General features: G+C 36.1%; 2 protein-coding genes across 2 annotated transcripts; both read right to left on the reverse strand.

Annotated features, from left to right (window-relative positions):
- Window positions 1–41,647: 41,647 nt before the first annotated feature.
- Window positions 41,648–43,528, reverse strand: LOC113289800 (B3 domain-containing transcription factor VRN1-like). The gene is made up of 4 exons (XM_026539176.1): window positions 43,050–43,528; window positions 42,573–42,927; window positions 42,245–42,465; window positions 41,648–42,086 (listed from the first exon to the last, which is right to left on the reverse strand). Exons 1-4 carry the CDS (start codon window positions 43,263–43,265, stop codon window positions 41,820–41,822), a joined length of 1,059 nt encoding a protein of 352 aa, XP_026394961.1. The 5' UTR covers window positions 43,266–43,528; the 3' UTR covers window positions 41,648–41,819.
- Window positions 43,529–43,770: 242 nt separating this feature from the next.
- Window positions 43,771–50,145, reverse strand: LOC113289799 (DEAD-box ATP-dependent RNA helicase 10-like). Its single transcript, XM_026539175.1, has 13 exons — window positions 49,737–50,145; window positions 49,512–49,635; window positions 49,341–49,410; window positions 48,368–48,430; window positions 47,780–47,854; window positions 47,446–47,565; window positions 46,656–46,697; window positions 46,452–46,526; window positions 46,136–46,282; window positions 45,448–45,585; window positions 45,086–45,197; window positions 44,896–44,984; window positions 43,771–44,280 (listed from the first exon to the last, which is right to left on the reverse strand). The coding sequence occupies exons 1-13, from the start codon at window positions 49,876–49,878 to the stop codon at window positions 44,110–44,112; spliced, it is 1,368 nt and encodes a 455-aa protein (XP_026394960.1). The 5' UTR covers window positions 49,879–50,145; the 3' UTR covers window positions 43,771–44,109.
- Window positions 50,146–72,089: the final 21,944 nt, after the last annotated feature.

The following is a 72,089-nucleotide window of genomic DNA, read 5'->3' on the forward strand; positions in this document are numbered from 1 at the left end:
AATACAACTCTAATGGATTAAACACCATTATCCATGACATAAGCCAAGATCTTCAACATCATGTGTCTACGTGCACTAGATTAAAATATACTTGGGATATTTTAGAAATCATATTTGAAGGTAATTCGGCAGAGAAGGAATCCATGCTTCAAAACCTAACTTTTGATTGGCAAAACCTTCGCATATCTGATGAAGATTCGTTTGAGGAGTTTAATCACAAATTGTCGGAAATTGTGAATGTTTGTTATTCACTAGGAAAGACTACTCCTGAAAATGATATTGAGATGAGAAATCAGAGATCTTTACCAGATCGATACGATTATAAGAAACATGCCATCATGGAAGGAAATGATTTTACTACACTTTCTAGAAGTACTCTTGTTGGAAAGTTAAGGGTCTTTGTTCATGAACAACAAACTAAAGATGATAACGTTGTTGCGTTCAAAGCACTTAAAAACAATAATGTACTTGCTAAAAATGAAAGTGTTGGTATCTCTGAGAAAGAGCTTATTAACGAACTTTCAGATAAAGATCTTGAAAATTCGGTTTCTCATATTACAAGACAGTTTACAGATCTTATCAAAAATATAAATGAACGGTTCTCAAGAGAACATCCTTCATCTTCATCCAAACCTCATGATCGTGTTACTCCTAAAAAGGATGATGATAAGAGTGATGATGAGGATATGACGTAGTGCTTCAAATGTACAGGTTTCGGTCACTTTGCCAATGAGTGTCCAAATCGACGAAAATACACTGGAAACAATGGTTTCGCTGCAACTCTTGATGAAATAACTGATTGTTATGATTCAAAAGAAGAAGAAAGCTTTAGTTTAGCACTTATTGCTGAAACGACTATTCTTGTTGAGAGTAGTGATACTCATATCAATCTTGACAAACTGTTTGAAAATACCTCATCTATAACTTTTGAGGATATGATGGATTTTTCTTTGGGAAAACCTATTACTGATCTTCCAGAATCATCTCTGATGTGTTTGACAGCTGAGAATTAAAGTGTTCCTGATCCTCTTCTTAATCGTTCCTTTCCTTACTGTACTACTAAAGGTCATGAACTTAAACAATGCTTCAAATACAAGCAGAAAGTGAGGTATGTAATTAAACTGCAACAAAGGGAAAGTCGTTTTACAAACGAAAAGATGAGGGTACCCAAATACACCACAATCTTTTATTTATCCACCTATAAGTCCTCTACCGAAAGTGATTGTCTATAGACTGAGTCGAAACAATACAACAAATCGGTTCACACTTCATATGATTGTCTATGGATACGATATCGAGACAATACGACAACAAGATAACTTGTGTGATTGACTATGGATACAAGATCGATACAATACAACAACGAAGTATGATACTTGATAATAGGTTCGGACTTAACCAAACTCTAAAGGGTCACTGTCAACTATATATGGAGTTAACGTTTGTGTATTTTACTTTTAACTATAATAACAACTATAATTGCGGAAATAGAAAAGTAAAAGACACAGCAAGATTTTGTTAACGAGGAAAACTGCAAGTGAAGAAAAATCCCGGGACCTAGTCCAGAATTGAATACTCTCATAATTAAGCCGTTGTACAAAATCTACACCAACTTCGTATAGTAGAAACCAAGAAACTACCCTAGTTCACTTAGTTTCCTCAGTTTCCCTGCGCTTCCGACTTCGATGAGTGCACGCACTGGAATAATTCCTTTGGATCGTATTCCAAACAGTAAAGGAACAACAAATGTGTTTGGTAAAAACTCTTTCGATTCTTTCAAGATAAAGATATCTCAAAGTCATATGCAAAGGCTCTTACTTTGAATCTAATAAACTCATTTTCCCGGTTAGATCAATATATCAAGTTTAGATTCGCAATCAATCGATATAGATTCCAACAAGAAACTATAGAGTGATGCCGATCTCACGCAACTAATCAATCGAATAAATTCGATTCTAGTTGGATCCCAGTCGATCAAGGTTTGATCAAACCCAAGGATATGAGAACCAAAGAAGAAATATTTTTCGTCATAAAATCATCTTTAATATTCAATAAACACATGCACAACACCACTTGAATCTCTTGTGATCAATCACACAGAGAATGGAGTCTGTTAACAATGGATTATCACAAGATGACTTTAGATCTACAAACAGTTCTAAATATCTCGTCGATACTTTAATCTAGTTTGAGTGAATCTTATATCAGAAGAGAAGATTCTCAAGAATAAACAAACTAGGTGCAATCAAAGTTTCAACAGTCGTTAGTCAATCAAATTAATCGAAAATTGCAATTATCTAGTTTCCCACCAACGGTACTCGTAGAGCTTCTTGATCCCACATAAGTCTTTAAACGAGCGGTCGTAAGAGATTTCACCTAATTAGAATACTTTCCTCTCCGATTAGACGACTCCACCAGAAACAACAAGAATGAAGTTTTCCTGGCTCTTAGGATAGTTTGCTAGAAATGCAAACTTAGATATTTATAGACTAAGAATGTTTGGACACCAAGGAATTTCCAAAACCTAAAATATTCTCAAGATATGCAATGAGTAGCAAAATTTGGTTTTCCTAATTCCAATAAATACATGTCCAAAATTTCCGAAATCTCTCAATAGAAAATATCCAATTAGTAAATCCACATTACTAATTTTTATTCTCTAGAGATATGCATTTAATTGCTGGTAATTAAAGCATACAAAACCAAAAACCTTAATTAGAAGATTCTCAATATATTTCGGCACAGTATCTCCTTGAATACTAAGGAATATCTTTGAACAATAAATGTTAAGAGTTACTGTACATGTTCAAAGTATGTTGACATCTTTTCACTGTAAATACTTATTCATATTTACATGTATTTACATTCTTGGAATCGGTTATACCACAGTTCCATACAAGTTTAGAATCTTTTCACCTGTATTCCAATGTCACTATGTGATTGGTCAAATTATAAATCACATACATAGGTTCTACCAATCACTAGGACCGGTTATACCTTAATATGGAAATACATGTGATAGGTCACACAAGTTACCAGGACTGGTTACATCATTTACCAGGATCGGTTACATCAATTACCAGGACCGATTACCATATACTCATGGTATTGCTTGTGATCAGTCACACCAGTTACCAAGATCGGCTACACTAATTACCAGGATCGGTTACACCAATTACCAGGACCGGTTACCAATTACAAGGATAGATTAAACAACACTCTGTGATCGGTCACACCAATTACTAGGATCGGTCATACCAATTAAAAATATCGATCATACCATCTCATGGTGATTACTTAGGATCGGTTACACCAATTACTAAAAACTAGTCATACCAAATCATAACTCAGGCATTGTGATTAGTTATACCAAGATACATAACAAAGTTACGTTCGGTTCTACCATCTCACACATATTGGTTATCCAAAGATTTGCAATGAATAGACCTACCAATAAGCCTAACGATTTCCCTTTCGATTCATAAAACAAGTTCATGAATGTACTTATTTTAAACAAATGTAAAACATTGTTTCCTAGGATGAAATCTTCACCATAACCCATTCACATAATCATAACAGTATATACAAGATTATGTCGATGTCATATCTATGAAGTTCAAAAGATAAGTGTTATACTTCGTAGACTAATTCCCTAATACTATGATCATACAAATATGACCATGTCACATCACTAGAGTATTATACAATATGTATAGTATACACAGCTTCGCAATTATGTTTTCAATATAGCACGACTTGAAAGATACGTTAGGAATGGAACATTTCAAGTCAATATTACTAACCTCAAGAGGAATGATGTTGTTGTCGTTGTAGTTCGCTTCTTCTTCACATTCTTCAGGTGTTCGGAGTAATACTTGTATATCTCAACATTCCTAGACTTTCTAGTCTAACCTAAACGAAGTTGACTCTAGTATACAAGTAAGCGACTTTAGATGAGTTTTGACACACTAAAATATGACGACCAAAATTGACATACCAACGCTTGGTGAGTTCAACCGAGCTATGCTCTAACAATATCACCCTTTGTCAATTTAGTGACAAAACTCTTATTACATATGGATAAACAAATTACAAGCATTCATTTTACATGCGCTTTATTCCAAGTTTCAACAACACAATAAACCTGCATATATTCAATCAATAAATGTTGTTATTGACATTTGAATAACAAAGCTTATACTACCCCTAAAGGCAAGCTAGGTAGATATTCAATCCGAACATCTTTGTTATTCCCCTTATGTAATGAGAATTACTACACAACAATATGATATGTTTCTCCCCTTTAGTCAATGCTTTACTCTTTCGTTAGATATAACCTTTAATCACAATTGTCCTTTCATTAGTGATTACAAATAACTTGTTTACTCCATATATTTCTCACCCTTTTTGTCACAAAATGACAAAGGTTCTAGGAAATAAAGGACAAACTGAAAGGATCTTAAAATCTAAAAGACTTGTAAACAACCTATAAGAGTTAAGCACGAAGGTTTCACATACCACTTTAGATAACCAATATTAAAACCTAAACTACAAGTAATTTAGTTTTAATATGTTATCAAGGAAACAATTTCTCGGAACAATTTTCCCTAATAGTTTAACAAATCGACTAAAAAGCTTAATTCCCTTGTTACACCGATTGCAAACGTACAATAGCTTATTTCGATAAGACCAAAATAAAGATCAAAATTAACTTTATTTCTCTCATCATGCTCTAATTATTCAGATAATAACTTAGACCTTTCTCTTTGGACAAGACAAACACTAGGTTAGTTAACTAGTTTTTCTTGTCAAGGCATTCGGTTAGACTTGAATAACTGAATCCTCCAATTTGATAAGTCTAACTAAGATCAGAATTAACTTAGTTTCTCTTATCCGGAATCGATTTGGACTAAACAAATGATCTCGTATTTCTTTAAGCCATAAAAAATACATAAAAACCAAAATAAATTGACTTTCACAATTATTTTCTTAACCGGAAGCAATTGAAACAAACATAGACATCATGGCACCACAATTGCACCGAATTTCGTTAAGCAAAAACACTTGATACCCAACAATAAAGAATATACCAAACAATAATCCAAATAAATTGACACAATTTTTCTTAATCGGAAACAATTGAATCATACACACACACACATCCATGCACAAATAATGGAATATCAATTGTACCGAAACTTTGTTAAGCAAAAGCAAAATATATGCAATATAAACAGGCTTTTCTTAAACAGAAAGATGATTAACTAAAAAATTTGTTACCTCGGATTCCACAGCCTCTTCTCCCAAGAAAGATATATCATTAAGCATGAGTTCAAGTAAGAACTCTCCCCCAGTGTGTTGTCATTGAAAAAGCGGGGGTCTAACAGCACCACCCAATATTTCGCTTAGCAATATGTATGGACAAACTCTAATATACTTTTAAGAGAATCAACAAGACTCAGTCAATTAAAAGTATATCGACGAGTTTATATCTCTATTTTTATTTGATTTCCTCAAGCAGAAACTGTGAGTACTAATCAAATACAAGGAATAACTTGGACGGTACCAAAGACCAATGTCCAAGGATCAATCAATATCAATCAACAACCATTAGGTCGGATTATCCAATTGATTGATCTGACGCACAACCTGTATTATTTCTATTGTATGAACAAATATAAGGCGGAAAAGAAATAACACAGACACCAGAACTTTTGTTAACGAGGAAACCGCAAATGCAGAAAAACCCCGGGACCTAGTCCAGATTGAATACACACTGTATTAAGCCGCTACAGACACTAGCCTACTCCAAGCTAACTTCGGACTGGACTGTAGTTGAACCCCAATCAGTCTCCCACTGATCCAAGGTACATTTGTACCCCTACGCATCTTATCCCAGTAGGATACTACGCACTTGATTCCCTTAGCTGATCTCACCCACAACTAAGAGTTGCTACGACCCAAAATTACAGGCTTTAACAATAAACAAATCTGTCTCACATAGACAATTATATCAAAGGATAAATTTGTCTCCCACAGAAAAACCCTAAAGTTTTGTTTCGTCTTTTGATATATAATCAAGGTGAACAGAAACCAATTGATAATACGGTCTTATATACCCGAAGAACAGCCTAGATTAATTAATCACCTCACAACAATCTTAATCGTATGGTAGAGAAACAAGACGTCGTGGAATCACAAACGATGAGACGAAGATGTTTGTGATTACTTTTATATCTTGCCTATCGAAGAACTCTCACGATCCCAAGCCAATCAATCTGATTGTACTCGTACGATAGAATATGCAAGATCATATCACACAACTACGATAAAAGTAGTATCGGTCTGGCTTCACAATCCCAATGAAGTCTTTAAGTCGTTAACCTGGTTTTAGAAGAAGAAAACCAAAGGTTAAAGGAGAATCGACTCTAGCTTACAAACTAGTATCACACGGATGTGTGGGGATTAGTTTGTAGAGTTTCTAGATGTCCCCTTATATAGTCTTTCAAATCAGGGTTTCGCCTTGCTCACAAAGCAAAAGTTATCCACCGTTAGATGAAAACCTGATTTAGATTCAAGCTAATATATCTCAACTGTTATATCGAAATCTTAGCTTGTCATACACAAATGAACTGCACGCTTCTAGGTTTATTAACCGTACCCAAACGTGTGCATTGTTGGTTCAATAATAGTCAACCAAAAGGTTAGCCATTTGAGCATTTCATACCAACCATTTTCTTCTTCACCATAACTAGTTCAAATGACTCACATGAACTAGTTAGAGAGTTGTTCAATTGCAAGGAAATCTCATGTACTAGACAAGACACAATTGAAGAAAATATGATTCGATTCATATGAATCGGTTCATGAACTTTATAGCCAAGGTTTGCAAAAGCATTCCTTCGTCTTTATGAGTTAAGTTCAGAAATCATCTTTAGATATATAACCTATACAAGTTCGCAGACTAGGTTCGCGGACTTGAAGTACTGGAAAGAGTTTTCAAACTCCAGCAGAAATTCTCGGGTTCGAGAGATTCGATGGTTCGCGGACTTGGCTCATGCAACATAGTTTGATAACTCAACAGAAATTCTCGGGTTTGAGAACTTCGGCAGATTGCGAACTGAGTTCCCGAACTTGGCTACTAGCCGATTTCCAGCATGGGACTTATGCACATATGTGTTTCCACAACATACTTATGTCCACTATGGTTATGTAATCTGAACTCTCATTCCAATCATTGAAACATTCTTAGAGGACGTTATATAATTGTTACATTATTTCTCGTCAAAGCAATTTTCAAGATGATCGAAATATACATGACTTGAGTCACTAGGTAAAGAAAAACATGGTCGAAGCGAAACTCTTACCAACACATATTTCGAGATATAGATAGGCGAGGTATACTCGGCTCGAAATACCAAATGTGTATAATCTAAGTCTATATATATAGCATACGACTTTTGTCTTAAGAAGTAGGAGATAGAATAGATAGACTTTTGAGTGACAGATAAGTTCAAGTCTTCACATACCTTTTTGTCGAGAAGTTCCACCGGTTCCTTGAGTAGTTCTTCCACTTGTATGATGAATCTCCATGAAGTCCTTGAGCTCAACTACACTTACTATCCTAGTCCGAGACTTAGCTCTAATAAACTAGAAATAAAGACTTATAGTTTTGATCACTAACATTGAAAAACATGCTTGAGATAGCAACGCATGCGAGTTTGACCGAGCAGTGCTCTAACAGTCATCCTCTCGCAAGAACAAAAGAACAACAACAGAAGCAACCTTGACCAGAGAAAAGTTGAATCGGTTTTAACTAATGCGTGCCAATAGCAAAAGTTGAAAACCCGAAAAACATATGTTATGCTGAGCATAACTCATGTAAAAATAAATTGATTCAACATATTGTGACTTTTCACATATGAGTTTCAATCGGAACACCTTATGATCCTTTGATAAAGCCTACCAACATGGGCTAGAACTTAGTCCCGCTAAATCAAAAAGCCACACAAATCATAAGGGTTACATCATATGAGATCGAATATTAAGGTTATGAAAACCGAAATCATACATCCCATAAACTGAATACACATAGAAAAAATATAAACATTCATTCACAGGCTATGTAATCGGTAACTATCACAAGAAAAATTATAAAGAAATAATTTTATTCAAAATAGACCTTATACAATAATTGAAGCAAATCAAAAGATTGATGTCTATTTTTGTGGATTAAGTATTACATAATATAACTTAATCCCTAGAAGCGCTCTCGTTATTCACTGAGGATTCTTTAGTGTTCAAGTTCTTGAGTCTTCTCTTTTGTTTCAGATGATTGATTCTCCTTTTCAAAAGATTCACCTCCACAATCAACTTCAAAATATTGACTCGAGCCACTTTTCATTCTTTGCAGACGCTTCCAATTGTTCATGATCAATTTCAAAATCCTGCATTAGAAAAAGCATTAGCTCCAAAGATGTTTGATTCTCCTTATGCTCCTTTGAGAAGTAACATTTAATCTCAGCAGGAAGACAAGTTTCAAGCATCTATAATTGAGAATCAATATCAATAGTATTTTCACCCGTCTTGAACCGCAGACAAATCGTGGAGGAAGGAATCGGTTCTCAAGATGTTTTATATATCAAATAAAACTTGGTTTCCAAGTTTTAAATCATATAGCAAGGTATTTTTATTTGATTAAAAAGTCGTGAAAATATACAAATTCGGAAATAAAATAAGGAAGGATTTTCCCGAATTATTATTTTCAAGAGAGTCCGAATATATCTTGTACAATTTTATCATGAACTTTCCTCAGATAGAAAGTATTCTTCTGAACAGAAAAAGAATACCAAATTTAGAAAAAAAATACTCAAGTGGATCATGAAACAGATAGATCTAGTAAACTTTTTAATTTTTTTTTATATATTTTTCATATGTTCCCTAGTGCTCTTTTAAGAACTTCCCATTTATTAATACCAAACACAAAATTTTAGGAAGTTCTGATCAACAAGCTTAGTTGTTGAATTGAGCTCTCAATGGCTCAAGGAAATAGAATCTCTCTTTATGTTCTTGGACATCATCTTTTCTGGAACAATTCTAAGAATAGGTTTCACACATCTGTGAGTCACATCCTGAATTACCTGTTTCAACAGATAAATCTATTCGAGTACGAACATGATTGTAAGTATGACTAGATCCCGTATGAGTCATGAGTTGAGCAGAACTCTTATATTGACCCTGATATTTCTTGGAATATGACAACATCGTTGATGAGATTGTTTCCTTGATTCTGATTTGAACGGAAGATCATCAACAAAACAACATGAACTGAAATCATTTGTTTGTGTGCATTTAAGATAATCTTTGTCATTTTCAGAGAGATAATCCTTGTCACAGTAAATGACAGTTTTTCTTGACCAGATATTAGTCACAGGATTATTCTTTGAAACACATTTCTTTTGATTCTTGGAAGTGGTTAGACTATTAGAATCCAGATGTTGTTTATTAGTTAAGAGATTATGAGAGACAAAATCACATATCCTTGTCTTAACTAATAAATATATTTTTTTCTGACTTTAGGATCATTGTCAGATTTTTCAGATTCAGTTTCAAGAGAAAATGAAACTGTATTTTCATCTTGACATAGACTAGATGTTATTATCATCATGTCAGGAGGTTCATGAATTTCAAGATTTTCTTGAGACATAGCTTCTTCATGAGACCTGGTTTTTATCAAAGAATATTTGGTAATCCTCTTGGCAGGTGGATAATATATATTATCTTTTAGATTATATTTTTCAGCAAGCTTTATAAAAAATTTAATCTCATCACTGTCATCTGAATCTGACTTATGCGTTACAGGTGTTTGTTTTGTTATTAACACGTCATGGTTAATATTTCTTGGGTTGTGTTCAACCAGTGAACTAATAGTGTTGAGCTGTTTATCAGGATCTAAAAAAAAATTTCCTTCATGAAGTATATCATCTTCTTGTTATACTTTAACTGAATTAGTCATCATATTGAATTCTTATAAGTTGGATCGCACCAAACACGGATTGTTAGATCTTTTCGTTTGCCTGCTCTGATACCAATTGAAAAGACAAGGGTACCCAAATAAACCACAATATTTTATTTATCCACCTATAAGTACTCTACCGAAAGTGATTGTCTATAGACTGAGTCGAGACAATACAAAAAATCGGTTCCGATTCGTGTGATTGTCTATGGATACGAGACCGAGACAATACGACAACAAGATAACTTGTGTGATTGGCTATGGATACAAGATCGAGAAAATACAACAACGAAGTATGATACTTGATAATAGGTTCAGAATTAACTAACTCTATAGGATCACTATCAAGTATATGCGGAGTTAACGTTTGTGTATTTTAGTTTTAATTATAATAACAATTATGATTACGGAAATAGAAAGTAAACGACACAACAAGATTTTGTTAACAAGGAAAACTACAAGTGAAGAAAAACGCCGGGACCTAGTCCGGAATTGAATATTCTCATAATTAAACCGTTATACAAAATCTACACCAACTTCGTATAGTTGAGACCAAGCAACTACCCCTAGTTCACTTAGTTTCCTCAGTATCCCTGCGCTTCCGACTTCGATGAGTGCACGCACTGGAACAATTCCTTTGGATCGTATTCCAACAGTAAAGGAACAACAAATCTGTTTGGTAACAACTCTTTCGATTCTTTCAAGATAAAGATATTTCAAGTCATACGCAAGGGCTATTCCGTTTAATCTAATAAACTCCTTTGCCTGGTTAGATCAATATATCCAATAACTACCTAAGTAGTCAAGTTTAGATTAGCAATCAAACGATATAGATTCCAACAAGAAACTGTAAAGTGATGTCGATCTCACGCAACTAATCAATCGAATAAATCTGATTCTAGTTGGATCCCATTCGATCATGATTTGTGCATACCCAAAGATATGAGAACCAAATAAGAAATCTTATTTGTCTTCAAATCTTCTTTAATCTTAAATAAACACCTGCACAACACCACTTGAATCTCTTGTGATCAATCACACACAGAACGGAGTCTGTTAACAATGGATTATCATAAGACGTCTTTAGATCTACAAACAGTTCTAAAGATCCCGTCGATACTTGGATCTAGTTTGAGTGAATCTTATATCAGAAGAGAAGATTCTCATGAATAAACAAACAAGGTACAATCAAAGTTTCAACAACAACTAGTCAATCAAATCGATCGAAAACTAATAACACTGCAATCATCTAGTTTCCTACCAACGGTACTCGTAGAGCTTCTTGATCCACAAAAGTCTTTAAACGAGCGGTCGTAAGAGATTTTACCTAATTAGGATACTTTCCTCTCCGATTAGACGACTACACCAGAAACAACAGGAATGAAGTTTGTCTGGCTCTTAGGATATTTTGCTATAAATGCAAACTTAGGTATTTATAGACCAAGGATGTTTAGACACCAAGGAATTTCCAAAACTGAAAATATTCTCAAGATGTGCAATGAATAGAAAAATTCGATTTTCCTAAATTCCAATAAATGCTTGTCCAAAATTTCTGAAATCTCTCAATAGAAAATCTCCAATTAGTAAATACACATTACTAATTTTTATTCTCTAGAGATATGCATTTAATTGCTTGTAATTAAAGCATATAAAACCAAAAACCTTAATTAATAGATTCTCAATTTATTTCGGCACAGGTTCTTCTTGAGTACGAAGGAATATCTTTGAACAATAAATGATAAGAGTTACTGTACATTTTCAAAGTATGTGACATCTTTTCAATGTAAATCCTTATTCATATTTACATGGATTTACATTCTTGGAATCATTTATACCACACTTCCAAACAAGTTTAGAATTTGTTCATCTGTATTCCAAGTTCGGTATATGATTGATCAAATATCAAATCACATACATGGGTTCAATCGGTTCTACCAATCACTAGGATCGGTTATAACTTAATGTGAAAATACTTGTGATCAGTCACATAAGTTACCAGGACCGGTTACATCAGTTACAAGGATCAGTTACATCAATTAGCGAAACCGGTTACCATATACTCATGTTATTGCTTGTGATCAGTCACAACAGTTACCAGGATCGGTTACACCAATTACGAGGGATGGTTACCAATTACAAGGATCGATTACACAACACTCTATGATCGGTCACACCAATTACTAGGATCGGTCACACCAATTACAAATATCGATCATACCATCTCATGGTGATTACTTAGGATCGGTTACACCAATTAATAAAAACATTCATACCAAATCATGTCAGGAATTGTGATTAATTATACCAAGATACATAACAAAGTTACAATCGGTTATACCATCTCACACATATTGGTAATCCAAAGATTTGCAATGAATAGCCATACCAATAATCCTAACGATTTCCCTGTCGATTCATAAAACAAGTTCATGAATGTACTTCCTATAAACAAATGTAAAACACCGTTTCCTATGATGAAATCTTCACTATAACCCATTCACATAATCATAACAATATATACAAGATTATGTCGATGTCATATCTACGAGGTTTAAAAGATAAGCGTTATACTTCGTAGTCTAATTCCCTAATACTATGATCATACAAATATGACCATGTCACATCACTAGAGTATTATACAATATGTACAGTATATATAGCTTCACAGTTATGTTTTCAATATAACACGATTTGAAAGATACGTTAGGAATGAAACAGTTCAAGGAAATATTAATTACTAACCTCAAGAGGAAGGATGATGTTGTTGTTGTAGTTCACTTCTTCTTCACATTCTTCAGGTGTTCGGAGTAATACTTGTATGTCTCAACATTCCTAGAGTGTCTAGTCTAACCTAAACGAATATGACTCTAGTATACAATCAAGCGACTTTAGATGAGTTTTGACACACTAAAATATGACAGCCAAACTTGACATACCAACGCTTGGTGAGTTCAACCGAGCTATGCTCTAACAACAAATGTGCTTAAATTCCTTCAAAGGTCAACCCCATCTAAGGTATATAAATTTGTGTCTCCTACTTCTTGTAAAAGTGTTATTACTCCTGAGGAAAAGGTTTCGGAAGGGAATAAGAGATCGCGGTCTAAACAATCGAAAAAATAGAAATTGACAAACCAGTACAAGAACCAAGTAGTGAGTTCTCACCCCGAACACAACTTAATTGTGTTGAATAGGTGTTGACTTGTCTCATGTGCCTTGAAAAAAAGACAAGAACATTGCACCTCCAAAGGGCTTTGGTACAAACTCTCTTATTTGTGTCTTGGAACTTATTACTTGAATTTCCATCTATTTTCACAAACTCAAGGTTAAAATTTCTTTGATATTTCATGATTAAAACGTGAATAACATTAATCCATGTTGATCCTTGCTCCATTGAGTTTTGTCCAGCTTTCTGATTTTTGACTTGGTTCTAATAACTAAATGGTCAAAATTTATTTTCACCTATTATTGGAATATTTTAAGAAAAAATTCCTAGAAACTAGTAATTTCACTCTTTTCACACTATTTTTCCAGTATAATAAATATATAGACTTACCCTTGCACAAGATAGATATCTAAAGACTGATCTTAGTGATCTCTCGAAGATTGTTCTTGAGAGGTGGTTCAAAATATAGGCTGCTCTTCAGGAGTTGTAAGTTTCAGATTTGTGAGGTTTGCTAGCTTGTATATTACAAACATATTTCCACACCTTGATCTTTGATCTAACGGAAATCAAATAGGCTTATCTTTTAGAGAAGGATTGGTATCAAAAGTCTTCACTTCGGTTGAAGCAACACTTAGACTGTAAAGGACGTCAACTAAGGGAATCAAGTACGTAGAACCTTGCGAGTTTCAAGAGACGTAAGAAGAGCGACTGTAACTGAATCGCTTTAAGGATGGATTCGGTCTCAACTACATTCCAGTCCGCAGTCTGATAGTGGGCTAGTGTTTATAGCGGCTTAATACGGTATGGTGTTCAATATGGACGAGGCCCCGGGGTTTTTCTACTATTGCAGTTTCCTCATTTACAAAATTTATGGTGTCTTGTGTTTTTCCTTTTCCGCATTATATTGTTTATCTTTATAATTGGATTTATACAGGTTTGTATGTATTCAATCTAAGTAGATACGTCCTCTTAATTGTACTCGATTACGAGACTAGTTTCTTGTAGAATTCGTATCTTGAAAGATAGATAACAAGTTTAATCACTTGGAATAATTCTGATTGAATTATTTGGATACGACTAGATTGATCTTGGATATTGATTTTTGAGATCGTCCAAGTACTCTGCTTAAAAATTAGGTTTACGGACCTTGTGTCCATATACATACTGACTAAGCAGAGGTTGAGATATTAACTCTATATACATATTGTCAAGGATCATTAAGTTGGTCTACTTGCAATTGTGTTAAGTTTTGTCTATACAGGTTATCGAACGAAAATGTTGGGTGTATTTGGTATCCCCTGCATTTTCAAGATGTAGATATGTCATCCTTAAAAATAGTTTTTGGCTTGTGAGGTGTGGTATGGTCTGGATCATCCTCCAGAGCCTGTTGCTGGTTTGAATGTTTATGTTTCTCTTAATTTTGTATCTGGTCTTTTTGTGCATGGTACTAGAAATTGGAATGTTCAGTTGATTAATGATTCATTTATTCCTGATTTTGCTTCAAAAATATTGGATATGTATATCCCTAGGGAGTTGATTCTCTTATATGAACACCTGATAGAAAAAGAAATTTCTCTGCCAAGAGCGCCTATAATGTGCTTAGTAATTATAGTAATCATTATCCAGGTACCCAACCCATCTCAACTCAGGTTGGGATATCTTTATGGAGAGTGAAACTTTCACATAAGATAAAATTGTTTGTTTGAACATTACCTAATATATAGAACCAAGCAACGGATATTAGATATAAAAAATATTAAACATTTAATTGTGTAAAAAAAAAGAAAAAAAAGGAGAAAAAATCTAGGGATAGTAGCCTACTCCGGGATACTTCTAAATGTGAATTCGAGTTACTTTTATATGCAAATCAAAGAGGGAACAATGATTGTTGGTCAAGAAAATTTATGAAGAATCAATTCTTGTCTTGATGCGCATCCTAAAGAAAAGAACGAGCAACAAATTCAAAACATTAAGGAGACTGTTATATAATGTGGGTCCCAAGGAGGTTTAGATGGATGACCACCATTGGGTCTGAGGTTCATTTCTATCCGTAATGGCATCGTGTATATCCATGCCACTGAGTCTCTATTATTTGACAGATGTATATACACGTGTTTTTGTGCTGTATGGGAATGTCCTCTTTGGATCACTATAAATACAGCTTTCCGATGTAACTACAAAGTATAAGAAGAAAGCAGCTTCCACTTTCGTTACATATCAATTAGTAGTTATACTTTCGTGTGTATATTTGCTACCATATAGTCTTGGTCCACTGCTGATTATCTAACAGTAATAATAATTAATTAGTAGCCAAACTAAACCAAACTAAATGAGGTATTAACTAAAGATTAGAGGCGATGACTCACAATACGTTATCAGCACGAATAGCTCGATGCCGCCAATTGATAAACCAGTGTTCGACGATGTTTATGCCAAGCTGTCGGGGATGATACCCACAAAGCCATATAATCAACCTCACAATTTATATTTGTGTTTTGAGTTGAATTTGTGTTTTTGATTATATATGTGGATAGTAGTACTGACTCTGTTGCTTCTATTGATCAGGGTAGTAACACTATTAATGGAGGCAAGTTGTTCTACAAGTATTGCAAACTTGTACGAATGTTTTTGTGTAAGTGCGGGAAGGTGAAAACCGCGACTCCGTAAACTTTAATAATTTTCCGCTATATTATTTTTGTTATGGTACTTGCGGTTTTGATACCGGCGAAGCGAGAAATTGTTGTATCCCTAGATGATAACATATATTTAATTTCTCTTGCTCTAAATAATCTCCAGAGATTTTGAAACAATTCCACCAGAAGCTGGAATTTCGTCTAGCATAATATGGATGCAAAAGGCACGGTCCGCTAGCCCCTCGGTCCCAGAAGTGACCCGTTATAAAAGTGCTAGTCGTTCCTATTTGCGGTCCCTGAAGTGAAAAAGTAGGAAACTTTTCCATAAAAGAGTGTATCCATTTGTACACTTGTAAATTAATATTTCATTGGCTATGAAGGTGACAAAATTGGAGATTTGTTTATATTGTATTAGTGCCATATTTGTTTGGATGTTTATCCTTTGTTTTAAGTTTTTTTTATTTTCTTTGCTTATTTTTGTCAGTAATGGATTCCAGAAGCAATCCATGAGATGTTGTCGGCTCCATAAGCATTCCAACATATATTTTGTGCCTTCCTATAATAATCCAAAATTTATGGGTTCCAGCAGTAATCCATAAAGTAGACTCCAGAAGTGGTCTACCGAAATAGTTGGATTCCAGGAATTAACCACGAATTCTTGGGTTCCCGAAGTAGCCCGTGGTTATGTAATGATATTGTTAATGACTTATTAATCTCTCTTCCAACTGTGACATCGGATATGAATTCCTGAAGTAATCTATCCATTTTAAATAGACGATAGAGATATTTGTCTCTAAACAAGGGAACAACAAACACAAATTTTTTCGAACCATTTCTGTAACCTTGTAGAGGTTTTGGGAAATGTGAAATGTCATTTCGGGTTCGAATAATATGATAGACGGTTCCGGAAGAGCGTGTATCATTTTGGAGGTATAACAGTCATCTTTATTAACGCCTTATAATATTCCGGACTCCTGAAGAATCTATTGAGTTTTTGAGAATATCTGGCGTTACCACCTTGAAACAACAAACGAGCATTTTTATGGAGTATTTTGTTACTTCATTTGCTTTTGTGCCAGAAGCACATCGTAAAGAAACGTAAGGCTTTCTTTTATGGGGTGTGTCATAGGAGAATTCGAACAGTCGAATTCCACATTGTCATTAGCCAGAAGTTTAATGACCCTTGAATCATTCATGCTCAGGCATGATCAGTATGGACATAAAAGTTCTACCAAGATGAGTAGACGATTCAAAATGCTCATGGACATCCTTCGCAGAACCTGAAGCTTCCATTAGATAAGGATGTAAATTGTGTTATTGGTCCCTGAGACAATTAGTTGTTAAATTGCATTATCATTAACATTATGGTAACCCATTACTGAATCACCAACATTAACTCCTAGAAAGGATTCAAGGTGGAAATTGCAGGACTTATTCACCCTGCAATATGGACAATTATTTCAATACATTAATGTATTGATAGACAGATCTACTAGATGGTCTCTTGTTATATTAACACGTAATGTTAGATTTTGCCGAACTGTTTGTGCAAATCTTGTGGTTGCGTATCCATTTTTGGACTTTCCACTTAAGTCCATTTATCTTGGTGGTAAATTGATAGGCTTTGATGCTTTTCTTTCAGTTGGTGTTGTATTGAGCATATATTTAGCACACGTGCGCACTCAACATGGTCTAATTGAGTTCTTTGTTTAAGCATTTTTAATTTATTGCTCGACCAACTATTTACCATCAATTACATCTTGGGAAGAAACCTTACAACTTACGCATTTGTTCCATAACGTCACCTAGCTATATATGTTGGTTTTGATTCATAAGAAATTTAAAACCATGTGTTGGTAATGTCTTATCGAAGATGAGACTGTATTCCCGCCGTTAGGGGGAGGAAATAAACCGTTATAAGGAACGACGTGAAATATCTCATCTCTTGTCGAGCCTGCAGCTGTTTTTGGGATACCTATTGTGTAGTTAAATTAAAACCCAAAATCTATCATGAGCAGAATTGCCTTTGAAAATCAGGCAATTATGGAACCAGAAGTTTCCAGAATTGAGATAGTAATGTTTCCGCCATGATCAGGAAAACTAAAATGCCACCAGAAGTTGGCATGACAACCCGCCACCAGAAGTTTGGCAAGAGTAGGGTTGATAACCTTTAAGGTTCTCCCACTTTAGTCAGGGGGAGAAACGCCACCATAAAAGGATGGTGCAAATTATGATAACCTAAAAGGTTTTCCCGCCTTAACCAGGGGGAGAAAGACTACCACCTGAAGATGGCACGAATTATGTCGACAAATTTAAGGACTTTTCCCTTGAAGTCATAGAGATGACAGACACCACCTAAAGGTTGTAGTAAGCAATGTCGACAATTCAACAGGTTATCTGATTAAGTAATTATCCTGATCAAACAAAGTTTGGATGCCGCTATATATTGGCGTGAAACTATCTCAGTTTGTTTTCTCACACCAAGATATTGGATATAATTGAGGTTTTGGATATTACTCATGATTAAAACAAATAACTGCAGTAGCTCTGGGGAAAATATTGCTCGTCACTTGCTTGAGGATGCAGACACAAGAAGTTGTCTCAGCAGGTTAAATCATGCATCTCGCAGTGACAAAGTCGTGTGTTAAAACACGCTTGAGGCCTGAATAATTGCCTCATATATGCCTCTTAAAAGAAATTCCAATCACTTTTCTGATATGTAGTGCTCTTGAAGAGAGACACAGATAGTGCTCGTGGAGACTATCAAAATAGGATCCACATTCTCTAAGTTTGAAACTCCTTATTGAAGATGAGGATATGATAAAGCCCCTGAAGTGGCGCTGGTACCGGTTTGTAAAATTTTCTTGAATGTGCATGCACCAGAGAATGTGCTAAATCATATATGATTGTCGATTATTGTTTACAATAATGGTTGTGTACCCCTCTGCAGAGGAACATCGACATTGTGATTGGTAGGCATATGACATGTTACCTCAAACTAAGGTAGAAGATGGAATCTCTCGAAAAAGCGCAAAAGTTCGGATCCGACTCACACCGTAAAATTGTGAGGCCTGAAAATTACAGGTTGGTATTTGAGATTAAGCGCAGAGAGAATATTATTATCGTTTTAAGTGCGATTGAGGGTTTCCTGCTGAATCCCAGGATTGGTTCTATGGTATTCTCCTAATATTGATGCACTTTAGCGTGGTAATCTCTGGAAGACTCTAATTGCATCTAGTTATGACTTATGATTGGTGATTGTATTTGAATCCCTGAAGGATTCTTATTTTAACTATGGCAGCCTCCTGACCTTGTGAATTATGTCAGGCTTGAAATTTTAGTCATAATCACCATTTTGAAGAGGAGAAATTTATGAACAATCAATTGTGTATTTTATGTTCTTGGTATAAGGTTAAAATCCGGATGAAATGATGATATCATTTTTGGCTTCTGAAAGAACCCTTAGTAGCGCTAAAATCCACGCTTGAACTAGATTTTTGAGATCTCGCTAAAATCGAAATATTTGTTCGACCTGAAGTTCGAGGACATGCTAGCATAATAAAATTTTCCTGTATATACCAGAGTATCTAGTTTTGATGCTCGTAATACTTATCGTGATTCTAAATTAGCACCATTACTGGGAAGTGATCGATCTATCTGATACGCACGTTAAATTTATGGTCCAGAAGTACCATACATGGATATAATGCATGCATTATCTTGTGTTTTCTAACTTTTGGTTTGCAGGTTATACTTTTAGATGCTGAAATTGATTCTACAGTATTTATGAGTTTACAAAAGACCTTTCATTGTTATGCCTGAAGTTAAAGCGGGAAATAAATTGGTACGTAATGGACTGAGGATTTAAATGCGAGGTGAACAATGGCGATTGTGCACCCGGCGCAAGACCTGCAGTCAGTCCTCCATAAACTGCAAATGGTAAAGCGGTTTTCCGAAGACTATATAATGTTTGCACCACCAGCCGCTTTAAGAAGTCATGCTTCAGGGGGAGTAAACTCGTAGAATCTTTGGCTGGACTAAAACGCGTTGTACTATTTTTCCTTTCCTAAGGTTTTGTCCCGTTGGGTTTTCCTTGTCAAGGTTTTAACGAGGCAGCATATGCGTGTTCAGCATCGTTATCGGACGACGTCCGTTGTACTTTTTTCCTTTGGTCTGGTTTTGTCCCACGTGGTTTTCCAGACGAGGTTTTTAACGAGGCAACATTAGCACCGACGTCAGCGTTATTATGAACTTTGGGCGTTCAGGTTTTGTCCCAAGTGGTTTTCCTGATGCAGGCGTGTAGGTTTTGTCCCAAGTGGTTTTCCTAACGCAATTTGTCGGAGGAAGTATTTCCTGGCACTCAGGTTTTTTGTCCCAAGTGATTTTTCCTGATGCAATTTTGAAGAAGACATGGCGATGACCAATCTCACTCCAAGTTCAGGTTTTTTCTAAATGGTTTTCCTGACACGATTTCGGCGACGGGAGAAAATATGTGACTACCATCGTCACTTTGAAGCTACCAATACTAAAACAAGTTTTGGCTACTGAATTTTTCTGGCAAGATTTTGATGAAATGACAATTCAAAACGGTGGTCATCCAAGGGGGAGTGTTATATAATGTGGGTCCCAAGGAGTTTTAGATGGATGAACACCATTGGGTCTGAGGTTCATTTCTATCCGTAATGGCATCGTGTATATGCATGCCACTGAGTCTCTATTATTTGACAGATGTATATACACGTGTTTTTGTGTTGTATGGGAATGTCCTCTTTGGATCACTATAAATACAGCTTTCCGATGTAACTACAAAGTATAAGAAGAAAGCAGCTTCCACTTTCTTTACATATCAATTAGTAGTTATACTTTCGTGTGTATATTTGCTACCATATAGTCTTGGTCCACTGCTGATTATCTAACAGTAGTAATAATTAATTAGTAGCCAAACTAAACCAAACTAAATGAGGTATTAACTAAAGATTAGAGGCGATGACTCACAATACGTTATCAGCACGAATAGCTCGATGCCGCCAATTGATAAACCAGTGTTCGACGATGTTTATGCCAAGCTGCCGGGATGATACCCACAAAGCCATATAATCAACCTCACAATTTATATTTGTGTTTTGAGTTGAATTTTTGTTTTTGATTATATATGTGGATAGTAGTACTGACTCTGTTGCTTCTATTGATCAGGGTAGTAACACTATTAATGGAGGCAAGTTGTTCTACAAGTATTGCAAACTTGTACGAATGTTTTTGTGTAAGTGCGGGAAGGTGAGAACCGCGACTCCGTAAACTTTAATAATTTTCCGCTATATTATTTTTGTTATGGTACTTGCGGTTTTAATACCGGCGAAGCGAGAAATTGTTGTATCCCTAGATGATAACATATATTTAATTTCTCTTGCTCTAAATAATCTCCAGAGATTTTGAAACAATTCCACCAGAAGCTGTAATTTCGTCTAGCATAATATGGATGCAAAAGGCACGGTCCGCTAGCCTTTCGGTCCCAGAAGTGACCCGTTATAAAAGTGCTAGTCGTTCCTATTTGCGGTCCCTGAAGTGACAAAGTAGGAAACTTTTCCATAAAAGAGTGTATCCATTTGGACACTTGTAAATTAATATTTCATTGGCTATGAAGGTGACAAAATTGGAGATTTGTTGATTTTGTATTAGTGCCATATTTGTTTGGATGTTTATCCTTTGTTTTAAGTTTTTTTTATTTTCTTTGCTTATTTTTGTCAGTAATGGATTCCAGAAGCAATCCATGAGATGTTGTCGGCTCCATAAGCATTCCAACATATATTTTGTGCCTTCCTATAATAATCCAAAATTTATGGGTTCCAGCAGTAATCCATAAAGTAGACTCCAGAAGTGGTCTACCGAAATAGTTGGATTCCAGGAATTAACCACGAATTCTTGGGTTCCCGAAGTAGCCCGTGGTTACGTAATGATATTGTTAATGACTTATTAATCTCTCGTCCAACTGTGACATCGGATATGAATTCCTGAAGTAATCTATCCATTTTAAATAGACGATAGAGATATTTGTCTCTAAACAAGGGAACAACAAACACAAATTTTTTCGAACCATTTCTGTAACCTTGTAGAGGTTTTGGGAAATGTGAAATGTCATTTCGGGTTCGAATAATATGATAGACGGTTCCGGAAGAGCGTGTATCATTTTGGAGGTATAACAGTCATCTTTATTAACGCCTTATAATATTCCGGACTCCTGAAGAATCTATTGAGTTTTTGAGAATATTTGGCGTTACCACCTTGAAACAACAAACGAGCATTTTTATGGAGTATTTTGTTACTTCATTTGTTTTTGTGCCAGAAGCACATCGTAAAGAAACGTAAGGCTTTCTTTTATGGGGTGTGCCATAGGAGAATTCGAACAGTCGAATTCCACATTGTCATTAGCCAGAAGTTTAATGACCCTTGAATTATTCATGCTCAGGCATGATCAGTATGGACACAAAAGTTCTACCAAGATGAGTAGACGATTCAAAATGCTCATGGACATCCTTTACAGAACCTGAAGCTTCCATTAGATAAGGATGTAAATTGTGTTATTGGTCCCTGAGACAATTAGTTGTTAAATTGCATTATCATTAACATTATGGTAACCCATTACTGAATCACCAACATTAACTCCTAGAAAGGATTCAAGGTGGAAATTGCAGGACTTATTCACCCTGCAATATGGACAATTATTTCAATACTTTAATGTATTGATAGACACATCTACTAGATGGTCTCTTGTTATATTAACACGTAATGTTAGATTTTGCCGAACTGTTTGTGCAAATCTTGTGGTTGCGTATCCATTTTTGGACTTTCCACTTAAGTCCATTTATCTTGGTGGTAAATTGATAGGCTTTGATGCTTTGCTTTCAGTTGGTGTTGTATTGAGCATATAGTTAGCACACGTGCGCACTCAACATGGTCTAGTTGAGTTCTTTGTTTAAGCATTTTTAGTTTATTGCTCGACCAAATATTTACCATCAATTACATCTTGGGAAGCAACCTTACAACTTACGTATTTGTTCCATAACTTTACCTAGCTATATATGTTGGTTTTGATTTATAAGACATTTAAAACCATGTGTTGGTAATGTCTTATTGAAGATGAGACTGTATTCCCGCCGTTATAGGGAGGAAATAAACCGTTATAAGGAACGACGTGAAATATCTCATCTCTTGTCGAGCCTGCAGCTGTTTTTGGGATACCTATTGTGTAGTTAAATTAAAACCCAAAATCTATCATGAGCAGAATTGCCTTTGAAAATCAGGCAATTATGGAACTAGAAGTTTCCAGAAATGAGATAGTAATGTTTCCGCCATGATCAGGAAAACTAAAATGCCACCAGAAGTTGGCATGACAACCCGCCACCAGAAGTTTGGCAAGAGTAGGGTTGATAACCTTTAAGGTTCTCCCACTTTAGTCAGGGGGAGAAACGCCACCATAAAAGGATGGTGCAAATTATGATAACCTAAAAGGTTTTCCCGCCTTAACCAGGGGGAGAAAGACTACCACCTGAAGATGGCACGAATTATGTCGACAAATTTAAGGACTTTTCCCTTGAAGTCATAGAGATGACAGACACCACCTAAAGGTTGTAGTAAGCAATGTCGACAGTTCAACAAGTTATCTGATTAAGTAATTATCCTGATCAAACAAAGTTTGGATGCCGCTATATATTGGCGTGAAACTATCTCAGTTTGTTTTCTCACACCAAGATATTGGATATAATTGAGGTTTTGGATATTACTCATGATTAAAACAAATAACTGCAGTAGCTCTGGGGAAAATATTGCTCGTCACTTGCTTGAGGATGCAGACACAGGAAGTTGTCTCAGCAGGTTAAATCATGCATCTCGCAGTGACAAAGTCGTGTGTTAAAACACGCTTGAGGCCTGAATAATTGCCTCATATATTCCTCTTAAAAGAAATATCAATCACTTTTCTGATATGTAGTGCTCTTGAAGAGAGACACAGATAGTGCTCGTGGAGACTATCAAAATAGGATCCACATTCTTTAAGTTTGAAACTCCTTATTGAAGATGAGGATATGATAAAGCCCTTGAAGTGGCGCTGGTACCAGTTTGTAAAATTTTCTTGAATGTGCTAAATCATATATGTTTGTCGATTACTGTTTACAATATTGGTTGTGTACCCCTCTGCAGAGGAACATCGACATTGTGATTGGTAGGCATATGACATGTTACCTCAAACTAAGGTAGAAGATGGAATCTCTCGAAAAAGCGCAAAAGTTCGGATCCGACTCACACCGTAAAATTGTGAGGCCTGAAAATTACAGGTTGGTATTTGAGATTAAGCGCAGAGAGAATAGTATTATCGTTTTAAGTGCGATTGAGGGTTTCCTTCTGAATCCCAGGATTGGTTCTATGGTATTCTCCTAATATTGATGCACTTTAGCGTGGTAGTCTCTGGAAGACTCTAATTGCATCTAGTTATGACTTATGATTGGTGATTGTATTTGAATCCCTGAAGGATTCTAATTTTAACTCTCGAAGCCTCCTGACCTTGTGAATTATGTCAGGCTTGAAATTTTAGTCATAATCACCATTTTGAAGAGGAGAAATTTATGAACAATCCTTTGTGTATTTTATGTTCTTGGTATAAGGTTAAAATCCGGATGAAATGATGATATCATTTTTGGCTTCTGAAAGAACCCTTAGTAGCGCTAAAATCCACGCTTGAACTAGATTTTTGAGATCTCGCTAAAATCGAAATATTTGTTCGACCTGAAGTTCGAGGACATGCTAGCATAATAAAGTTTTCCTGTATATACCAGAGTATCTAGTTTTGATGCTCGTAATACTTATCGTGCTTCTAAATTAACACCATTACTGGGAAGTGATCGATCTATCTGATACGCACGTTGAATTTATGGTCCAGAAGTACCATACATGGATATAATGCATGCATTATCTTGTGTTTTCTAACTTTTGTTTTGCAGGTTATACTTTTAGATGCTGAAATTGATTCTACAGTATTTATGAGTTTACAAAAGACCTTTCATTGTTATGCCTGAAGTTAAAGCGGGAAATAAATTGGTACGCAATGGAATGAGGATTTAAATGCGAGGTGAACAATGGCGATTGTGCACCCGGCGCAAGACCTGCAGTCAGTCCTCCATAAATTGCAAATGGTAAAGCAGTTTTCCGAAGACTATATAATGTTTGCACCACCAGCCGCTTTAAGAAGTCATGCTTCAGGGGGAGTAAACTCGTAGAATCTTTGGCTGGACTAAAACGCGTTGTACTATTTTTCCTTCCCTAAGGTTTTGTCCCGTTGGGTTTTCCTTGTCAAGTTTTTAACGAGGCAGCATATGCGTGTTCAGCATCGTTATCGGACGACGTCCGTTGTACTCTTTTCCTTTGGTCTGGTTTTGTCCCACGTGGTTTTCCAGACGAGGTTTTTAACGAGGCAACATTAGCACCGACGTCAGCATTATTATGATCTTTGGGCGTTCAGGTTTTGTCCCAAGTGGTTTTCCTGACGCAGGCGTGTAGGTTTTGTCCCAAGTGGTTTACCTAACGCAATTTGTCGGAGGAAGTATTTCCTGGCACTCAGGTTTTTTGTCCCAAGTGATTTTTCCTGATGCAATTTTGACGGAAGACATGGCGATGACCAATCTCACTCCAAGTTCAGGTTTTTTCTAAATGGTTTTCTTGACACGATTTCGGCGACGGGAGAAAATATGTGACTACCATCGTCACTTTGAAGCTACCAATACTGAAACAAGTTTTGGCTACTGAATTTTTCTGGCAAGATTTTGATGAAATGACAATTCAAAACGGTGGTCATCCAAGGGGGAGTGTTATATAATGTGGGTCCCAAGGAGTTTTAGATGGATGAACACCATTGGGTCTGAGGTTCATTTCTATCCGTAATGGCATCGTGTATATGCATGCCACTGAGTCTCTATTATTTGACAGATGTATATACACGTGTTTTTGTGCTGTATGGGAATGTCCTCTTTGGATCACTATAAATACAGCTTTCCGATGTAACTACAAAGTATAAGAAGAAAGCAGCTTCCACTTTCGTTACATATCATTTAGTAGTTATTCTTTCGTGTGTATATTTGCTACCATATAGTCTTGGTCCACTGCTGATTATCTAACAGTAGTAATAATTAATTAGTAGCCAAACTAAACCAAACTAAATGAGGTATTAACTAAAGATTAGAGGCGATGACTCACAATAGAGACAATAAATATTGATTTTAAATTCCTCTGGAAAGAAATCAAAATAATTTTGAGCCAAAAGATGGGATCTTAGTGAACCCTCACCCAAGCCCAGCCCAGCATAACCAGATGGACTGCAACGTGCTTTTGCACCGCGTATCTATGAAACTATTAACCCATACTACTCATTGCCTATGTCCTCTCCCTCGTACAAAATTCGGTTAACCCAAGGGACATACTTAAAATTACAAGAACTACAATAATATATTGAACTTAGTCAACTTACTTTATGTGAGACTAAAAGTTCTATATCATTCAAAAATGGGGAGTGTAGGCTAGTGCCATTATCATCCTTAATGTCCCTTAGTTCCAAGTTCAATTTGCAGCAATAAAAAAGCAAAGATAAAAACTTATTTTCTCCAAAAATACCCCAAAGACTGAAATATATGATAAAAATAAAAGTTAAAGAACGCGGAAAAGACAACTATAGGCCGAGGTGTCACTAAGATTCAAACTTTTCTTAATGAGAAATTACTGGAACTACCAGCCAGTGAACACAACATCTTGCACAAGTGAATATTTGTATATTTCGTCAATAACCTCCTCGCATTGCATCCCCTGGGCGCTGCCAAGTTCATGTCATGGTGTGATCCGTGAATAACGCCATAATCTACTATATTTTAGTGTAGATCCATATGTTTATTTAATAGTTTTCTTTTGAATTTTATTACATGATGTCTTTTTTCTCTAATTCATCTCTTATTCTAAGTGAACCATCCAAGAATAAGTGCAAATGGCTATAAAAGTGATGAAGAAGAGGAGTATTACAAGTGAAGACGGATCAAAGACAAAGTACAACTCGTGAAGATTCATAATTAGTAACCTCTTATGTGCTCATAGCTGAAGGGCTTCCTAGTAATCCTTTTGCGCCTGTGTAAGTTCTCAAGTCCAGCATAACACGATCATAATCTTTAGGATCACATATAAGACGATCCATAGCTTTGTAAAGTCCTTCCTTCACAACTCGATACAGTTCGTCACAGTCCATTTTCTCGGCAAGGATTTTATATAAAAGCTTCTGGTTTAGGTACAAACTAGCACAATGCAAGGGATGACAAATCTTATTTTCCCATTTTTTCTTAAAGATATCAAAAAATTTCTTCCACGTTTGATCGTTGCATTTAATTCTCTTCATGTTTTGTTTCATTCTTTCCTTACATCTAAGCACAGCTTTATAAATTAATATATCCCATAAATATTTTTTTTAGTATCAACCATCCTCATAACCTCTACTAGTGGAGACAACACTTGATAAGTAAAGGTAACATTCTCCCAAATTCATTACTTCAAACTGTTGGCTTTGACCGTATGATTTCCTTGAATAACTAGACTTCATCCATTTTTCTTGAACAAATAACACTTGCAAGTCATGTCTAAACTCCAAAAGACTGCTCAATGTATAATATTATGTACAAAATTCGAGTGTCGGTCGATCTATGCAATCTATTGTTCTTCTTCAAATCTCTAAACGTTGTCGTTGTAGATGTAAGAAACATGTGACTTGGCCCTGCCAATAGCTTTAAATATCTGTGGAATATGATCACTAAGATCTTTCATGACTAGGTTGATACATTGAGCAGTGCGTGGAGTTCAAAATAGTATTGTAGGGTGTTCTTTCATCAAAGCTTTACCAGCATCCTTAAAGTTTGATCCATTATCAGATACGAATTATTATGAATAAAAAGAACTCATTAGCTACTTATCAATAATAAAGGATGTAATCAACTAATAAATGAATCATGAATTTAGCAAATAAATCATTAACTTACTTGAATAATATTTTTTATTCCTACATCAGTTATCACCTCGTTGCAGAGTTTGCTTATGTATTCCACATACTTGGTTATTTCTGAAGTGTCAATAGACTTTAAGAGAACAGTTTCTTTTGGATAGTTAACTAAGAGGTTCACAATTTTACTTTCTTTTTTATCATTCCAAACATCGAACATCATAGTACAACCAAATCTCCTTCATTGTTCCCTAAATGACTCAACAAAAAATTTTCTTTCATTCAACTGATTGTAAAATATGTTGGTTCCTAGATGATGTTACGATGATGTCGGTATTTCTCTTCCATATTCTCCAATTTTGTAAACCATTTATTTAAACGTCAGGCATCAGAAGGCATTAAATGGTATCCTGGCTTCAGTTTTCCATACTCCAGTTGCATCCCAAGCTTCCAATTTCAGTTGTTCTTTAGATTCTTTGATTGATTTTTGCTTCTCCTTTTGAGGGTCTGATTTTATTGGAAAACCAATAGCACCTCTAATTAACATCACTCGTTTTTCAGTTTCTTCTTTTTGATCTCCACAGCCACCACTTCATCATCACTTTGTTCCAAAAAAAATTCGATACCCTCATATAGTCTATTAATTCCCTCCCTATTATCTTGTCTCTCATTATTTTCTTTCCTATTGTCATTATTTTTCTTCATCATTTTTCGTGTAGCCTTGGGAAAACTTTTCACTTGACCTTTCTTTTGTAAAATATGATCCTTAAATCTGTTAATCCCACCACTACATAAATGACCGCACAACTTATATTTGACGCGCCTTAGTTGACGATTATTATATATAGACTATTCCCAAGCAATATCACATCCTTCAGTAATAGCAGTTGATGAGGTTGAAGCATCAGAAGGATTCACATGTTCAAGCATAGCTTAAATACATTCAGTCATTCATGCCCCTCAAAGGCATTAAATATCCTATGTACAATTAAGTTAGACTAATTAGTATACTTAACAGACAAGTTCAGCAAATATTAATGAACCTAACTAACAACTGACAACAGTAAGAAGAATTGGAGAGAAAGAAAAGATTGTAAAGTACAAGTACTAAACATAAGTATGAGGATAAGGAGAGACACCTCAGCTTGATTGGTGGCTCGCTTGGTCGTATTCTTCTGAAAATATAAAGAAATGCTTCAAGAAAAAAATATAAAGAAAATTGTAGAAGGATTAGATGTGGAAAAAAAAGAAGAAGAAAAAGAATAGTTGAGAGTAGTTCAAAGAGAAGAAGATACACCTTAGATTTTACTGATCCTTGCGCCCCCCGGTTTTTTCTTTTTATAAAAGTGTTTTTTTTAATAAGAAAAACAAGCAGATGAAGCTAGCAAGAGCTTCTAGAGTATAATTTTGGTGAACCTGTTGCTCATACATAGAGTTTTGAGCTTCAGTGGTACGAGTGTGTTCTTCCCTATCTCCATTGTTTTCAGTCAAATATTCTGAGATTTGCTGGACTGGATTTTGGTTCTCATGTCCTTCCCATTGTTTGTTAATATTATATGTAGAAATGAGTTTTGCTAAATTTAAAGCTACATAGTTTTGGTTGGAGGTTATGGTACTCCAAACAGCTATTTCAAAATAAGTAGTTGCTTCAGTCTTGAGATGGAAACTCCAGTGTATCTTCTCAGCATGGAGTTGTCGTGTCAACTTTATCAGGTTACAAGAGTCCGGTTCAATATCCATCATGCTTCCCAATGTTGTTACCCATTGAAACGCATCCTGAGCAGCTATTTGTTGTGTCTCTAGTTCACTACTTTGCAGGTACCCAAATCCTCTGGCCCCTGTGCATTTCCTTGTAAAATCATGTAAGGTTAAGCCTACACCATAGAAATTTAGAGAGATATTGAAGTAAACTACTACATTCATTTTTTGAGTAAATACAGGAGGTGGAATCCATTGGATCCTAAATTCAATGGTCTTGTTTTCAGCTGCCTGTTTAGTATATCTTGTATGCATGAAATTATTTTTTTCCTTGGCGTTTGCTGCTTGCCTAATGTGCATGTATTGACTTATCTGATTTGCTACACTCTTAGCAGTGATATTAGATTTATTGAAATGGACATTACATATTTCTTTCCATACATGCCAGAGAACAGTTATTCATAATTCAGCCCATTCATTTTTGTTGTGTTGGTGCCTATTCCTTGCTCATAGGTGAGTTAGACAGAGATGAAAATCATTAAATCCTTCATACACCATTCTAGGATCTAATTTCAGTTTTAACCAGACATCTATGATAAAAGGACAATTCATAAAAAGATGATTTAGAGTTTCCCTTTGGTAGTTGCAGATTTTGCATATATCTTCAATATAGCTGAGATGTTATCCTACTTTGGCTCCAATTAGGAGGATGTTGTGAGCATCCTTCCATAAAAATATCCTTATATAAGGACTAGTGTTCAGCTTCCATATGGCATTCCAGTTTTTTTTTTACCTCCAATGTGTGTATTTCTATTTGTTCTCAGTTCCTTGTATAAGGTCTTGACAGTGAAATTTCCATTCTCTGGTTAGGGGCCACATGACTTTATCATCCTGGTTCCTATGAATTTTTGTATTTATGATCTGTCTAGAAATTTCAACACTGAAGAGCTCAGTAATGAGATCCTCATTCTAGAGAGCATTGTTTATGAGTAAGACACTTACTCTTTGGATATTTTCGGGACAATGAGGAGGTTTCATCATAGGTGCAGTTTGGTTTTGAAACCAGAAATCTGTCCAGATATGTATCTTGTCACCTTTACCCACTTTCCATCTTCCTATTTTTTGTATATTCTCAATTCCTGAGAGAATGCCTTTCCAGACCCATGAGTCTGTGGGTTTAGGTTTTGTAGACATGTGCATTATGTCTTCCTCAGGGAAGTATTTTGCATGCATCACTCGAGCTCCTAATGTGTCAGGTTGTTTCAACATTTTCCAGCCAGTGTTTGATATCATAGCTTCATTGAATTTTTCCATATTCATGAAGCCAAAACCTCCTTCCTATTTGTCTTTGCAAACAGCTATCCAAGCTTTTGAATAAATGCCTTTACTTTTTCCTTCTTCTTTTCCCCAGAGGAAATCCGTATGGATTTTGGTCATTTCTCCTATAGTAGTTTTTGGGATTTTGAATGTGCCCATTTGGTAGTTATCTAGAGTGGATGTTACATGTTTTATCATAATCATCTTCCCAGCTAGGTTGATGGTTTTACCCTTCCAACCAGCTAATCTTCCCTTCAAGTTCGCAATAATGGGATAAAAAGATTTAACTTTGGATTTGTTAGTGAATAATGGGGATCCCAAATATTTATCAGTTAGAGGGATTGGTTTTATTCCCATTAGCTCAGTAACCTCTTTGATTACATCTTGGGGAGTATTCTTGCTAAAGAAAATCCCAGATTTATCAAGATTTATCATTTGTGCTTCCTCTTTTTGAGCTTTGCAAAAGATGATGCAATCATCAGCAAATAGGAGACGGCTCACAGAAGGAGCTTTTTTAATAATTTTTATACCATGAATATTTCCTTTGTTTTCAGCATTCAAAAGGGTTCTAGAGAGAACTTCCATACATAGGATAAAGAGATAAGGATAGAGAGGGTCTCCTTGTCTTAATACTCTGGAAGGTTTAAAGAATTCACAAGGGACTTCATTTAGCAGAATTGCTAAGTTTGTAGTGGAAATGCATTGCATTATTAGATTGCACCATTTTATAGAGAAATCCATTTGTGTTAGAACAACTATTAAGAAATTCCATTCAATTCTGTCAAAAGCTTTTGACATATCAATCTTTAATCCCATCCAACCTTGTGTGTCGCTTCTTGTTCCCATGTTATGTATTATCTCATTAGCAACCATAGTGTTGTCATTTATTTGTCTGCCAGGGATGAAAGATGACTGATAAGGGGAGATAATATTTTGGAGTAGAGGTTTTATTCTCTTAGCCATTAACTTAGATATTATCTTATAAGTTGTGTTGTGTAGAGCTATTGGTCTAAAATTCACAGGAGAGTTAGCAAATTTCACTTTTGGTATATGAGAGATGAAGGTGGAGTTCATTTCTTTAAGCATGAATCCAGTGTTAAAGAAGCTTTATACCATCTTGATAATGTCAGGACCTATTGTTTCCCAATTATCTTGAAAAAAGTTTGGGGGAAAACCATTTGGCCCTGGAGTCTTTTTTCCCTCCATATCAAAGAGAGCCATTTTGATTTTCTGGGGGAGAGGGGTTTCAAGAAGTTTTGTATTATCCACTTCATTAACAACTTTTGGGATGAGGTTTATAATATCCATGTTGAGAATAGGATTTGAGGTTGTAGCTATTGTTTTGAAATGCTCAGTGAAGCAGTTTGCTATTTGAACTCTGTAAAGTTAACCATTTACCCTCCTTGCTTTTGATACTGTCCACTCTATATCTTATGTATCTTGTTCTAGCAGAGTTGTGGAAGAAAGTAATGTTTCTATCTCCTAGATTTCTGGTGTTATTTCTGATCTTAGTCTTCCAGAAATCTTCCTCAATGTCTTTCCATTGACTCCGAGTTTCCTCTAGTCTTTTTTATGGTGATAGGACATCTGTTGATGTGATTGGAGATAGTTTCCATCTTCTTTTTTATTGTATCAATTTTATGCTTTATGTTTCCAAAAAAAAAATTGTTCCATTTTTTTAGAACATTCTTGACATTATACAAGTTTTTAGCCATGGAATAGCTAGCAGATCCATTTTGGTTGTTGTCTCAAGCTTCCATTATCAACCTTTTGCAGTCTGGATGTTCTATCCATCCTCCAAAATATTTAAATGGGTAAGCTCCATCCTTCCAACCAGGATTTCTTTTTAAAATGATGGGGCAGTGATCAGAGCCTCTTGCAACAAGGTGGAATAAGTTTGATTGTGGGAAGAGATCAATCCATTCATTGCATAGGGCTCTATCAAGCCTTTCTTCTACTCTACTGTTATCCATTCTTTGGTTGCACCAAGTGAAAGGATACCCTGTGAAACCAATATCTTGTAATCTCATGTCTGATATTATATCATTGAAACATGTAGCTTCATTTCTGTCAAAAGGTCTGAGCCCTTTTTTTCCTCATTTGTTAGTACTACATTTAAGTCTCCTAATATCATCCATGGAATTTGCACATTGTCAGCTAATTTTATGACATTTTTCCATGATTCCAGCTTTTTAGAATATGGACTGCCATAGAATGCAGTGACTAAGTAAGCTTTGGTTGTAGTATTATCAATAACCATAGCATTTATGATGTTGTGTTCATGGTTTTGTATGTTGACCTGCATGTTATTCTTCCATATCATTGACATTCCTCCTGCTTATCCTCTTGGAGGGACAAGCTAGTAGTTCTGGACATTTAATTCCTTAAGAATAACATGCATATTTTTATTTTGTTGTTTTGTCTCTAAGAGACATAGAGCATCAGGATTTTCATAATCCAGAAGATCTTTTAGGTAATCTTGAGTTCTTTTTTGTCCAAGACCTTGACAGTTCCAGGATAGAATAATAACAAACTCCCAAAAGTATGAGATTGTTGGGTATTCCATCTTTTCCTTGTAGTGTATTATGAGGCAAACCTTGGATTGTTTCTTAGAGCTATTATAATAGAAAGAAAATTGCAATGTAGAGATTAGGGGTACCTATACAGTGTTGATATTGTACCAAGGATTTGGGCTTTCCTTCTTTGGTTCCTTCTTGCCCTTTGTCTCAGCCTCTGTATGATCTAGATGGTTGTAGTTGTCCATGTTGCCTCTTTTCTTGTTAGTACTATTAGGATTGGACTCTCTTGTTTGCTGCTCCTCAAAGCTTCTCAGGAGATTAATTGGTCTTTGGTAGTTGGAGGCTTCTTTGTTTTGCTACATATCTCCTTGGAGATTTGGAAGTACATTTGCAAATCCTCGTGGAATGGATGTTGAAACAGCTTTTGGGCTAGATCTGTTGTTTCTAGCTGCTTTCTTGATGGAGTGACCTTTGATGATTTTTCTATCATCTAATTCTTGATGTTTATGTCCTTATCAGTAGCAGTTCCCATGGCAAATAGCATTTTTTTTCACTTTCTTCATAATGTCTTTTATTTGGTATATTGAGGAAGGTATCTGTGAGATCAGAAGGTCTTATGTTGTCCATTGATCCTCTTTCAGAACTTTCAGCCATTGTGCTTTCACCATCCTTGTTGGTAGCTTTGTTGTCTTCCTCTTCATTCCCTTGTTGGTTTCCTGTAAAACCTACAATTCTTAAAGCTCTTGGAATTTCATTCTTTGTGACTTGAATAGAGACATGGTAAGAATCAGAAGATGAAGTGATATTGTCTTCTTCCATTCTCTCTTGATTAATCTCTCCTCTAGGATTATCCATTTTTCCTTTTCCTTTGCTTTCTTGAATGGCTTTTTCTTTAACTGCTTTTTCTTCAAAGGTTAGGATACTGTGCTCAGGAATTCTGCAAACTTGGAAAAGTTTAGGAGTTGTTGCATCGGAATACTCAATTCTGGTTTTCGTGTTACCAACTTTTGCCCACATTCCTGTTGGCATAGTTTCTTTAACATTGATAAGAATAATAATATCTATATTTTTCTCATCATCATCTCTTTATATGGCTTTTTTGATTCTTGTAGGACTCTAGCTGGTCTGCATATTTCATATAGTGCTTCCCATGAAGTTAACCTTGTAGGAACTCTTTTCAGATGGATTTTCATTAGGATGTTGTAGAACCATTCCAGCTTGAGCTCAGATGGACCCTTTCTTGGGACAACTAATAGGACCATGAAACTTCCCGGAGCTATCCATGGGCCTCTAGTGAGAAGGTGTTGTTTATCACCTTCTGTATTTACTTTGATGATATAGCAGTTGAACCATCTGTTGTATCTGGATATGTTGAAACCATTTGAGATATCCCAAGTTCTCTTTATATAGTTGGTTAAATCCATGAGGATGGGCTTTTTTCGGTTTGCATATCTTCCAATGAATGTTAGTTTCCAATCCTTCTTTTCAGGTTGTTTGAGAAAAGATGGATCAATTTATACACAAGGTTCATCTGTTTCTGATATTTTTGCAGCTTTCTCCATTTTCTCAGCTAGATCAGATATGTTCAGGGTGGTTTCTTCTTCCACCATGAAGATGAAGTTGTGTTTCTTGTTTTTATGATTCCAAGGGGATATGATGATAAATTTCCAAAGAGTGGTTGGGACTTGGGGTATAATGATTTTTTGGGTTATAGATTCTTTTGAATTTGAATAAGTAGAGGTAATGTCTTTGTTTTGCAAGCTGAGATTGGGTCAGATGTATGTAATGACTGTGTTCAGCTAAAACAAGACTATGAATATTGACAGTACTGTCTTTATTGCTCTTCTCTTGGCTTGTAGTATCAGCAGTGGGAGGACAAAAATGAGTAGTCACTCTCAAAGATAGTTGTACATCTGGTGTTATCAATGGTTTGTATCTCCATTTGATACCGTCCATGTTTGTGGCTATCATTTTCATAGTACTTCTCAGAAAGTACCCATTTTGTTTTTTTATCATATTTTCTCTTTTTGGTCATCAAAAATGGAAAATTTTCCATCATGGTGATGCTTTTAAAGTATGCCTATATGTTGAGAGGCATACTTGTCCTTTGCTTAGAGACCAATACGGGTAGTCCCTTCCATACAGAGTTTTGTTCCTTGTTTTTTATGCCAATAATATTAATAAGATATTATGGTAATAGTAAATATTGAGATGTGAATTTACTATTTCTAATCTTCAGACATAAGCCATTGTACTAATTGAGGGTGTTTAGAATTAGAAAAGTGCAGACTTCTCCAAGATTTTGATTGGTGGAGATTTTTGATTCCCCAAACCAGAGATCATAATACTCAGATAAAGCCTTGTGCTTTTGTATTTCAGTTCCTGGTAAAAGCTTTTTAGTTTCAAATAGTAAAATTGCTTTCTTATTTGTTGCCCTTGTGATAGTCAAAATTTTGCAATATTTATTTTTTGCCCACTATATCTAGTCTATGGACCCTCATTCAGTTTTATTTATATTGTTGTTTGTTGTCTCCTTACTCTGACCAGATAGCTTGTATCAGTTGCGCTTAGGCAAATCCATGTGGTCTCCAATTTTTCCAAGGGGAGCCGTTGAGATAGAGCCGTTAGTAACCTTGACCAGAGTCGATTTACTGTGTCCATCGATTCAGGGGGAATTGATTTTCCTAGAATTTTCCGAACAACTAATGTCAGTTAATGTATGGAAATTCAATTTTTGCGTGTGTTTCTTGTAATGCCTGAACACAATAAACAATTCACTGAAATGAGATTGTGTATTGAACTTGCTAATGAATCAATTGAGTTTTCTCTCATTTAATGTGGTGAAATTAACAATTAAGACCAAACATCCTTCTTCCTATAAGTTTTTCCTCTGAAAAGCAAGATACATAGAGAGTGTGAACCAGAGAAAGATGTCTAATCAAGTGAATCCAGACCGTGGTAATGTAAGTGATGAAGGTAAGAGTAGTGTTCAAGTACTCCCCCCTCTTTCCCCTGAGCCACCAATTGAAATTAGTGATAGTGATGATTGCATTGAGTCCAGCGATATGCAGTATGGATTTGTGGGTAACAGTGATACTTATTTTGGTGAATGGTTTGATGTTGTTGGAACTGTAGCCACTGGTTTCCAAATTAGTGTCGTCGGAGATGCATTGCATGTTCATCCTGATTACTTTTTTGGCGGGACTTCTCGTTTCTATTTGTCTTCTTTGGTTCCCACCATTACTAACTGTGTTGGATCTTCCACTGGTAATAGGTGCAGGTATCATGTTGTTGTTGATCGAAGAAAAAGAGGGGGTCTAACACCCACACCCAATATTTCGCTTAGAAATCTGTATGGACAAACTACAATATACTTTTAAGAGAATCAACTAGACAGTCAGACTCAATCTTAATAAAAGTATATCAAAGAGTTATGTATCACTTTGTCGATTAAATACTTACTCAAGCAAATAGAAATCTGCGAGTCTAATTGAATACAAGAGAAATCACTTGAACGGTATCAAAGACAAATGTTCAAGGATCAATCAATTTCAGTCAACAACTAAAGGTTGGATTTCCCAATTGATCGATTCAACGCACAACCTGTGATATTTCAATTATATAACAAAATATAATGCGGAAAAGAAATAACACAGACACCAGAAATTTTGCTAACGAGGAAACCGAAAATGCAAAAAAAAAAAACCGGACCTAGTCCAGATTGACCACACACTGTATTAAGCGCTACATACACTAGCCTACTACAAACTAACTTCGGTCTGGACTGTAGTTGAACCCCAATTAATCTCACACTGATCCAAGGTACAGTTGCGCTCCCCCAATCCACATGTATCACGATGATTTTTACTTGCTCCTAGCATAGTGGTTAATCTTCTTGAACTAGTATTGAACTTTTTCAAGTCATCTTCCAACATCTTGATTTTATCAAGAGCAGCAGCTAAATCAGCTTCAAGGTGTTTTTCTCGAGCGAGATAAGCGCTTTCTTTGTCATCAAAACTTGTTTGTTGGGAATTAATCCTTGCTTCAGATTCTGCAAGTTTCTCTTCCAACAAAAAAATACTTTTGATAAAGATTATCACATTCAAGTGACTTTATACATAGGTTTTCCTCAGAATCCTTGAGGATCGATTCGTTAGAACGATTCGAAATATAAACACCTGCGTAACATCTTCTCAATTTCTTGTTTTCTCGACTGAGAGGAGTCAGAAGAGGTGTGACATGAGAAGTTGTCATCTTCTTCTTTTCCAATGAATTCAAAACCTTAACATACTCTGAGACTTCCTCATCAACATCTCTATCAATATCTGAATCACCTTCATCAGAAAGTTCATCCAACTGTTCTTCTAGAAGTATTTCCCAGACTTCAACAGGTTCTACATTGAGAGAGTGTTTAGATAATGACCTAGATGTGACAGTTCTCTCAGGTGAATCCAAGCTTTGAAAATCATCTGGTAATTTATGAACTGGTACGTTATTAGAGATAGACTCGTCCATTATCAGATCGCTACAAACACAGACTTATGAGGTTTTTAATGTGTTTTCCTGCTGTGATACCAATTGAAAAAGTGGGAGTCTAACAACCACACCCAATATTTCGCTTAGAAATCTGTATGGAAAAACTCCAATATACTTTTAAGAGAATCAACTAGACAGTCAGATTCAATCTTAATAAAAGTATATCAAAGAGTTATATCTCACTTTCTCGATTCAATACTTACTCAAGCAAATAGAAATCTGCGAGTCTAATTGAATACAAGAGAAATCAATTGAACGGTTCCAAAGACCAATTTTCAAGGATCAATCAATTTCAATCAACAACCAAAGGTTGGATTTCCCAATTGATCGATTCAACGCAACCTGTGATATTTCAATTATATAAAAAAATATAATGCGGAGAAGAAATAACACAGACATCAGAAGTTTTGTTAACGAGGAAACCGCAAATGCAGAAAAACTCCGGGACCTAGTCCAGATTTGAAACACACTGTATTAAGCCGCTAAAGACACTAGCCTACTACAAACTAACTTCGGTCTGGACTGTAGTTGAACCCCAATCAATCTCACACTGATCCAAGGTACAGTTGCGCTCCTTACGTCTCTGATCCCAGCAGGATACTAGGCACTTGATTCCCTTAGCTGATCTCACCCACAACTAAGTGTTTCTACGACCCAAAGTCGAAGACTTTAATAAAAAAAATTGTATCACACAGAAAAGTCTACGGTAATAGATAAATCTTTCTCCCACATAAATACCTACGAGTTTTTATTCCGTCTTTTGATAAATCAAGGTGAACAGGAACCAATTGATAACCCAGACTTATATTCCCGAAGAACAGCCTAGAATTATCAATCACCTCACAATAATCTTAATCGGCTAGCGAAAGAAAATATTGCGGAATCACAAACGATGAGACGAAGATGTTTGTGATTTCTTTTATATCTTGCCTATCGGAGAAATCAATCTCAAGCCAATCTTACGATTGTACTTAGTACGATAGAAACAGCAAGATCAGATCGCACAACTACAAGAAAAGTAGTATCGGTATGGCTTCACAATCCCAATGAAGTCTTCAAGTCGTTAACCTACAGGGTCTCGATAGAAACCTAAGGTTAAAGGAGAATCGGCTCTAGCTAAGACAACTAGTATCACACAGGAGGTGTGGGGATTAGGTTTCCCAGTTGCTAGAGTTCTCCTTTATATAGTCTTTCAAATCAAGATTTGCAATCAATGTTAGCTTAGTAACAAAGCATTCAATATTCACCGTTAGATGAAAACCTGATTAGATTCAAGCTAATATCTTTCAACTGTTAGATCGAAACTTAGCTTGTTACACACAAATGAAATGCAAATTTATTTAGGTTTGTGTAACTGTACCCAAACGTGTACACTTAGTTGGTTCAACGGTAGTTAACCAAATGGTTAGACATATGAGCACTTTCATATCAACCATATTCTTATTTACCATAACTAGTTCAAATGACTCAAATGAACTAGTTACAGAGTTATTCAATTGCTTAGATCCTATAGAAGTACACAAGACACAATCGAAGCAAAAACGATTTAATTCACTCGAATCGATTCATGAACTTTATATCCACGGTTTGCAAACTTGCATTCCTTAGTTTATATAAGTTTAAGTTCACGAATAATCGTTTTTAGAAAATAACCAACTTAAGTACGCATACTGGTACGCGGACTTAAGTACCCGGATTAAGTTTGTTTTCAGTTCACAAATTCCAGCAGAAATTCACGGGATGTGAACTTCCGAAGGTACGCGGACTCTAGTTCCGGTTTTCCTGAGCAGCAAAGTACGCATACTTTGGTTCAAGGAATAAGGACTTATACACGTATCAGTTACCACATAATGTTTATATCCAACCATGGTTATGTAATATAAACTCTCATTTCAATCATTGAAACATTCTTAGAAGACGTTACATAGTTGTTGTTCACACACTATTTTTCGTCAAAGCAATTTTCAAGTAATTAAAACTTAATATGACTTTCGTCACTAGTAAAGATGAACTTGGTCAAAGCTAAAGCTTACCAACACATATTTCGATAAATAAATAGGCGAGATAAACTCGGCTCGAAATAGCAAATGTGTATAATCAAAGTCTATATAACAAAACGACTTTTATCTCAAGATAGGAGATAGAGTAGATAGACTTTTGAGTGATAGATAAGTTTAAGTATCCACATACCTTTTAGTCAATGAAGTTCCACCAGTTCCTTGAGTAGTTCTTCGTCTTTGTATGATGATCGCCATGGAGTCTTGAGCTCAACTGCACTTTCTATCCTAGTCCGAGACTTAACTATAAGTAGACTAGAAATCAAGACTTATAGTTTTGATCACTAACATTGACAAACATGCTTGAGATAGCAACGCATACGAGTTCGACCGAGAAATGTTCTAACAATCGCGATGCTAATGTGACTCATGATGAAGCTTTTCCAGAAAATTGCACCTCTTCTTTTTTTCGTCGACGTCTAGGTTTGATTTGAGTTGCAAGAAAAGGGTTTCTACTGCAGAGCGAGTTTCTGTTAGTGCTCCTGATGTTGTCTCTTCTCGAACTCGAAGCAAGAGTGCTGAGAAAGACCGGCTTCATGCTAAGAAGAAGAAGAGGGTGAAGAGGGGATAGAAGGGGAAGACAGCAGAAACTAAAAGTAATTAGAAGGGTGATTTTCGATCCATGGGGGTATCTAAGATCAGAATTTAGTGTGTTTTCTGTTTTTATTTGATGCATTCTAAATGTTCTTGTAATGAAATCGTCTTGATGAAATGAAAAGAAATCCTTTAGTGAAAGAGAGGTGATCAGTGAGCAATTGAGAGGGATAATTAGAGAATCAGGTATAGAGATCTCGGGGGTTTTTGAGATTTTTCGGTGATTTTGATGAACAGGTTAAAAGGATCCACAAGAATGAGTCGTAGAGCTAAAATTGGTAGAGAGATAAACGAAAAACCATCACCCCTTAACATGCAAATCGGTCCTTTATAAAAGTGTTTAAAAACTGATTTTACGACTTTGACCCTATCATGTCGAGTTACTCGTGATTCGTGACTCGGTCCGAGTTAGTCAAGACTCGGCGAGTAAATAGAAAAAACCCAGAAGTTCGTTTGAAATCATAACGACTTCTAGAAGCAAAAAAAAAATCAACTTTTTAAATATTTTTGCTCTGACTTCTGCTTCACAAAAAGTTAACTTTTTTTCTTTTAAAGTTATTCTGAAAATTGTGAAACCAAACTAATTTTTTACTTTTTGCTTTAGAAGTCGAAAAATAACTTCTTAAATGGTATTTAAACGGGCTATTAGTCCCAATTTAAGTTCACACCAAAAATAAAAACAAACATAAAACTTATTTTCTTCACCAATTACTAATCCGTTGGTTATGTAAGGAAAAAAAAATAAAAAAATTACTAATCCTTTCACCCGTTCAAATGCATAAGAGTTACTTGTCTTTCCATTTTACACGAAAGCAAAGAGGACTTCAAATCACTTCACAATTTCGCAGAGGTTAGCAGGTTAAATGGCAAATTCGCTTCACTTAGAATAAAAATTATACTCTCTATATGTTAACCAAATTCAAGTAAAAAAATAAGCAATGTTAATGCTAGCCAAAAATCTCACAAATTGCTTAGGAAGTCAAGGCATTGTCTCACTGTCTATAAACCCTTGCATAGCTTTAGCTTTATGATTCAATTCAATTCAGAACGCTTATTACCTAGTAGGAAATACGCATCCAAAAGTAAATTAAAAAAACATGCATAAACCTCCATAATAAGTTTTCTTAGGCATCTCTTTTCTATTATATCTTTACTGTTCTTATAAAATGAAGAAGTAAAGTCATTTCTAGTTGTAATAATAATGATCTAGAAAGATGAAAACAACAAATGGTATCGCAATTACATCCTAAGAACATGAGAGATGCATAATCGGTTTAGCTTCGGAAAATATGAACTCTTGCATATTCAATAGACGAGGACTTCTTTTTCGTCACCATTTCGAATACACAAACATCCCCTTCTTTCAAATTGTTGTCTCTGAGAAATCTAGAAACACCTTTGCAAAATCTAATTCCCTGCAGATCTCGACCATTAGTAAATATGTGGACAATCCATGAGCGTCCATAATCTTCCACAACATTCAGACTTATGGTCTCTAGTTTCCCCAACTCCTCCTTCCCTTCAAAATCTGATGGTATGGGCTTCACAATCACACACACACAAAAAAAATTAATCATACTGATTTAAACAATCTTCTGCATTTGTTAGTCAATAGACCACCGTCAAGGATACGATGTTAACTAGTTCTAAATTAGTAAGTTCTAATTAGAGATATTAAAAGAAGCAGAAATTATCTCACCAAATATTTGTGATTAACATAGGATGGTTGTAAACCAATTGCGAAGAATGGGTACTGCTTTGATGACTTAAAACCCCTCTTTATACCAATTGCTCTATCATGTGTTTCCAGACCTCTAGCAGTGATACTTCTATTCTTCTCCCTCGTTAAACCAACTCTGATTTGTTCACATTCTTCATCATCGCTATCATCCCCAGATTCATCATTATCGTCATTGTCATCTGCTTACATTAATTAGACATTAACAACAGTCAAATAATCACATGTTTAGTTAACTTAAGTTTATGTTAATTAAGAGTTTACTTTAATTCACAGTTTATAAACAAACCTGAAGCTTCGACGTAATAATCATCTTTGTCATCGATGGTGTCGGTCTGGCTCGAGGTTTCTTCCATGTGGTTGTTGTTGTTGAAGGAAGAGTAGTCGATCTCAGTACCACTCATTTGAAATATAACAACTTCAAAATGAGAATTTCCTTCATATTTAAACACCAAAAAAGTCCCTGGGGTTATTGAGTAACTTTTGTAGAATTCTTTTAAACCATTCTTCAAATAAACACCACCATCATCAGAGTTTGAGTCTCTTTTCATTTCAACAAACCACTCTTTTCCACCGGAAACAGTAAGAACCGCATGATTAGACAAATCATCTCCATACTCCCTTATAAACCTTTGTGGGATCCTCTACACACAGATAAAAGGGTTTGTTTCAGAAAACCTTGATTTGTTTGCCAAAAGAATATAACAATATATCAACATGATATCAATTTAAGAAGTAACAATAATGTTTAAAGGTTCATACTTACAATCTGTTCATTTTGAACAAGGTGGTTGTGGACGATCTGACAGAAACCAGGTCCTCCCATGTAAACGGTATCATCGTGGGTACCTGGATGATAAGAGGTACCAGAAGAGTTGCTTCCACCATCGTTGTTCTTGGTTTGAGTCGAGGTGTTTCTTTGACCACTAGTACTGCCTGTACTATTTTTAGATGAAGATCTGTTTCCATATGATGGATTCATGGTTTTGAGGAAAATGAGAAGAAGCTAATGTAAGTTACCAAGGGAATCTAGAGGGAACTTTGATTTGGTGAAGAGCCAAGGTGATATGAATTTTGTATATAGAGAAGATAGTGTAATTATCTTGGCAAGTAGTGTTTTCAAAGAAAACTTGAATTTGTGTAATAATAAGTAGGTTGGAGTCGTTGGACTTGAAGAGAGCTAGTTTTTTGATTTAGTGCAAGTAATGGATGTTTGCGTTTGCTCATAGTTGGTGCCAGAAGTTAAGAGAGTAAATTGTGGCAAGATGAGTAATGAATAAAACAACAAAATGTTTTCTGAGTTTGGCGATCATGATAGAGTTTTTGACTTTAACCCCAAGGAAAAAGAGGAAACGCTTTAATGTTCGTACAGAAACAGAACATGGGTGCAGCTCCATGTATGAAAGTAGGGCTCAACTATGCAAAAGAAAGTACTTGAAATGACGAAGGATTTTGCAAAACAGAGACCCACTGATGGGGATTTAAAATTGAGGCTGGAAAAAACAGAAACCTATTTCTGGGCAAGTCATATTGCCGTGTTGCAGAAAATATACAGAAATTTAATGTTACCTTACCACTTACAAAACCAATAGCTGTTGAAGTGAGATAGGTTGTTCTCTTTAGGAAAACCAAACATTAGTGCACGAACAAAACTGCATTTGCATAACTCTTAACTGCAAATCTTTACATCAGGGTCGAAACGAATTTCATAAACAATGGATGGTTCCTTTATATTCTAGAGGAACATGAGAAAATACTATATGGTTTTACTTGTCTTTTTTTTTCCATTAAAGGAACATGAGCAAATCTTTTCCTCGGCCATCCATTCATTCGTGCCTCGCCTTCTTTGATCTTCCTTCTCCTCCGCCTCGGCCTCCTCTTCCTCGCCCTCCTCCTCGTACTCCTCCGCCCTTCTTGTTTGATACATATTTGTCGATTTCCTCACCGTCATCTTCTGCCCCTCTTCTTTTGTGTCTGCCTCCGCTCTCTTTGAGTTTCTGCACACCCAATAAACTTTCGGGTTACTGAAAGCAAACAGCAAGTAAACTTCATAAACAAAATTCTCAAGTAGCAACAACCAATGTAATAGCCACATCTAAAATGACTCATGTATAAACTACATCTACTATTAGTACTAGAGTTCTTGGGGAACAATAATAGTTCGAAGAGAGGTAAATTTACAAGACAACACCCTTAGTCTATGTTGCACCAAGAAGTTCAACAATTGTAGTGCTAAACTGAGAGTCTAGCAATTGTGATAGTACCGTGACTTGCATTTTTCTGCAGTACACAAATTTATGACTAATAAACGTGTGCATTACGTACATGATTTTAGGAAAATATTGAATTTGTATATAAAAAAGTAACAAGATATATTCATATGCTTTTGTGGTTTTTCTTGCAGATCTCAAGGAACGCGACATTTCAACCGGAACAAAAAAAAAAGACGTGGAAAAGAAAAGAAAAAACTGACGTAAATTTGACCAAAAATTACTTCCTTGCTGCCTATTGGTATTTCCAGCCTTCGAGCATTGACAAATATGACAGCATACGACGAACACCAATATACAATTCATTAACTTAAAATAATAACATAGTTTAAGAAGTTTTACCGTGATGGATATTCTTCTGGCTTCTGTGACACGCTCCAGCAAGAGCAGTACTTCTTCTTCTTGAGCAGGAAATTCTGGAAGCTTTTTGCCTGAAATATCCATAGGGTTAGATAGTCGATATTAGCTGCTTCTCTGGCACGCTTTAAGTTTATTTTATTTTGTCCCAAGCAGATTCAAAAATGTTTCTTACCAATGAGCTTCTCAATTTGAATATACCACTCCAGTTCATATTGATTGACTAGAGAGATTGCAACCCCAGATCTTCCAGCACGTGCAGTTCTACCCACTCGGTGGATGTAATCCTGTTTACAAATTCATTTTTAATGATTAGCTGAATAGCAACTTGTTGAGTAATGAGCTTTGTATTACTATGAGAAAATCTTGGTGAAAATATAAAAGATGGTTGTTGGTACTGAGAATTCGTAAATGCATTTGCAATTTTCGGCTCAGCATTGTTAATGTGATTCACCAGCAATCAATATAATTTAAATTTTGTACAGCGAAAATTCCACATTACAATTAAATGATTTTAATATCTTAAAGAAAACTAACCTTGGAGTTGGTAGGTATATCGTAGTTTATAACCATGTCCACAGAAGGAATGTCAAGACCTCGACTTGCAACATCAGTACACAAAAGAATATTACATTCTCCTGCCTTAAACTTGTTCAAGGCTCCAAGTCTCTTGGCCTGTAGGATGAATTCCAAAAAGCAAGTTGAGTCATGGGTTCTTTAACCACACATAAGATTATCTGATTATTCATACATGTCGACCAACATGGGTTTGGATACTGTCGCAAACTGTAAAGGTAAATTGAACCATTCAAAAGTATTATAGTTATTGTGATTACTTCAATTTTTCTGTGAAAAGTAAAATTGTTTGGATTTTTTAGTTACTCTGGTGATGACTTGCACGTTCGTAGTGTTGTCTTTTTTCTCTCCCTGGTGATCACCCCTCTAGTTCATATAGTTTGCAGGGTTTTTTTCTAATGCGTTTCGCCAGGGTGAAGGAAAGCCCCTGAAACCGATTTTACAATTCCTGAGCAGAATCTTAGTCATGCCAGTTGAAAAGAAACAAGAGAGCAGAACAAGGGGAAAGTAAGGAATATTTAGCAGAAATCGACTTGATTTTGATACTTCCATATTTATTTTTAAGCATACTTCCACATATAATTGAAGCTAGATTTTATCACAAGTACACATTCGATGGTAGGAGTATGAGAAGAAACAAAAAGAGTACCTGACTCATTTGACCACTAATAGGGATGGCCCTTAAACCAAGATTTCGCAGAAGCAAAGCTAGAAGACGAGTTGCCTCACATGTGCGAGTAAAAACCATTGACGTGCTTCCAGACATCTCGCTCAGAATAAATACAAGGTAGCAATCCTGTCACAAGGTGACATATAAATAAGACTTATCGTGCTATTGTAAAATTATTTGGCATATATTAAACATAACTACCCATAGGTAGAGTTGATTCATGGACCTCATTTAACGAACGTCGCCAAAACATATGGGTAACAAGCACATCATTTAAAGGGAACTAAGTAAAAACCTTGTACTTCGCAGGAACAAAACGATATTGTTGCTTTAGCGTATCAACAGTCGAATATTTAGATGCTGCTTCAATCTGAAATGATCGGAAACAAATTATTTCAACCAAAAGTTGTGCAAAACAAAACACCATCCACCCGGACTTCGACATTCCATTTAAGATGCGTGAAAAACAAAAAACTAAAAAAGTATTTTTCAAACATACCTTCACGGGATTCCTCAGACATGCACGTTGGAGCTTTTTTACCTGCTCAATGGTAATAATTTTTAGATCAGACAAATTCTTAATCAAATCAGCCGGCAACATATATCAGCAAACACAAAGTGCATACGGTCAGAATCTAGAGTCTACTAAATAAGACACAATTTCAACTTTCTGTATCCTAAACCTAAGAACATTCCCCAAACAGTCAAAAACTATAGATAGAAATTATCTAAAGGATCCTTTTATCGCTTTTAATCTACAAGGAAAAACAAAAGGATTTTGAGAACTTTATCCGAGCGTCAGAAACCACGAGCACGACAACAAGAAATTCAAAGCAAACTACTAGACAGAAATGCAGCGTCTTAACATGATACATCAAAGAGGTGGAACCACACAAGCTTACTAAATGGTAATTCAGGTACGGAACAATGGCAAAACACTTTTCTGTCTAACATGCAACAAAGACTTCCAACTCTGCAACACTCCACCAAATGTTTTTGCTTAGTTGAGTGTGATTCAATTCTACCTTCGTTGTATGAGACATAGAATTTAAGAGAAAAGCACTTTTCGCTTTGACCATTTAATTCTTGAAAATGAAGATGAAATCCCAATTCAAATTCTAAATAAAAAAAGTTACGGAAACTTAGATTTGTGGTAGGCTTCCAGCTTCTACCTAAGCAAAATTCTTTTTCAATGACTTTCTAACATAGGCAAGATAGGATGTAAAGGAACCAAATTTCCGTTGCTTCCTCGAGGGAAAATCATGAAACAAAAAAAATCTCAAGTTCACCTTTTTGGTCATAGTAGCAGAAAATAAATATGTTCTACGCTCCCGAGGAATAGCCTTCAAAATATCGTCGATTGTTTTCTCAAAGTCCTCATTCAGCAACCTATCCGCCTCATCCAGGACCTGTTGAAAACACAAACCACATTACTAACAGACGTTTGGAGAAATTAGGTCAAACAATGACAGCGAAGAGGCACGTACAAAAATCATAAGAAATAAGACCACATATCCAATTAAGGCCCTTTACTTTTTATTGAAAATAGAAAGACACGGAAGTAGGTAGCTACGTGATTAGTAACAAAAGAATATGAGAGAGAGAGAGAGGAGGAGGATATACCAAGTATTTTAAAGTGCGGAGACTAAAACCCTTTGTATTTGACAGATGATCTACAAGACGCCCAGGCGTTCCCACCTTCAAAAAAACAATAACGAATCTGATTAAAAGCAATTGATACATAAACATGGAAGTACACTTCTACCACACATTTTTTGGGAGTCGATAATAAATTGCCCAAGAGCGATCAACCCAAAACTGAGTCTTACTGGGAAATTTTAGTTATTTTGCCAATTTATTGCAAAATAAATGTGCAGCTTAAGATCTTTGATAGAAGATTACAAGTAAAGTAAATCATAGCAGCAACAGTTTAGCACTGAACAATTCAGATGTACACATACACATCAAGATAGGAAAATTTCGACCAATAACAGACCTGGTGGCAGGAATGCAGTGAGTTGTCAGAGCAAACGTTACTAAGGGTTTTCTGAAGGGAAAAAAAAGGCAAAAAGCCACTTACAAGAAAATCAATATCAACAGTCCACGGTTTCATGAACTAGTATCCACATTGCAGAATTATCAATGATCATCTTTTCTACGTTAATGGAACTAAATATCATAAATAAGTTTTGCTTAGAAGTCAGGACTTACAATTATGTGTGGCCTCTTTGCAAGGTTAATCGACTGTTGCATGATGTCGACCCCTCCAACAAGCTGCAAAATGATTTCTGGAGGAAGTTAATAAAGCTACCGCCTCCTCTATTCTATGTACTTAATATGAAATACAGAGTGCGTTAGATAGTAACAAAGTTATATCCAGTAAAAAGAAAAAGAGAGTAAACAAGTTGAGGAATTTGAGCATGACCAAATTCCTTCTTTCTGAGCCACTCCTAACTGTTTTTTTTTCTTTCTAGTTTCTAGTTTTCAAGTAAATTTCCCACTTGTTGACAAGTAGAAGAAGCGCTTAGCAGATTTGGTGTATAGTATCGAAACCCGATGAACAACTAATTCCATCCAGGAAGTTAAACCCCGAGAAAATTTTACTATGAACTTGATTTATGGGAAAAAGAGGAACATCATGTGCATTAACATTATCAAGGGTACGAACAAAGCATAACTTCAGTGATACGACTTATAGCAAAGAGAATCAGATAATCCGGTTCCTTGTCAAACGTTGCTTCCAAGTTACCCCAACGTTGCATACTAAGGAGTACAAGCTCCAGCAATCAAGGGAGAAGATCCAAGAAAAGAAAAATCAAGAAGCACAAACAAGTAAACAACGTCTGATGAGTAATTTGTTAGTATGATATAGCTTTCAAGACAAGGGTTTCTCATTCACATAGACAAATGCTTGTACCAGAAAAGGAGAACTGCATGTTTGTGTTTGACGACAAACATCAGTCGGCTGAACAATTGACTTAACCAACTGTTGCTGGGATAATTTTATTTGCATACGGCATGGAAGTACCATGATAAAATCTAAATTGATATAGACATATAGTAAAAATAACCAACTTTCTTGCCGAATAAAATCTCCATCTGACAAAATTCATGAATTGAGATATTTGAACGTAAGATTCCATAGTTGAAAATGACACGTGAAGTCTTAAACAAAAACACTTACCACTGCACACTTGACGCCTACACCAGATCCCAAAGCTTCAAACTGTTCAGCAATCTGAATTGCTAGCTCACTAAAGTAGTTCAAAAAAAAAACAAAGTTACAAGAAAAACAATAAAGAAAACCTAGTTATCATATACAATTTAGATAACCAGTAAACATCAGAAATTTTACCGTGTTGGCGACAGCACACAAGCAAAGAATGCTTGAGGAGCCTCTATTAGGGCATTTAGAATAGGAAGTGCAAACGCTCCAGTTTTTCCAGAACCAGTTTGCGCAAGCCCAATCAAATCCTTCCCTGATAATACCAGCAAATTAGTCATATTAAACCCCGAAAACCATAATTTTTGAATTGATAAAAGAAATCAATTGTGTATTCGTAAACCCTAAATTATATACCTTCAAGAGCATGAGGGATAGCTTCAGCTTGGATTTTGGACGGGTTTTTCCAACCTAGAGTGTCACAGGCTTCAGCTAGTTGTTCACATAAACCTAAATCCTTAAACGTTTTCATTTCTTCATCTTCTCCTTCTGGTGCCATATTGAAAGTCAATCTAAAACCCTGAATGAATAGTTCTCAGAGTTGCGGGGGCTTATTAGGGTTTGATGTTTGAAAAATGTGAGCCTTTCTTTTTTTTTTTTCTTTTATACGGCACAGCAGGGCCATCCTCTGAGCAGACCTAGCAAGCTGGACTAGGCCCACTGCTAATCCAACCGCCACCCACCCATCAGCAAGATCCAATCTTGCTCCATCCATAAAGGAAATTGGAGAAAATGGAGGTTCCAACCGGCTCCGGATCACCTGTCCTCCGTTCCGGTGTTTCTTCGTGTCCCACCGCTGTAAAGTCGACATGTGTTCATTAATATTTACCATAAATACAAAATCTGTGAACAGCTACTAAACTGAGTAATTAAAGAAGAAAAAAAACTTAAGAATATATTTACTTACCATATTCGATAATATCCTGAAACGAACCCATTTCGAGATCAAAATATATTCTTACCTGGTTACTTGTGTATGGTGCCTGTTTGATTTCATGAAACAAGGAATATTAACCATAAAAATGAAACCAAAAAGTGTTCCATGATCTTCTAATGGGAATCTTCTTATGAGAATCTTCAAATGAATTCAACATCCTCAATGGAAATAGGTCAACCAATGGTGATCAAATACTTGAACGTGTTCCGTGATGGACTATTAAGCAACACTAGTACTGATCAAGCTCATTATCCTGATGAAGATATCATAGTTTTTGATCCATTTTTTTGCTTTGAAATACAAACATGTTCTGATCAAACAGGGAAATACAACAGGGAGTACTAATAATTGTAGCATTCCATATTAACATCATAATGGACAATGTTATAGACCATTGACCCATCAGGATGACGATTAACTATTAGTTTGGATTTTCTTCAATGCCGAAGTTAACTTAAAATTGTGATCATGGTAATGGCAGAGTTGACAGAAACTAAAGAATTCCGGTATTATTAGTTGCAAACTTGCAATGTCTTGAAAATTCAAGACAATGAACTGCACATGAGAGTAACGGGATGACGGAGAATTCAGTTCCTTGGAGCATGCCTGAGGAGAAATAATTTAAAATTTTCAACCAAAAATGGTAAGCCAAGATATTTTTGAGTTTTGTTTCCTTTAATAACTCAAATTCCTAACTACTCACCGATTTCATATTTAAAGCAAGATTAAGTGGACACATGTCGACAATTTAACGGTGGGACACAAAGAGACACGGAAACCGGAGACAAGTGATCCGAAGCCGTTCCAACCTTTCCTAGTGGGAATCGAACCCCCACCTCTCGCCCGCACTATGCACTAAAGGGGATGCCTTAACCGCCGTACTAGACAATGTAAGCTTTTAAGTCGGTCACTTAGGGTGGGCGGGTGATGGAATCATTGTAATATGTTGCCCCGCCCGGATCCAATCCACTACCAGATGGGGTTTCAAGTTTGGCATACGTGTTTAATAACAGTCAATAAAATTTGCATCTAGCGGATGGGTAGATTAAGTTAAATAGCGGGGCTTAATTGGGGTCCCCGAAAACTAATTAAGGCCCTAGATTCCTATCCCCACTCATGGGAAGAGGATAAGGGGTGTCTAAATACAATGAAAAGACTAGATTACTCCAACCGTTAGGATTGTGACACATGTTAACCTATTAATTTTTACTTTTTTTAGTTTTAATTTTTTTTATTTTTTATTTTTTTTTTAATTTCTTTTGACGAGATTTGTGTGAAAAATCGTCATGGTAGTGAAGTGTTTCATTGACGAGTCTCAAGAGTCGTTACTATTTCAAAAACGACCCTCCAGAGTAGTCATTGTTTCATTGACGACCCTCAATAGTCGTTAATAATTGAAAAACGACCCTCAACAATGACGACTCTAAACAATCGTTAATGCATATAAAAGGGTTGTTATCTTCTCCGGAGAGTCATTAATGGCGGAAAAATACATCAAAGGGTCGTCATGGTCTTATTCAATACTATTACGACCCTTTAATGTATTTCCGCCATTAATAACTCTCTGAAGATAATAACGACCATTTTATATGCGTTAACGACTGTTGAGAGTCGTCTGAAGAGTCGTTTTTGAAATAGTAACGACTCTTGAGGGTCGTCAATGAAACACTTCACCTCCATGACGATTTTTCATAGAAATCTCGGCAAAAAGAAAGAAAAAAAATTGCAAACAAAAAATTTGAAAATAAAAAGGTTAAAATCAAATTAAGTAAGATTAACAACTAATCAACTCAATTAACACTAATGATTTAGGGTAGTTTAGCCATTTTTTTAAAAATGGGATAAGAGATAACCCCCAATTATTGTTTCATGACCTTTTTTGTCTTGTAGATAGGGCCCCTAATTATTTTCCAGGGCCCCAATGAAGCCCTGTTAAATAGGCTGTAAAGTTTGGTCGGGAACAAAATCGTGTAATGACTTCTAGAACCTTTTGCTATTAAAATCTACTTTTGGTTGCCAAACATGTTACGAAAAATTATTTTTCGACACTTAACTACCTTGAAAAGTCATAAGTTAGTTTGGGAACAAAATTTCAGGATGACTTTTAAGATCAAAATTTAAATCGTACCTAAACGTGTACACTTGGTTGGCTCAACAATAGTTAACCAAAGTTATCCATATGAACACTTTCATATCAACCTTGTTCTTATTTATCACAACTAGTTCAAATCTCAAATGAAACTAGTTATAGAGTTGTTCAATTATTTATATTCTCATAGAAGTATACAAGACACAAATGAAGCAAAATCGATTTTGATTCACTCGAATCAATTCATGAACATTATAGCCACGGTTTGCAAAATATTGCATTCCTTATTATATAAATGTATTTGTTCATGAACAAACCAATTTTAGAACTTAGCTCACTCAAGTATGCAAACGGGTACGCCTACTTAGAGTTATGGACTTGGTATGTCCACCAGTATGCGAACAGGTATGCATACTGTCGTTCACGACCAACTCAGTTGAATTAGTATGCAAACGGGTATGCATATTAAATTCCCGGACTTGAACTGTTAAGCCAGTACGCATACGGGTGTGCGTACTAAGTTCCCAGACTTCGACTGTTAAGCCAATACGCATACGGGTATGCATACTATGGTTCCCGGACTTGGAGTAACATGCAACAATTAGCATACAAGTACGCATAATGTGCTATATCCAATCAATGGTTAACTGTTCTAAACTACCATTTCAATCATTGAAACACTCTTAGAAGACGGGAATAGTTGTCTCACACAAGCTATTAGCTTCAAAGCAATTTTCAAGTGATCAATAGATCAATACGAAATATTCTGAGTCTACATCAAATGACTGTCTCACACAAATCATGTAAGATGTTACCAGGCGATTTTCACATGATCATATTTTGACTTTCTTCAAGAATAAAAGATGAACTTGGCTAAAGCGAAAGCTTACCAATACATATTTCGAGAAATACGTAAGTGAGTTAATCTCAGCTCGAAATATCAATAGGATAAATTAATTATATATCCCTAGTTTAAACACCCAATAAATACACCCTTATACAATAATAAATATACCCCTACCATTTGAAAACATTATCCATTTAAAAATAGATTACCTTAATACCCTCACCCATATAATATTTATTTTTATTTCAAAATACAATAAATTTCTTTCTCTACCACTTCACGGCGGCTACCACCACCATTCCACCACCATTAGCACCACCACATATCCACCACCAACAACAACATTAAACTACCATTCCACCATCACTTCTCAATGAACACCACCTACTAACCGCCACCACCACTCCACCACCGAACCACCACCACTGGAACACCGCCACCGCCACCACTGCAGGTTGTGTCAACAACCAAAGTTGATCCCTAAAACAAAAATCTGAAAATAAGAAGAAGAAAATATGGCGTCAACAACCGAAGTTGATACCCAAAATATGGGTCAACAACCGAAGTTGATCCCAAAAAAAAAAATGAGAAGAAAAAATTATCATAATACGGTATAACAACCGTAGTTGATCCCACAAGCAAAAATTCGAAAATAAAAAGAAAAAAAATATGGTGTCAACAATCGAAGTTGATCCCAAAAAATATGGTATCAACAACCGAAGTTGATCCCAAAACGAAAATCAGAAAATAAAGTAAATAAATAATATGGTGTCAATAACCGAAATTGATCCCCAAAATTAAAAATTCAGAAAATATTAGATTGTTTATGGTATCAACAACCAAAGTTGGTTCCAAAATATGGTATCAATAACCAAAGTTGATCCCAAAATCTAGTGTCAACAACCCAAGTTGATCTCATAAAAATAGTATACTCAAATAAATGAACCTAACGTGAATCGAACACGCATTTCTGACATGGGATCAGTGTGCTACCATTATACCATAGGTTAGTCTAATATACATACTTCAATATTTTTACAATTCAGTTTTATATTGTTTAAGCAAATAAAATTGTTGAATCAAGAAATAAAGGTTACTCACAAAAATACAAATGAAGAAACTGCGATGATTAGTTTTGTGCTGAAGAGAGGATTGAAGAGCTAATATCAGTCACCCGTTTACTGAGAAGTTGAATTTCATTTTCCTCTTCTGACTCGTCTTTGTCCAAGGTTTTACCAATAGATTCCGACAGAGTGTTACTCTGCAATAACAAAAATGATTAATTACGAAATAATTAAGACCAAAGTAATGAGAAGTTGAATCTCATTTTCCTTGACCATAAGCATATATACTATGAAGACATGGTACTGTAAAGTTAAACTTAAAACCACAAAGAGAAGGGGATAAACAAGCATGGCCACAACAAAAAACAACGAACATACACAAAATATTAACAAGCCAGTAATAGTGGAGGTCCAAATTTAAACTCCCTTTGTTACATGCAACAAATTTAAAGCTGCCGAATTAACCACCTCCCCATCTCCAGTACCTAATCCATACTAATACTAATCAACTCCACCATGCATATCCAATACCTGCTCCTTACTGCATACAACTATATCACCACCAGTCCTTGCCACCTTCATATCACCAGTTCCACTGCAGTTTATAACACCAGCCTCAAAACCACCAACACTCACCCAACATCACCTCCACTACTACATATCATAACTGCTAGTGCATCAAAAATGTTTTTGTGGATTCTTTTTGTACATAAACGAAGTTGACAAAGAGGCATCAAATTTATCTTCTAAACCAAGTTGAGATTTCGTCCTAAAAATGATTATTCTATGGATAAATCAATTTCATATAGTGTGGATTTTACTTTAAATTAGTGGATTTTACACTAATTAAGGGAAACAAATTAGTGTGGATTTGACTAAGAGGTGGCGTTGGAGCTGATGATGGATGTGGTGGAGGTGTTGGTGGTGGCAGAGGTGCCGATGGTGGAATTCATCTTCTCTCGCGATCCTTGTCTTCCTTTGGAATTTTTGTTTGGATTTCACATCTAATATCTCTAATACAGAGAAGGGGTAAATTTGGAACTCTCAACTAAATATATTTCTCTTTAGAAAGTGAGGAGCATAATTGTTGGTGGATAAGGATATTTGTGAATCCCATCAAAAGAAGTGTCAATTATATAATTACCACAATATCAAATATGTATAAAATAAAGTCTATATAGCTATACGACTTTTGTCTCAATAAAAGATAGAATGGAAATAGACTTATGAGTGATACATGAGTTCATACCTTTTGTTGATGAAGTTCCACAATCTTCCCTTAGTAGTTCTTCGTCTTCAATCGATGAACGTCGAAGTCTAAAGCTCAATTACACATTCTATCTTAATCCGATACATAGCTATAAGTAGACTAGAAATCAAGACTTGTAGTTTTGTCAACTAAACTTGACAAACAAGCTTGAGATAGCAACTACAAAAAAATAGTTGGGTCTGGCTTCAGAATCCCAATGAAGTCTTTACATCGTTAACCTATAATGGTTTCACAAAAACCTAGGCTAAAGGAGAATCGACTTTAGTCGCAACTAGCATCACACATGAGATGTGGGGATTAGGTTTCCCAGTTGCAAGAGTTCTCCCTTATATAGTCCTTAAATCAGGCGTTGCAATCAATGCTACCTTGGTAAAAAAAACATTCAATATTCACCGTTATATGAAAACCTGATTACATTCAAGCTAATATCTTTCAATCGTTAGATTGAACTTAGATTGTTATACACAAATAAAATGAGCCTTCGTTTAGATATAGGTAACCTTACCTAAACGGGTACACTTGGTTGGCTCAACAATAGTTAACCGAAGTTAGCCATATGAACACTTTCATATCAACCTTGTTCATCTTTATCACAACTAGTTCAAATGACTCAAATGAAACTAGTTATAGAGTTGTTCAATTGTCTATATTCTCATAGAAGTATACAAGACATAATTGAAGAAAAATCAATTTTGATTCATTCGAATCAATTCATGAACATTATAGTCACGGTTTGGAAAAGCTTGCATTCCTTATTATATAAACAAGCCTCTAACCCGGTACATACGCACCGGATGAATAACATAGGTTGAAGATATATCACTGAAACTTGTTATGTGAAGTGTAATGTTTATCAGAGATGGACCATGATGTTCAGGTTATCTTATTCATTTTCTTCACAAAACTGTAACCACTAAACAACCAAGCGGAAAAGGTTCTACCAAAAATGTGTACCTTTCAACTTTTGTGGGGTAGAACATTGTGTGTATTCTACCAATGTATACTCTTTTGAACACCAACAGGGACGGCTAACTGTTTATATATGTTGGAATGTATTGCTCTATATCTTAACAAAATTTGTGTATAAAACCACGATATTAAACCTTTCATTCTAAAATCAAAGTAGATTTAGAATATACTTATGACCGTGATGGCGTTCATAATACGAAGAAAAAAAAAATCAATCCATTCGCCCTAATATTTGCACCAACACATCATAGCCTAGGAAAGCAAATTATTTCAATGTGGTCTATGACCATTCTCAAGGTTAATTACTTGATTATTGATATAAAAGTGATTAATGAAATTTATTTAATTCCCAACAATTTCATCTTCCTCCACGAATTAGACTTATAATAAAAGAAATCTATCACCTTTAGATTCTGTCAGTGGAACTCTCTAGTCCCTACAACCATGTACAATTTATGATGCTCTTTTTAAGTTCCATGTTTCCGCGCTGACGTTAACTTCATTTGTTGAACATGTAGCCTACGCATCCTTGTACTCGATGATGTTGTTACACATATACAAATACCAACTAAACAACAAAGTGTACTAAACATGATAAACTGCTAAAATAAACAAAAGTGGATTTATATTTTTTTCACCTGGTTGGTCGCTTCCCAACGTGTTTGAAACAAAGCGAGTCCACTTTTTTTTTCCGCATTGCAACTCTAGTACAGTCAGCAATTTTACCATCGATCCCACATCCTTTAGGAGCCTACATCCTCTATCTCTCCCCTCTACCAACTTGTCTTCCAAATGCATAAAATGTCCTGGTACGTATTGGGGCATTAAAGTGGCAAAACTCTCTAGATGTTACTATGCGGTAGAAACAAAAGACATTATTCAAGAAAAGGCCACAAATCCATATCAGTCGGTGTAGATGTTAAAACTCCAATCATCTCATGGATTTTTTCTTCCACGGTTACTTCTGAATTCTGATACACAGTAGACTTAGAATAAGAGAGAATTTACATTGAATCTACCAGAGGTGGAAAAAAGGCATAAAAAAACTACCTTACAAATTGAAAATCATATCCCAGTTAGAGACTGAATAAGCCAAGTATAAATGTATATGAGATCCTCTTGCAGCAGCCCATGGAAGAACCATAGTTTACTGGCACTTCCTTCTTCTAGTCTAGTATGCAACCATAAATGGTAAGTCCGTGTAATATATCTACGCCCATCTTTTACCCTAGTTCTAAAAATTCTTAATCTCATTGACATGACATCAAATCATATTGTACAAACCTATCTTTGGAACCATTCATGTGATTATGCCAACTTCTAACATGGTATTTTGACACCCATATTTGGACTATATGTATCCAATAACTTTTAGTTGTACCAATTCATAATATTCAAACCTGTCTACTCTTGCCATGACAAACAATTGTGCAGGGAGGTTATTTTCATGAACAATTTTGTTTTAGACTACAGAATACCTTTCAGGTCCATAACTGAAGTCGCAAATGCCTCCTTCCAAAAGAGTTCCTATCTCTTTCCAAAATTATGTTTTAATTATCCAAGGGGTAAAGAATGATTCCGTTGAAGAATATTTTTTTAAAATATCAGTGGATAGTGCGAAAAGAGGTTTGCGTGAAAAGATTTCATGGAGGCGGATGAGGGTGATTCCCACTTATATTTGCACTATTCGAAAAGATAGCAATAGGGGTTACGTCGTTTGGCTTCATAGTACTTGGAATGCTCCATTTCTAAGAAGTACAAACTAATCGGTGTCGGTTAGTTTTCCTTGAGAAGGCGACCTTTGCAAATTTGCAGTATCTTTTGGGATGAGTTGGCAATGATGACATGTAAAGGAACGATGATATGGCTTCACCACAAATCACATTAATTATGGTAACGTCATGTGTCATTTTTGGGGTCTCTTATTATAAATAAAGATGTATTTGTTCATGAACAAACTGATTTTAAAATTTAACCCACTCAAGTATGCAAACGGGTATGCATACTTAGAGTTCCGGACTTGGTCTGTCCACCAGTATGCGAACGGGTATGCATACTAAATTCCCGGACTTGAACTGTTAAGCCAGTATGCATATGAGAATGCGTACTAAGTTCCTGAACTTCGACTGTTAAACCTGTACGCATACATGTATGCATACTATGGTTCCCGAACTTGGAGTAACATGCAATAGTTAGCATACAAGTACGCCTAATGTACTATATTCAATCAATGGTTAATTGTTTTAAACTCCCATTTCAATCATTGAAACATTCTTAGAAGACGGGAATAGATGCCTCACATAAATTATTAGCTTCAAAGACGGGTTCGAGTCAGGGGTTATCTGAGTCAGAGGTTGAGTCAGATCTGAATCAAATTAGGAAAAAAAATGGTCTGATTGCTGACTCGGACCCAGATGCCGAGTCAGCTTCAAACAAACAAGTTTTCGCCTAGTTTGAACGCATCCCAAATTAAGTCGTTACACCACTAGCCTATTATCATACTTTAGACTGGATGTAATTCACTAGACATAACATACCTTCCAAGTTACCATGTTTTATTTGTGTCCTTGCACCTATAACTCTAGGATCACACACACATGAAACCCTAGTTAATGTTCTTTATAGACCCTAGGAGTTGCTCGGCAGTCTTCCATAAAGAGTATCGCTACCCTTCCTCCAATATGATGATTAATTTGATATTCTTTTAGATGTTAGTCTATGTGACAGAAATCTTCCTCAAACTTAGAAATGTTCTAGGTTTATTATTTAATTAAGCTTTATGTTCTTCACAATTTATATATATATATCTAATTGAATGTACCACAAGAAAAATCAACCTTGAAATTAGTATTTGGTGGATTCTTGTGGAATTCCACATACGACCGAAAATGCCTAGTATGTTCTATTTTTAATCTTGAGTTCGATCAATTAGTTATCTATTTTACGACCTTAGATTGAATTTTTATTGAATCTTGGTTTTGCTTATTGATTCTTGAACCGAACTTATAGCTGAAGAAAAAAAACTTAGAATGGAAAAAAATTATTATGATGGTCAAATTAAAGATTATATGAAACAAAACTATCAAGGTGATAGTTTAACTTGTTGTTTGTGGGTGAAAATTGTTTCTGCTGATTTTGGTAATTTTGTGTATGTGGATGAGAAATGAGTCTAGACCCTAAACAATGCACTGCGCGGGAGTACTTTTGATTCGAGAGATCAATCTATGTAATCTTGGCCTAAACCAAGAAATGGCCGTTCCAGGCTTGCTTCGGTCACAAAGTGAAGGAGAAGGGTTGGTCTTAGGGAGGGAAGCGAAGAGAGTGTTGAGACCAGAATCGTTGATTCTGAATGTGTGGTTGTTTATGACTTGTATCAGAAAGTGGAACTGGCTTGCAGGGTGAAAAGCTATCAGTTCTTGGTGATTTCTGGATACTATGTTGTTGCCGACCAAAAACTTGTTTTTTGGTGAAAATAGGTGAAGCTTATTTATACAAGTCATATTGAAACGTACCCTGGTATCGTAGGAAGTGGAAACGATTGAGTGGTGGAAAAATAGAGTATCGTGTAACCGTCAGGCATTATGCTTCCATGATGAAGGAAGTGGATCCATTTACACCGTTACTCCTCACCATCACTGTCATGAACCTTAGCTTCATGACAATTAGACCAGCAGGTTATTTTCGTAGTTTTCTTAGTAGTTGAGGGGTAGCTTAGGTATAGTTGTTTGTGAGTTGATTTACAGCCTTATAAGATTTTTTGTTGTAAGGAACCGGTATCAATGAATTAATCAAATGAAATGTTCTTCTCTACCAAATATCGTCTGTCTTCTCTTCCCCTCCTCATATTCGTCTAGTTCTTCTTCTAACCCTCTAATTCCTTCCCCTTCTTAAATTATCTCTATCCTTAGAGATTTATCCTGTTTCTGAGCTAACTTGTAACGTAGATCGTTACAATTGGTATTCAGAGTTGTTTCGATTATGCGGGTTCTTCAATGGAGGTTGCAGATTTGGACGAGTTTTATCAAACAAAATTTACATAATTTGAAATATTATCTCAGAAGATTTATAGTTTGGGAAGATTTCAAGCTGCAGTATCAGAGAAGCTGGAGGGTGAAGTTATTCGATCTCCTAGGCAGGTAGAAGGATGGATGAGCTTGTTTACAGCAGAAATAAAGGATATCCTGGCGATGGAGCGTAGGATGTGTGCGGAGAATTCAGCTGGAAGTCTTGGATTACTCCAATCGGTGGTTAAACAATTGAAGATGATGAAGACATATATTGCTGATAACACAAAATTAACCCATCTTGTTGTAAATTCAGTAAAGAAAGTCACTCGGATCTCTTCAATTCCATCAGAAGGAGAAGAAGAAGATGATGAATTACTCATCCCTTCGTTTTTCTTCTATGAAGGGTAAGATTTGTCCGTTGAGGTGAATTTTCAACCTAAAGAAGTTATAAATTCTGAGGTTAACTGTGAGAAACTCCAAAGCTTCAAGGAGCTGGTCATTAGTCACAACAATCTGATGGCTAAAGAATTTTTACCTCTTCTTTTTGATTATATTCGAATGATATTTGACGTGGGAAGAAACTTAATAGTATGAATGATTTTTCTGATTTTGTTGGTAAATTCTGTTTTGATACTTCTTATGCAATTGTTCTTCATGGGTTGATTCCACTCGATAAGTTCGATGGGAATTTGGTTTGTGAGCTAATTACAAGGCTTGGTTATCAAGCTGACTTTCGATTTTTGGATTCACTTGTTCTAATGTGTCTAAAGGAGGCTGAAATTAGTGGTAACAAGAAATTGTTCGTTACGATGCCTGAGAGTGTATCCTGTAATTTGGGCAGTGACAAAGATAATTTTCTTGTGCTACATAAAAGAAGTAAGATGAGTAACAAGTTACTAATAGATGAATGTCTCTTCATGGATATGAATTTTGCTCGGTGGATATATGATCGTGGCAAAGTGTTCGATGTTCTTAAAGGGTATCTTTATTTTGCTGTCACTTATAAATTTAGTGTTGATACAATTACATCTTGTGAGCTAAAACATGGTTCCCAAGTGGAATCGTTGGTGGGTACCTGGATTATATTTGTGTTCATAATTGTTTCAAATGGTAGGAGTAATAAGATGATTGATGCGTTGTCAGAGAGAGATAAATTTTTGTTTCTCTTGTTGGCTAGAGTGATGAGCATTAAGAAGGTACACAAATGGTCTGTTCAAGTGCTTGGTATGAAGAGTGGATTTTTTTTTTCTTACAACTACCATGGGGATTGCTTAAGGTGCTTGCAGTTCATCTTCTGTGCTTAATATGTGTCGTCGAGGGTGAAGGAGCTCGCATACCAGTCTGGAATTCAGCTAGTGCTCAAAAGTTTTCTTGTCGTATCACATGGTGGAGTTTGACTTGTGGTGCAGACGATTTAATTTTGCCTTCTACTGAAATGGTTTTCCATCTTATTGTTGCTAGACGAGGAACTGATGTCCTACTTGGTGAATTGTTGGGGGTCAGTACAGTTGGACATGGGCATGCCATTATGCTTCCATATATTTTTCAGAAGTTTCACTATCTGTCGATGCTCTTTTTTTCAGTCCCCAGAAATGTGAGAGTTTGTTTACAATTCTTGAGATTTGGTTACTTATTACTTGCACCTAATGCTTACAGCAGTAGTATGATGCGAGTAGGTATTATAATGGGAACTCAGATCTTAGTCGAGTTACTTCAGATTATTAAAATGCTATTGTGGGTAGGCTACTTGAGGTAAAGGTTCAGATGGGTTCCACCTGGTTTGTGGAGTGTAAGAATTGTTAGTTGGGTGGATAAAAATTTCATCTCAGTGTTGTGTTCATGGCTTAAGGTCCTACAGGATCCTCGAATTCAGTCGTCGTTCAGGTCCTACAGGATTATGAGGTCGAGAAGGCACAACAAGGATTCGATAGACTACATGGTAGTATTTGGTGCATTTTTAGTATAAATGCATATTTCTTACGTTTGTGGTTTCCAAATAAAGTCTATCATGGGGTCTGTAAAGTGAAACTTCGAGTTTCTTTTTATCATGCGCTGCTGCCTTTGGATACTTGCGTTTCTCCCAATTCTGCTTGTTGTCGAATGTTGTTTGATCGAGGTAAAATGGGTGCAACCATACTGTGGAGTTCTCATTTGACAACGTGGTATTCACAGGTGATTATAGTGTATAAACTAGAAGATTATGTGCCTTGGATCCATGTATCTCCTGTTATGGTGTTTTCCTTAGTTGCTGACATTTATTTTAAGCTCTTGAAGTTCAAGAAGGGTTATAGACTGGTGGGAATCAGTATAGTACTTGTATTAGTTACTGGTAGTGAGAGCATAATACAACAACTGTTGGAAGTACTCCGCGGCGTAGTGGTTGGTGTTTGTACTCATTTGGAAGTTGCAGTTCTGAGGTGTGCCTTCACGATAGTTAAGGTAATTATAAGCTATGCTCTAGTAGGTATTGTCACCTGGGTTGATGCGCGGAAATACAAACTTGTCCACAGTCAGTTATTAGGTTTGATAATTCGAAAAAAGGAGTGGAAAGCAAATGGTACGCGTTGCTCAGTCACATGGGTATAGAAGCTGTTGGTGAGTATTGGATAATGTCGGTTTTTGTGAGAAACTTCCTTCTTGGATTTTTACACATGGAAAAATATAGAAACCCAAAGTTGGAACCAAGTGTTGGCGCTGCTAAAAAACCTTCTTGTGGAACTATTCTAGAGGGTGAAGCTGTTACCACAGTAATTGGTGGGTTATATATGATAAGAGTTGTGGAGATGAGAGTGGTAATACATCAGCTGGATACGTCAGCTTCAGTTTACACAGTTCACGGTAGCAGATCCACTGATCACATTCTTGCTACATTAGTTATCGTCACTGCCATTTTGCAAATGGGTTTAGCTAGAGTTAACATCAAATCCGACTCAAAACTTATGAGGGGCCACAGTCACGTGATAACTAAAGAAGATACCTTGCATTACGAAGGACTGAGGTAATTGCAGACTAAGAAGCTTAACACTATAGAAGTGGCTCTTGCGTTCCTCAACTGGTTAATTGTACCCTCTGGGCTCTATGATTTGGATTTATTATTGGTGTTGGAATTTGCTTATACAGTCAGTAGCATTGCTATTAAGACCTACCAAGCAGTGAAGATGAAGATAGTGGGCTTGATTACTGAAATTCCAATATGGAGGTTTGAGCTCGGTACCTTGTGGGCCTTGATGCTAAAATTGTTAATTATCACTGCTTGTATATCATAGATGTGTGCTCCACCAGTCAAGATCATTTTATATCCTTGAGGACAAGGATGATTTGAAGGGGTGGGATTTGTCATGAACCTTAGCTTCATGACAATTAGACCAGCAGGTTATTTTCGTAGTTTTCTTAGTAGTTGAGGGCTAGCTTAGGTATAGTTGTTTGTGAGTTGATTTACAGCCTTATAAGCTGTTTTGGTGTCAGGAACCGGTATCAATGAATTAATCAAATGAAATGTTCTTCTCTCCCAAATATCGTTTGTCTTCTCTTCCCCTCCTCATATTCATCTAGTTCTTCTTCTAACCCTCTAATTCCTCCCCCCTTCTTCAATTATCTCTATCCTTAGATATTTATCCTATTTCTGAGCTAACTTGTAATGTAGATCGTTACAATCACTAATTGTGCCGCTTCATGACACTCTCCTGTAACAGGCGCATTGCACACCTCACGCTGTAAACCGCCAAACCAATATCCTGATAAGTATCCCCCAGTTTGTGACATGTTTGATGTCTCGAGTGTTTTCGTGGAAAACGTGTAGCGGGTTGCTATGTGTGGAAAGTCAAAGTCAAGAGACTTGCCATAGGAAAATAGCATGTGATGCTATTAGGCTTGCCTTGGCCGGCCGCCTAAAACTTTCCACAAGTCCGTCAGTTTAGTGGCGAACTTGAATGGCTAAGATTGCATCTTATGAGGAAGGGTAGCCGTTGATTATGGCTACCTTCTGTTGGCGCATGGTAATGGCACAGTGGTGTTTTTGGTGTATGCCAGTGGCACTGCAGCATGACTGGCATATCTCGTGCATGCTAGTGGCACGATGGTGTAAGCGGTGCCTGGCGTAGCCATGGCCACTAGCTGGTTGCCTGGAACTTGCCACAAGTACGTCAGTTTGGTGACGAACTTGGATGGCTGAGATTGTATCTCATGAGGAAGGATGGACATTGATTATGTACATATCTTGTTGTATAGAAAATTAGCGCCATTGGCATAGTGACGTCTGGCGTAGCCGTAGCATAGCGGCATATGCCAGTAGCAAAGAGGTTCTAGCATATTGGTGTTAGACCCAAATATGGCTCTGGCAACATTGGCCCTGTTGTTACATCAAACTTTAAGGCCTTAGGAATATTACCTGACTTAGTTGGCGTGGCAACTTTAGCTAAATTAGGTTTTGGCATATCGAAACCCTAATTAGTGTGTGTGGCATGGTGGTACTTTATGCAATCGGTGTCATGACCACATTAAAGGAATTATGGCAGGCCATAACATGTGAATAACCACAGGCACAAGGATGGCCATGGGTGGTTATAGAATGACGCCATTTCTAGGGTTTGGCGGGTCCCACATGGCTCTTGGCATGTTATAGGGCCGAAGTGGCGTAATTGGGACACGACTGGAAATTAGGGTTACGAGTTGTGTTTAGAATACCCTAATTGGAACATGTTATGGCGTTTGGCCACGAACAAGAAATGGGTTAGCATATTGGCGCGCTATTTATGGTAAGTTGCCACGTTCGGCATGCTTCTGTGGCAAAGTAGCAAGTTTGGCATGTTTGGCATGCCGATTAGTGTTTTGGCGAGGCATGGCATGTTTGGTATGCTACTAATATGCCGGAGCGGAATGACACGTTTGGCATGCACGCTTGGCATGTTTGGTATGCCAATTAGCGTATTGGCGTAAATTTACCTCTTTTGATACTGTGACAGGTTTGGAGCGACCTGATTGGTCGATTAAAATAGGGTCGGCCAAGCATGGCCGTGGCTACACTTTTGGTATGAGTGTGGCGGCTTTAGAGCGACCTGATTGGTTGATGGGAAAAGGGGACGGCAAGTATGGGCCCATCCACAACTTATGTGCGTGTGGCGAGTTTAAGGCGACCTGATTGGTCGAGGGAAATAGGGCCGGTTTAGGATGGGCGTGGCCAATGGAAAACAGCGCTGGCTGGCTTAAGGCATGGCCACGCCTCCCTTTTTTGCTGCTCCTATCCTGCGGCTCCTTGTTTTCTGATTCTGGGCAAGATTTTGCGCCTACTAATCCATGGCGGATTAATTACCTATTTTGCCTAGGCTTAGATTTCGACAAGCAAGGTCTGATACAATGCACAAGGCGCAAAACCCTAACTTTTGCAAGTTAGTCAGGGTAATTGATTGAATTATATGTGTTGACACAAAGTTTTTTTAAGTTCATTGCCAGAGAGCAGCATGCTTTTTGATTGAATACCTTATGCAAAGACCTTATCCTTGATATTTGGAAATTCGTGCTACTCTGTTGCGAGTGAACAAAAATTGTCATGCCATATCAACATTACGGTTTCAGCCGTGGACCATAGCACAGAAAGCATTCAAAGAAACTTATATTAATTGAATGTAGGCAGGGTGCCAAAATTTATAGAATACCTGGGATTGTTGGTACATGCGCCAATATGGATAAATTTCATGTAAATATATTGAACGGCTGAATAAATATGCCAGTGGAAAGGTTAACACTCATGGCTCCGTTTTCCTTACAAAGTGACGTCACATCAGATGCAAGGTTTTACAATTTTAACCCTTAGCTAAAAACCACCATCAACACTTGTACTTAACTATCCCAAAGTGAAGTCTTTCAAAGACTCACCCTAAATCTAATCACAGGGACCTTCAGGTTAGAAAAAGACCTCTTGTGCAACTATTACATAGTGTGTAGGAAACAAAGATGTATGTTGCAGGATGTCCCCTAATTATAGCAAATGATCAAGGCTAGGTTGCTTGAGATTAAATTAAATAATTTCTTAGAATTTAAATACTATCAATGTTGCTCAAAATAAGTTCTTCGTTACATATAACACTAGTTTGTTTCCTTAGTTACAACTTGTTAGAGCATTGCTCGGTCGAACTCGCATGCGTTGTTATCTCAAGCTTGTTTGTCAAGTTTAGTTGATCAAAACTATAGTCTTGATTTCTAGTCTACTTATAGGAGTATAAGACTAGGATAGATTGTGTAGTTGAGCTTTAGACTTCACGGTGCTTACAACTGAAGACGAAGATCTACTGAAGAACTCGGAGGAACTTCATCAACAAAAGGTGTTAGAGCACTGCTCGGTCGAACTCACAAGCGTTTCTATCTCAATCTTGTGTGTCAAGTTTAGGTGATCAAAACTATAAGTCTTGATTTCTAGTCTACTTATAGCTATGTCTCGGACTAGGATAGAATGTGTAGTTGAGCTTTAGACTTCACGGTGTTCATCGATTGAAGACGAAGATCTACCGAGGAGAGATTGGAGGAACTTCATAAACAAAAGGTATGTGGAGACTAAAACTTATCTGTCACTCAAGGGTCTATTCTATTCTATCTTCTATTGATACTAAGTCGTATAGCTATATAGACTTTACGTTATACATATTTGATATTTCGAGCTGAGTTTAACTCGCCAATATGTTTCTCGAAATATGTGTTGGAAGCTTTTTGCTTTAGCTACGTTCATCATTATTCTTGATGAGTTTAGTTGGAAACAATTTATTTGTTTGAAACTAAATAATGAATCAAAAGATGACCATGTGAAAATTGCCTTGAAACATCTTACATGATTTGTGCGAGACAATCATTTGATGTAGACTCGGAATGTTTCGTATTGATCATTCAATCACTTGAAAGTTACTTATAAGTTAATAGTTTGTTTGAGACATCTATTACCGTCTTCTAAGGATGTTTCAATGATTGAAATGGTAATTTAGAACAATTAACCATTGTATGAATATATAACGGTATGCATACCAGTATGCAAACTGTTGTAGTATGATTCAGGTCCGGAAACCAAGTTTGCATACCAGTATGTGAAAGGCTTTAACTGTTAAAGTCCGGGAACCAAGTATGCATACCAGTATGCGAACGGTTTTACCTGAGTTAGGCTCGGGACGACAGTATGCATACCCGTTTGTGAACTGTCGGACAAGACCAATGTCCGGAACTTAAGTTTGCGTACCCGTTTGCAAACTAAGTTGGTTTATGTTCTAAAATCGGTTAAATATGATTTCATACTCATGAACAAATACATATATAAATTAAGGAATGCAATCTTTGCAAACCGTGTCTTAATGTTCATGAATTGATTCTCTTGAATCAAACCGAATTTGTTTCAATTGTGTCTTGTATACTTCTATGAGAATATAAACAATTGAACCGCTCCATGAGTAACACAATTAGATTCATTTGATTATCTTTTGATCTAGAAGTGTTAGACGAATGTGATTAATAGAAAAGTGTTCATATGGCTAACTTCGGTTAATTATTGTTAACTCAATATACACGTTTAGGTGCGGTTACTCATAATTAAATGAAGGTATATTTCATTTATATGTAACAAGATAAGGCTATCTAATAGTAGAGAGATATTGCTTTGGTTTTAAGCAAACTTAACTTGAATCTTAAATCAAGTTTTCATCTAACGTTGAATATTGGTTGCTTTGTTTCAAAGCTACCAATCCCTGATTTGAAGACTATATAAGGGATAACTCTAGCAACTGGGAAACCTAATCCCCACACTCCTATGTGATACTAGTCACGATTAAAGTCGATTCTCCTTTAACCTAGGTTTTTCCTAAAAACATTATAGGTTAACCACTTAAAGACTTCATTGGGATTCTGAAGTCAGATCCAACTACTTTCTCTGTAGTTGCGTATTCTGATCTTACTTGTTCTATCGTATTGAGTAATATCTTCTCTAAGATTTGCTCGAGATTTATCTCCGATAGGTAAGATATAAAAACTAATCACAAATCTCTTCGTCTCATTCTTTGTGATTCCACAATAACTTGTTCTACTACCATATTATTAAGTTATTGTGAGGCGATTGATATTTCTAGGATGTTCTTCGGGAATATAAGGCTGGATTATCAATTCGTTCCTGTGCACCTTGATTTATCATAAGACGGAACAAAACTTCATAGGTATTTCTATGAGAGATAGATTTATGTATCAGAATAGACATTTCTGTGGGAGACAGATTTCTTTATAAGTCTTCGACTTTGGGTTATAACAATTCTTAGTTGTGGGTGAGATCAGCTAAGGGAATCAAGTGCGTAGAGTCCTGCTGGGATTCAGAGGCGTAAGGTACGCGACTATACCTTAACCGGTAGGGCTGCACAAAACCGACTCAACCCACCAACCCAACCCACAACCGCCTGAAATTACCCGCACCCGACCCAACCCAACCCACTTAGGAGCGGGTCGACTATGGGTCACAACATCAAAACCCATCGTATGGTGGGTCGATTGTGGGTGACAACTTCCCTCACCCAACCCAACCCACCCACCTAAATATTTTTAAATTAATGTTAACCCTTAGATTACCTATCCTAGATGAACCACATCCATTGAAGTGATAATATATAATGCCTAAACCTAATCATCGGTAGCTTCTCTTCACTGAAGAGTCTTCAATCAGTTCCCTTCAACGACAGTCTCAGAGGCTCAGTTTATTTTTTCATTTTCTCTTCGCTTTGTAAATCAAATCACAGCATCACCGGCAACAATCAATCAACATCGTCACCACTAAACCAACAACCAAAGGTGAGACTAGGAATCATTGTAATTTGTAAATACTAATTAGGGTTTTGTTTCCTAAGATTGATTTTGGGTTGGCTTATTTCAATTGGGTTCTTAATGTAATGTTCATTTATTTTATGGTGGGTAACCCACCACCCACCGGATCCAACCCACCGTAATCTGGGTCGGGTGAAAATCGACCCATTGTAATGTTGGGTTGGTTGCGGGTGCCAACTTCTGTTACCCACCATCAGTGGGTTGGGTGACGGGTGAGGCCAAACCCGACCCAACCCGACCCATGTGCAGCCCTATTAACCGGTGTGAGACTTAGTTAAGGCTCAACTACATTCCAGTCTGAAGTTAACTTGTAGTAGGCTAGTGTGTGTAGCGGCTTAATACAATGTGGTGTTCACATATGGACCAGGTCCCGGGGTTTTTCTGCATTTGCAGCTTCCTCGTTAACAAAACTTCTGGTGTCTGTGTTATTTCTTTTCCGCGTTACATTTGTTTATATAATTGAAATATCACAGGTAGTGTGTTGTTCAATCAATTGGTTAATCCAACCTTTTGTTGTTGATAGAAATTGATTGACACTTGAAAATTGGTTTTTGATACCGTTCAAGTTATTTCTCATATTAATCAGGCTCACAGAATTCTATCCGTTCGATTGCAGATTGTATTGGGAAATAGAGATACAACTCTTGGATATATTTCCTTGATTGAGTCTGACTGTCTAGTTGATTCTCTTGGAATTATATTGGAGTTAGTACATACAGATTTCCGAACGAAATATTAGGTACGGTTGTTAGACCCCCATTTTTTCACAACTTTACTTGGATTGAGAGTCTTTCTTAAGTTTTGAAACATGTAGAACCGAGTGCCAAGAAATATTTACCATAATTAACTACTTCCAGAGATAGCTTCTAACTTGTTATAGTTAGGTTTGTCTTATTTGTCTCAATTTTGTACTTATTGTGTTGTTTTATGTGTTTGTTGGTGTTTTGAGGAAATAAACTTTTGTGGAAAAATTGGCTCAAAAAGTGATAAAGGCACACAAAAAATTACTAAAGGAACCCTTACTTTAGATAAGGTCACCCCTCACTTTCTAAAGGCACCCATTTTTTTTATAAGTGGCACTCCTTCTTCTTCCTTTTGAAATATGAACTTTTATAGGAATTTTTTCTAAGCAAAGAAAGATATCATGTGCAATAAGAGAGGATATCCTGTGTAATAAAAGAGAATATCATGTGTAATAATAGAGCATATCTTTCCAAGATTTGATTTATCTATTAACAGAGAGTTCAAGTTGGAGAATGAAACATTGTGAAGAATAGAATAAAAATTATTCTCGAAGATATTTTCCATTAAAAAGAAGAAGATTTTAGAGTTGTGGAAGGAGATATTCGAGAGATATGAGGTGCTGTGTATAAATAGAAGTTGGGGGATAGCCACTTGAGGGGAGGCAGGTCGAAGGAAAATAAGTTGCATTTCACTCTTTTTTTTCTTTTTTTTCTTCTTTGTAAGCACTTTTGAGCTATGTTTTTATATTTTAAGAGAGTGTTTACTATGAGGAACTAAACCCCGTCACTGGGACAATGGAAGAATCCATATTTCACATTTCTTTGGTAACTATTATTGATTCTTTATGACTTTTTGCACTTATTTTAATTGATTTATGATTTTCAGTAATAAGTTGTGATTTGGTTTGATGGTGTATGTTTAAACTTATGGTTTTTTGATGCGCCATGATTATAATTTACAATTAATATTTTAGAAATCTACTTTTGGCAAAGAAATAGAGTTCATAAAAGAGTTAAGAAATTTAAGAGTCGATACATGGATCACTCATATATGATTTATGATGGAATGTTGAATCCCGGTTTCTCTTAATATAATTATAATATTTTACTTATTTGTTAGCTTAAATTAGAATTCGGTCTAAACTAAATCTGAATAAGCCCGAGTGAATGAACAATTTATTTACCACTACTACAAAATCATCAATTTCTGGTGCCCCCAAAGCGAACTTATTTTAGATTTTTTTAAGATTTTTTTTAGTTTAGTTTATAGTTTATTTTATTATTATTATTTATTTATCTATCTTCTTTTTTTACGCGTTTCGGTATTTTTCATGTTCTTTTCAAATTTGGAGCGAACCTAAAAAAAGGTTTTCCCTCTTTCCCATCCCCAGTTTTCCTATTTCCAGTCCAAATTAATTTCCATCCCCAATAATCCTATCTACCACCTATATAAATTCTAATATATCCAGAACACCATCTATTGACTTTTTATTGACTCCCAACAACTAAGCCACCCAACGACTAAACAAAAAAAAAGAACCTAAATTACATATCACTTCTTTTTCTTCTTGTAGATGGGGAAAAACGATTTGCTGGTTTTTACGGGATTGAGGAGATGACCATGCGGAGGAAACTCCTTGAACCAAGCAAATGCTCAACCTCACACAGATGCACTGCAAGAAGGGAGTGCTTTAAGTTCGAGAGATCAATCTGTAAGACTCTGGCCTAAACCAAGACAATGACCGTTCCAGAGTCAATTCAGTCACAAGAGAAGATGGGTTGATATGTAAGAGGGGAGCTGAGAAATGTGTGAGATCAATGGTGATCAAATATTGTAGGTGTGTTGTGAATTCTGCGTGAAGAAATAAGATAAGCTCTGATTGATTGAATTTGTTAATCTCGTGTTGTCTGCTTGACCAGAGATTGTTCGTTGTTTCAATCATGATTTC

Source organism: Papaver somniferum, chromosome 6, assembly GCF_003573695.1.
Source record: "Papaver somniferum cultivar HN1 chromosome 6, ASM357369v1, whole genome shotgun sequence".
Classification (NCBI taxonomy): Eukaryota; Viridiplantae; Streptophyta; class Magnoliopsida; order Ranunculales; family Papaveraceae; genus Papaver; species Papaver somniferum.

What these genes read in the sequence shown, in the direction of transcription:
- LOC113289800 (XM_026539176.1), bottom strand. Translation starts at nt 43,265, where the DNA reads ATGAATCCATCATATGGAAACAGATCTTCATCTAAAAATAGTACAGGC. An exon ending in TTGTTCAAAATGAACAGATT is followed by an intron (nt 42,928 to 43,049) that starts GTAAGTATGAAC and finishes ATCTGTGTGTAG; the next exon opens with AGGATCCCACAAAGGTTTAT. An exon ending in ATGTTAATCACAAATATTTG is followed by an intron (nt 42,087 to 42,244) that starts GTGAGATAATTT and finishes GTGATTGTGAAG; the next exon opens with CCCATACCATCAGATTTTGA.
- LOC113289799 (XM_026539175.1), bottom strand. Translation starts at nt 49,878, where the DNA reads ATGGCACCAGAAGGAGAAGATGAAGAAATGAAAACGTTTAAGGATTTA. An exon ending in CTGCTACTATGACCAAAAAG is followed by an intron (nt 46,698 to 47,445) that starts GTGAACTTGAGA and finishes ACCATTGAGCAG; the next exon opens with GTAAAAAAGCTCCAACGTGC. An exon ending in GTCTGAGGAATCCCGTGAAG is followed by an intron (nt 46,527 to 46,655) that starts GTATGTTTGAAA and finishes CGATCATTTCAG; the next exon opens with ATTGAAGCAGCATCTAAATA.